At 42.5% G+C, this 72,089-nt stretch overlaps 4 protein-coding genes and 1 pseudogene across 4 annotated transcripts; all 5 read right to left on the bottom strand.

Annotated features, from left to right (window-relative positions):
* Positions 1-10,692: 10,692 nt before the first annotated feature.
* Positions 10,693-18,087, bottom strand: LOC142255753 (N-formyl peptide receptor 3-like). The gene is made up of 2 exons (XM_075327205.1): positions 18,029-18,087; positions 10,693-11,713 (listed from the first exon to the last, which is right to left on the bottom strand). The coding sequence occupies exons 1-2, from the start codon at positions 18,085-18,087 to the stop codon at positions 10,693-10,695; spliced, it is 1,080 nt and encodes a 359-aa protein (XP_075183320.1).
* Positions 18,088-34,715: 16,628 nt separating this feature from the next.
* Positions 34,716-35,655, bottom strand: LOC142256388 (chemerin-like receptor 1). Its single transcript, XM_075328045.1, is given in 2 exon segments — positions 34,716-35,225; positions 35,227-35,655. Coding segments are annotated over 2 exon segments (936 nt in total). The 5' UTR covers positions 35,653-35,655.
* Positions 35,656-49,452: 13,797 nt separating this feature from the next.
* On the bottom strand, positions 49,453-50,609 carry LOC142255754 (formyl peptide receptor 2-like). Its single transcript, XM_075327207.1, has 2 exons — positions 50,589-50,609; positions 49,453-50,496 (listed from the first exon to the last, which is right to left on the bottom strand). The coding sequence occupies exons 1-2, from the start codon at positions 50,607-50,609 to the stop codon at positions 49,453-49,455; spliced, it is 1,065 nt and encodes a 354-aa protein (XP_075183322.1).
* An 11,515-nt stretch (positions 50,610-62,124) lies between these two features.
* Positions 62,125-63,039, bottom strand: LOC142255755 (C3a anaphylatoxin chemotactic receptor-like). Its single transcript, XM_075327208.1, has one exon. It carries the CDS (start codon positions 63,037-63,039, stop codon positions 62,125-62,127), a length of 915 nt encoding a protein of 304 aa, XP_075183323.1.
* A 1,174-nt stretch (positions 63,040-64,213) lies between these two features.
* The window catches only part of LOC142255756 (formyl peptide receptor 2-like), a 13,811-nt pseudogene continuing 5,935 nt past the window's right edge, over positions 64,214-72,089 (bottom strand).

A 72,089-nucleotide genomic window follows, 5' to 3' on the forward strand; every position in this document is an offset into this window, starting at 1 on the left:
TTTCAACTCACAGCACACCACTGTGACTTGTGTTAGTTATCAGATATAATACTGTGTACATAGCCACTAGGCACTGAGAACAGTTCTTATGCCATCGACATTTATTTATGTCAACTTACACCACGGCCCCCTGAGGAAGCTAACGAAACGCGCGCGTCGGGGCACGTTCTCTACCCTGGCATCCACCCTGACATGGGTAAATTAATTTAACCAGTGAACCGCTGCATACTAGGCCTGGGAACACTTCCCTGGCTTTTGACAATGCTGACTTTTGTTCTTGTTTTTTTTGACTATGAACTGTGTAAATGTCTCCGGTCTTTTTCTTATGTAATAAATTAAGTCCATCCTTTTATGAATACATAAAAGCCCGCAGTGTACCTATGTTCTAAATATAGGATTATTTGCCCTTTGACGGCTGCTATTAACATGGATAGATATTGTGTGGGGCAATTTGTTTAGATGGAATTTTTGGACTTCTAACTCTTTTCCCATGTCTGATTTTGGACCCTAGTGTTATTTGTCAGGATCCCTCCTTGTTTGAACCTGCAGTCATTTATGTATTTAATATTTGTATGACATAATTTAAATCTTGCTATAATGAATTTTTTGGAATAAAAAGTTTTTATACTCACGCAAGATTTTAGTTCAGATTCTTCACTATACACTTGGACTATGATTCCCATTTTTCCTCTTGTTTTTTATTTATGTCAACTTGCAGCACACCACTGTGATTTATGTTGGTTATCAGTTGTAATGTTGTGTACATAGTTACTGGGCACTAAGAACGTTTGTTATGCCATTGATAACATTTATTTATGTCAATCTGCAGTACACCACTGTGATTGAGTTTGGTTCTCAGTGGTAATGTAATTTTGAATGTTCTGGGCACTGAGCACGCTTGTTATGCCCAGAAAACAGATCATTCCAATTGAATAAATAGTGTCTATGAATCTCGGATGCCGGTTGAATATAAAACCCTTGGAGGCTGTCCAAAATTATATATTAGTGACAGTACTATCGCCATCTAGCGTACTAGCTCCAGATTGCGTTTTTTTATTAAATTGGTCCTCTCGGACATGAATGGGGTCTTCTTGTTTGTTTGTTTACACAAAATGTTATAGTTGTATCACTGGGAAACTTTTTAAACAAGTTTATTAAAAGTTATGTATTAATTTCCTCTACCGATCTTGCTAAAACTTAATCTTACTGTTAGAGGTACTGTAGTGGTAGTCTCCTCTTATCTCCACTATTAATTGCTGATAGTTTTGTGGAGAGACTCCAGTGCATAAAAAAGAACATTAAAACTGCATTAAACAAATTTGATACAAATTAAAAAATATTGTCAAATTCAAGCAAATTTACATATTACTTCTTGATAGATATGTGCAAAATGAAATCCACCCCTACACTGTTCAATTTGGCAATAATCATCTTTTTTAATTAGCTTTAATTTTTGTAGATAAAACTTATAATTAATTCTGATGATTTCATCCTGATCTAAATGATAGAACTCTGGATAAAGAAAACCACTATGTTATAATTCTTCTTTCGTTTATTTTTGAAGAGCTTTTGACTTTTAGAATTCTACAGAAAAAGTGGATAGGTTCTATTTACATTCTGTACTCCGATAGTAAGAGACATTAACCTAGAATTATTTTCCCACTTTCCAGTACATTACATGATAAAATGAATAGTGTCATTCAAAAGAACAACTCATCTCGCAAAAAACAAGGCCTTATATGGCTGTGTGGAGGGAAAAATAAAAAAGTTATGGCTATTGGAAGTCGGGAAGGAAAATACAAAAGCACAAAAAATGGAAAACCGCAAGGTTGTGAAGGTGTAAAGCAAGATCCATCCCCTCTAGACTTATAAAAACCTTACGTGACCAGCCTAATTACCTTTGCATAAAAAAGAGTTTGTACATACTCACTTTAGAGTTGTTTAAAATATACTGCTCTTAAAGGCAAATATCATGATTTAATGGGATGTATCAATAGGGAGGAGTGAAGCCATACTGTAAAGTTTGGTGTCATGATTCCCCTTTGGCTCTGCTTCTTGTAGAGCCATTGGGTTTTGTCTATTGCTCAGTTGCTTTTATTCCCCGGGTCGTTGCTGGTGGGTGGGGCTTGTTCGGTTCCTTGTTCCGGTAATCGCCTTGCCTTATCTTTGGGCTGTTTCACCTGGGACTTCACCAGTGATAGTTCCTGCTTTGCAGTGTGTGCTTCTTGTTCCCTTGAGTTTGTTCTGATCCTCATCCCACTACCCCGACTCCTCTTCCCTTTTCACTGCTACATCCATCTTGTCTGTGCTCCCTGACTCCCTGACCCTCCACTTGTCCTGTTTCCTCAGTCCTGCTTTCCCGTTCTACTGATGTTTCCCTTCGGCTTCTGACTCTGGGTTACTTTCTGACTATGGTTCTGCTCCCCATCTATACCTGACATTACCTCCCGGCTACCGACCTTAGGCTTCCACGTGACTTTGGCTTCTCTTACACCTTTGCACTGACGTGACCTCCTGCCTCTTACTCTCGGCATGTTCGACCATTCTGCTACCTCCCCATCTAGCTTCTGTGGACATCTAGTGGGCAGATGCTGCATTGCACCTAGGAGTTCTACATCTCTCCTGTGTACTTGTGCCACCTGGTGGTAGCATTACATTTGGGTTTTGTACCAGACACCTAGTGTCCGGTGCTCAAATTTGAACACAGATGTTTGACAGAAGTCCATGTTTGTGTTTGTACTTCTATGCTGAATAAAGTTTGTTGAAAGGGTCTCTGTGGTCACTCTGCAGCAGTCTCTGTGGGGGTACTCTTAAAAAAGGGTCTGTGGGGGAGTTATAATAAAGGCTCTGTGGACGTTTTCTTAAAAAGGTTTGTGTTGCTACTCCGCATGCAGGCAGTGTAATAATCTGTGGGGGACTCTCTCCATATACAGGCCATGTAATACTCTGCACTTTTTTGGGGTGCAAAGAATGAGGAGAGCATCAAGAACTCTATGGTGAAATATGGGATATACATGTACGAAACATTTATTTCCTTCAGTTGGAAAATGATCATCTAAATAGACATGTTAGTAATTCTGAAAATCACCATTATTACAAATTAAAATGTCAGCGTAATAAAAACCAATTATGAAAAGTGAACATTCTAAAAGTAATATGTTTTATTAATGATACATCTGTAAAACCATTAAATTGATATAGAAAGAGATCAAATAAAATTATTTTTTTCAGTCTAAAAATCTACATAGTAAAATTGTACAAAGCATTACATTATATATTAACAAATAGACATGAAAATAATATGGAGTTCGGTTTTATTTTATTTTATTATTTTTTCAGAATTACAAGTGAGTCTGGTACTTTATTTTACCTTTAGTAAAATATATGTTAATAAAGTGTAGCTAGATAGATAGAGAGAAGGAAATAATTATTTGATACCTTACTTATTTTCTAAGTTTCCCACTGACAAAGACATGATCATTCTATAATTTTAAGGGTAGGTGTTATGGTCCGGAGACCGCAAAAGATCTTGCAAAAATCCCATAAAAGGATAATGATGATACACCAGAGTATTTGGAAACTTAGCCGGCTGCAATCCACTGACTACACAAACACAACTAAAAGTAGCAGTGGAGCGTTCCTAACAAATCTAGACGTCTCGTCACCGCCGGAGAACAAACTAACCTCAAAGAAGGAATAAGGAATCCTGACTTTCCTCAGAGCAGCACCAAAGGAAAGTCAAAAGCCCCCAACATATAAGGATGGTGATTTAAGAAAAAAAAAAACAACACACAGATGGTAGATATAGAATAAGCAAAGTGAGGCCCTGCTAGCTAGATACAAAAGTATAGGATAGATTGCTGGTTGCAGCCAGTAAAAACCCTGAAAAATACCAACACCTGATAATCTAAAATTTCCTTAAAGACCACACGATCTTTCCACCCACTATATCAGGAACTCTTGTGCAAATACATTAAATAACATGAGATACAAAACTACAAATTACTAATCAAAAAACTTGCAAGAAACAAAAGGGAATATTCTCAAACACTAGTTAAGAAAAATACTTAGATTTAGCAGAAACGCCCTTTAGTGCAAATTCAGCTTTTAACCAAGCCCAGACTAAAAAGACAAAAATACTTATCAGGTATAGCTGCAGACTCAGGATGAAATGGGGAAAGAAAACGATGAAAATGAATGAAAAAAATGCTGTAGAAATCATTCCTTGAGAATCTAAAAGGCGCACAAAAGGCAAAACCAAAATCTAAAGGGAAAGGCATTAAGCTAAAAGGCTGGAGGACAAATTCAGGACGTCTTCACATGAAGCAGAGACACTTATCACTGGCAAATGATAGACACCAACAGCCTTCCTATATTCCCCCAGGCTGGACTCGATAGGATACCTGAAACAGCAATCATCTCCCACACCTGTCTGAGCGACAGATCCACAATCAGGTTCACTACCAGCAGTAACCACCAGAGATAGTCCAGAAATACTCCCAGGAACAGCACCATCTCTAATGATATCCACAACAGATAGGTTTATTTTAATCGTGAGAGATAGAATAAGATAAAATGTAGACAATCACATTGTATAAATTATATAAATTTATTTGCATTTTGCAGAGAGAAATAAGTATTTGATGCCCTACCAACCATTAGGAACTATGGCTCCTTCAGACGAGTTAGATGTTTCTAATCAACTTGTTACCTGCATTAAAGACACCTGACTTACATTGTCCCCTGTATAAAAGAAATACAAAATGAGTGTCAATCGACGTCGATCAGGGGCCTCAGCAAAATCTCACCTCGTGTGGTATCCAGGATCATTTGAATGGTGAGTGATCAGCCTGAGACTTGTTAATGAATTCAAGTCAGCTGGGACCACTGTGATCAAGAAAACCATTGGTAACACATTACACCGTAATGGCTTAAAATCCTGCAGTGCCCGCAAAGTCCCAATGAAGTGGAGCAAAATTCCTCCTGACATGTGCACAAACCTCATCATCAACTACTAAAAATGTCTGACTTCTGTGCTGCCAACAAGAGAACGGCCACCAAGTAATGAGGAAACAAATACTTATTTCTCTCAGCAAAATGAAAATAAATTTATATAATTTATACAATGTGATTTTCTGCATTTTATTTTCGATATTCTATCTCTCACTAATAAAATTAACCTAACCTTATAGACTGTTCTTGTCTGTGTCAGTGGCAAACTTACAAAATCAGCAAGGTATCAAATAATTATTTCCTTCAGTGTATATAGATACAGTACATAGATAGATAGATAGATGCAGTTATAACAATGGATGAGCGAGCATCCTCGCCACTACTCGGTGCTCGCCTCCCCCTCCCTGCATGTTGGCGCTGTTTACAGAGTCAGTCCACATGCAGGGATTGCGATGTGCTCGGCACTGTGATCGACAGTCAGCTAGTGCAGGGGGAGGTTCTGCTGGGCTAGGGACAGATTTAGTGTCTGTCTTAAGTAGTGTAGGCGCTAAGAGACGTGATGTCACTGCTGCCACTGTTGCCATAGTAACCTACCGAGTGGGTTACTATTTCATTGGTGATCTCCAATCCCCTGAATACCGGTGCCACTATGCAGGAGTTAACTCCCTGTTTACATTTGCCGTTATTCAGCGGCTCATGCAGGAGCTGCTGAATAGCGGTGCTAGGAATCAGCTGATCGGAGATCCCTGTTGCTATAGTAACCCGCTCATCCGGTTACTATGGCAATGGTGGCAGTGGTGACATCATCGCCTACCAATCCGCAGTCTGTGCTCACTCATTGAGTGATTACACAGCACTGGGAGCTGAAGAGTTCTTCCTCCCCCAGTGTTTTGTGATATAGGACAGCTGCATGGATTGAAAAAGACAGAAGGCCAGGATCATGGAGGGGTGAGCGGGTGCAATAAAGATGGCGTCCCCAAGTATGTCTGTGCATTTATTTATAATGAAGTATTTTTTCTCTGTGGTGTCTTTTTTTTAACCCTTTATTGGAGATTCTTAATCGCACGGTCAAACTTGGCCTAACATTAAGAATCTCAGTCTTAAGACTAGCTGGTAAAACAAATCTAGTTTTAATGCCTTATTACCCTGCATGCCACCCGGCACCAGGGCCGCTGAAGAGTTGGATACAGTGCCAGAAGATGGCGCTTCTATGAAAGCGCCATTTTCTGGGGCAGATTTGGACTGCAATTCACAGTGGGGGGGCCAAAAAGCTTGGGCTATTCTTCGCTGCAGATTCCAATCCCTAGCTGCCTTGTAGTACCTGGCTGAACACAAAAATTGGTTGAAGTGTTATGATTCAGGGACCAAGAAGGATCAAAAAATGCGAAATTTCAAAAAGGTAACAGAGTGGCTGGCAACGTAATGGACTGCAGACCTAATCCTGACACACAACTAACAGTAGCCGTGGGGCGTGCCTACGATAATCTGGATGCCTCGACAAAGCCAGAGAATTAAATAATCTCACAGATAGAAATATAAGAAAGCTAATCTGCCTCGGAGTAGTCCCCAGAGATAGATAGAGAGCCTCTCACATGTAAAGGCTAGGTGATATAGAAAAATACAATACAAAGCCAGAAAAGACAGATTCAGCAAAGGTGAGGCCCAAACTATCTTTATAGGAAAGGATAGGAAAGAGCAACTGTCTGCAGCCGTAAAAACCCTAATATATACCAGCACTTGTGATATGGAAATATCCTGAGGTCACACAACCTCTCCCCCACTGTACCAGCACTCAGATGTTACTGGAAACCAAAACCACTAATACAGATGAGGGACTGAATTAATACCAAGCATGACAAATACAAACCTTGCAGAATCATGGAACTAAGTATACAGACACTCCCAGCAGGGAATGATCCCATTCCACCACGAACTCCACACAGACAAAATAGGAATCATGCATTAGTATCAAAGCAGAGAAAGCAACAAGCAAGTGGAAAAAAACAGCAGAAGTACAGAGACCACTTATCTGAGAGGAGTTCTGGAAGTGAGCAGAGCTGGTTACAGAATGTCCTAAACACACAGGAGCAATTGACCACCGGCAAGTAACAAGAGAAAACTACTCAGTTAAATAGCCCAATCTGACCCTGATTGCCAGTCTTCCACAGGTGTGTGGCTTTCGCTCCATACATCAACTGCATCGCCAGCACTGACCACAAGAAGGAGCCCCAAACTGGAAAACGTATTCACAACAGCGACGCCCATGTCATTGTTTTTAATTATTCCATGAAATTCATGAAATAATTGAACAAGGGCTTCCCTATATTTTTGGTTCCCCGCTGGGTACCAATAGGCAGCTGGGGGTTAGGGGCAGCCCGTACCTGCCTGCTGTACCTGGCTAGCATACAAAAATATGGCGAAGCCCACGTCATTTTTTTTTTCAGTTTTTTTTAAAAAAAAAAAATTAAACAAAGGCTTCCGTGGATTTTCCATTGCCAGTGAAGATAACACCAACTAGGGGGGTTAGCTTGGGTTACCATTAACAATAGAAAATGCAGTGGGAGCCCACACATTTTTTTTCAACCCTAATCCTTGGGTTAGGGTTATGTGTTTGGGTTTTTTTCTTTCATTTTTTAGTGATTTAAAAAAAACGTGACTGTGTGTGCAACTCGCGTATGAACGAGCGGTATCATGATGACTACTCAAACAAGGGGATTCAAATTGAATTGTTGCCCCAGGTGCCGAAAAGCCTAGATCCAATTTTAGAAGAAACAAAAGCTTAGAGTTCATAGAAAGAGCCCACGGGACCTTCAGGATATGGAAATTGTTTGTGTGGAAGAATGGGCCGAAATCACACCTGAACAATGTGACAACTAGTGTCTCCATTCAGGAGGCATCTGGAAGCTTCAGCACCAACAAAGTCTTTTGTACAAAGTATTAAATAAATTTCTGTAAGCGTGTTCAATACTTTTTCCCTATGTCATTTCTGATTTAAAACTCTTTTTCTTTCTCACATAGAGAGTGTTTTAACAGTCAAAATCATTTCTAAACTGAAAAAAATGGAAATTTTTTGAGAAAAGTTGGTTCAGTCTGTATCTCCTTTATTGAAAGGGTACCCAAGAAAAATGTCAGACAAAGAGACAGACACAGACAAAGAGACAGACAGGAAAGATACAAACAGAGAAAGACAGGGAAAGAGACAGACAGGGAAAGAGACAGACAGAGAAAGAGAGAGAGACCAAAAAAGAAAGAAACATGTAGACAGGAAAAAAGGTAGAGAGAAAGAGATAGAGAGACAGGTAGGGAAAGAGATAGAAAAACAGACAAGGAAAGAGACATAGAGACAAACAGAGACACACAGGGAAAGAGATATATAGAGGGAGAGACAAACACAGACAGACAGAGACAGACAGAGACTGGGAGAGAGACAGAGAGACCGTTATTATCCCGGGCAACGCCGGGTACTACAGCTAGTCTAAGATAAAAATGGGCAGTTTCTGTTTCCCCTTTCACCCATTACTATTATTTGCTATTGAAGCTCATATTAAATGGAATTTGTCAGCAGGCGTTTGCTATCTCATCTAATAGCAGCTTGATGTAGGCAAAGAGATCCTGAATCCAACTATGTATCACTTAGATTACTGGTTGCACCAGTTCTGACACAATCAGAGATTTTAGACTTAGCCATGCAAACAGAGCCCACATTAGACTCTGTACACAATGTCCATATACAATCAGGAACTGCTAATCACAAGAGGGGACATCAGAGTGCAGGGCGCAAGGCAATGTAGTGGAGTAATGATAAAGGTCCTAGTGTTAAAATAAACATTGCAGTTAAATAACAACACACAGTGAGATAAGAGCAGCATCACTGAAATCTCTGTGTTAACCCTTACAGCACACTGTCTTCAGATTACTTAGTAAAATCCTGCTGACAAAATCACTTTCATGAGTTCCTAGTTAAAAATTGTATTTGTCATAATTTTTATTCAAAAGTCATGTTGTGATTTCTGGCACCAGAAGTAGTTCTGCTGTGAGACTTTTGATATACATTTATCAGTTGCAGTCTCTAGTTCTAGAAATATTATCACATATTAAAACAACAAAAAAATATCGGATTTGTAATGTTTTATCAATTATTTATTTTACATTATTATTTCAAATTCTGAAAGTTCTACAAACAAATCTCTTCTAGAACAGTCATTTAAAGACAGTAAAAAAAATCACAAAAAATCACCAGAGTAAACTGTTGTATGGTCTGTATCACCTTATGGGAAATAAAAATAGATAGATACAAACAAAATGAATGATACAAAGATATATTCTTTAAAAAAAGAAACAATTAGTAATAAATCTCATTTTCTACTTTATATTTTATTACATATTTAAGATGTAGATGATTACTAATACATTGTAATACATAGAAACGTATTAAATACTGTTGACAATTGAAAGTTTGATTTATACATTGATAAATAGATTAGATAGATAGATAGATAGATAGAGGGATAGATAGATAGATAGATAGATAGATAGATAGATAGATAGATAGATAGATAGAGGGATAGATAGATAGATAGATAGATAGCTAGATAGATAGATAGATAGATAGAGGGATAGATGGATAGATAGAGGGATAGATAGATAGATAGATAGATAGATAGATAGATAGATAGATAGATAGATGATAGCTAGATGGATGTATGGTAAAATGGATGAATGGATAAACAGATACATAATTGCAATATATCCAGGATAACTGCTTTGTGAAGTTTTATCATTTATATGAGGAATATACAGTACAGATCAAAAGTTTGGACACACCTTCTCATCTCTAGAACAACTGTTAAGAGGAGACTTTGTGCAGCAGGCCTTCATGGTAAAATAGCTGCTAGGAAACCACTGCTAAGGACAGGCAACAAGCAGAAGAGACTTGTTTGGGCTAAATAACACAAGGAATGGACATTAGACCAGTGGAAATCTGTGCTTTGGTCTGATGAGTCCAAAGTTGAGATCTTTGGATCCAACCACCGTGTCTTTGTAGAAAAGGTGAACGGATAGACTGTACATACCTGGTTCCCACTGTGAAGCATGGAGGAGGAGGTGTGATGGTGTGGGAGTGGTTTGCTGGTGACACTGTTGGGGATTTATTCAAAATTGAAGGCATGCAGAACCAGCATGGCTACCACAGCATCTTGCAGCGGCGTGCTATTCCATCTGGTTTGCGTTTAGCTGGAAATCATTTATTTTTCAACAGGACAAAGACCCCCAACACACCTCCAGGCTGTGTAAGGGCTATGTGACTAAGAAGGAGAGTGATGGGGTGCTGCGCCAGATGACCTGGCCTCCACAGTCACCAGACCTGAACCCAATCAAGATGGTTTGGGGTGAGCTGGAACGCAGAGTGAAGGCAAAAGGGCCAACAAGTGCCAAGCATCTCTGGGAACTCCTTCAAGACTGTTGGAAAACCATTTCCAGTGACGACCTCTTGAAGCTCATCAAGAGAATGCCAAGAGTGTGCAAAGCAGTAATGAAAGCAAAAGGTGGCTACTTTGAAGAACCTAGAATATAAGACATATTTTCAGTTGTTTCACACTTTTTTGTTAAGTATTTAATTCCACATGTTTTCATTCATAGTTTTGATGTCTTCAATGGGAATCTGCAATTTTTAGAGTGATGAAAATAAAGAAAACTCTTTGAATGAGAAGGTGTGTCCAAACTTTTGGTCTTTATTGTATATTACACATCAGTAGAGCGAGTATTTCCCGCATCTTCTCCTTCTCTGCACAGGTCATTAGGATGTTCTCTTAATGCTCTTTCTACCCTGGCGGGGATGGATCTGAAGAAACCTTGTCGGAAACCCGGTCCCATAAATACATAAATGATTGGATTCATGCAGCTGTTAAGACAAGCCAGGCTCGAAATAATAATATTTAAAGAAAAGAATACAAGGTTATGTTTATAGAACATGGGTGTTAGTGGCCAGATGTAATATGGAAACCAGCAGATGAAGAAACACGATATAACAGCGGTGATGATCCTGGAGGATCTCTGAGATCTCTGGGGTCTCTTACTTTTTCTAAGCTTGTAGAAAATGGTGGCATAAGAGGTGAAGATGATTAGAAAAGGGATCATAAACATTACAAGTAATCGAATCAGTCTATAGGTGCTCTGCATCTTAAAAATATAGTAAAGATTTAACACTCTTGGAAAGATGCACCATTCAGAGAAATCAATGGTCATTAGAACATTTAAGATACCCAGTGACGGACCAATGATAATACTCAGCCCCCAGATGATCGCTGCAGAGATTCTCACCACTTTACAGGTTCTATGGACTTTTGCCCAGAATGGCCACATGACGGACACCCAGCGGTCAATACTCATGGCCGTTAGGACAAGAACACTGGCGGTCATGTTTAGGCTAAACAGAATAATGTTCAAATAGCAAGAAAGAGCAATAACTGCTTCAGAGATATGATCGCAATTATTTAATTGCAAGTAGTAGATCTCTGTAGTTCTCAGAGGCAGAGACGCGCAGCACAGGAAGTCCGCGATGGCCAGGTGGAGGAACCACACGGCACTGATTGTCTTCTTCATCCTGAATCCGGCAATCCAGATGACTAATCCATTACCGATAATCCCGAGAGCAAAAACAATGCTGTATACGGTAAGTGAGATAATGTTTAGAATGTAAAAGTCATCCACAGTGAGAGCCACATCGTAACTTCCATATCTTGGGAAATCTGCATAGAGACAACTTGGAACAAAATAAAATGTCATATTGTTGGGCACATAGAGAAGACTTAATTTTATTAATATCTACGTCACATTGGGTAGACATAATGAACAGGGTAGCAAAAATCAAATTGTGATCTCATTCAGGTGCTAAAATTCTGTCTCTCCCTTCAAGATATGTTAAGCAGAAACAGGAAAGGCTGTTGTAGCACCTGGAAAGAGAAGCAAATTGTGCCCCATCCTGCCCTAACCAGCAATCTCCACTCATAATAATGATACTTTCCTCTATACCTTTGCTACATTTGTAAGGAAATTGAAGTGCTGCGTACGCCCCCTTAAAGACACTGATGTTTTCCAATGCAATTATTTGTTTTAATGTGGTTGCCTTGGTGTTTTACAGATTCTTTATGGTCGAGGACGACCATTGATAAAGGAGGGGGGAATGTAAGTAGGTGGTAATGCTTCTCACACCTGTTGAAGACATTGATGTTTTGCAATCCCATAGACAGTTTTAAAAGTGTTTTTAAATGTGTTTGATGGTTGACATGTACTTGATCTAGCACAGGTAAAGTGAATGGTTGAGACTGAACCAAATTTGGAGGAGTTATATGGGCAGAAAAGAGAGATAATATAAGATGGTTGTCGAGTTCCTCCCCCCTGAAGACTGAGGGGAGGACTCCTCTTGAGTACCCAGAATGGAGAATGTCATTTTTAGCGTTTATATATGCCTGTTTTTTGGTGTCCTACAGATCCAGATATGTTCAAGGACAGCCATGTTCAAGAGGGGAGGAATGTAAGATGGTGGTCTGATAGGTAGCAGACTGTTACATTAATGGTGTGTGTTGTGTAAGGTGACTTAATCAGATAGTAAGATCTGACGATGGAGGAACTCAAAGAGGAAAGACTGCAGTAGTTGACTAACCGAAAAGTACAAGGATGAATAAATAAAACAGAATGAGAAGAACTTGTATTAGGAGGATGCTACAGGACAATTGACTACAGTGAAATAGATCTCAATTCTGAATACTGGTAGTTAGTCATGGTCACCATATTGGGACACAAGTGGACATTACCTGAAGCAGTGAGGAATTGTATTGACGTGACCTCTTTAGAGAAGGCCTCACAAGTGAATTAGAAATTAAGAGTAGCTGTGAGTGACTGTAATGCTTTTTCTCAACAGGTACAACCCTCAAGGGGAAAACAAGGTCTACTGGGATTATTGACTGTACTGCAGTGATATACAAGGATATAAAAGGCAAAGAGAAGAAACTTCCCTGCGATATCACTGAGAAGCGCTCGTACCTACATATAGTAAGTGTATTCCACATGAAGAACTTTTCCTACTATCTGGTCTATATAGTTATTATCAAGTTCAAGTTTGTCAAAAACTTTATTTTTGGACTTTAGTCTCTTTTAATTTGCTTTGAGCATCGGGTCCCGGTTTGCCTTATCCAATGGCAGCAAGCAGTCTGTGGATGTGTTTTGACTAGGTAAAGACCAAAACAAAGAGACATACGTAGTCATTACCCACATTTTCCTGTAACGTGGCAGGGTTTAGAAGACAAGTATCTAGCCCACGGCTACTACAACCGACCACAATACACAGTCACTTGGATAGCACTCAGTTCTTATGTCAAATGTCCTCCTGGCTTGCCCCCTTTTCTTTAACCCCTTAACAACAGAGGGCATTAATATTACGCCCTAGCAGTCATAATGTTACTGCCCGTGGTCTGCCGCCAGCAGATGCCACAATCGGCAAACATCTCAACTGATTTTCACAGCTGAGATGTGTGCCTGCTAGGCACGAGCAGAATCGTTATCTGCTCGTGCCGTTTAACCCCTGAAATGGCGCTGTCAATATGTGACAGCGCCATTATAATCACGATCGCGGTAAACTTTTACTTACCGCCCGATACCGGAAGTCATGTGATGTGATCACGTGACTTTCAGTTGTTGTCATGGCAGCACAGGGTCATATGATGACTCCTGTGCTAGACATGAATTACTTTCAGTTTCACACAGACGGGAGCCGAGTGAATCAGAAAGTGAACGTATCTGCTGTTTACAGCTGTATAGCTGTGATCAGCAGATAGTGCAGAGCGATCGGATTGCTGATCAATATAGCCCCCTAGCGGGACTAGTAAAATAAAAAAAAAGTAAAAAGAAAGTTTTAAAAAATTAAAAAAACAACAAAAAAACCTAAAATTTCAAATCACCCACCTTTTGCCCCATTGAAAATTAAAGGATTAAAAAAAATATTAATAATTAAAAAATATACACACATTTGGTATCGAGGCGTTCAGAAACGCCCGATCTATCAAAATGTAAAATCAATTAAACTGATCAGTAAACGGCGTAGAGGCAAAAAAATTCCAAACGCCAAAATGACGTTTTTTTGTCGCCACAACTTTTGCGCAAAATGCAATAACAGGCGATCAAAACATAGCATCTGCGCAATAATTATACAATAAAAACATCAGCTCAATCCACAAAAAATAAGCTGTCACTGAGCCATAGATCCCAAAAAGTGAGATCGTTATGGGTCATGGAATATGGTGTAAAACGTGCTCCACTTTTTTTGGACAAACTTCCGATTTTTTTTAAGCTGCTTATATAAACTTCAACCTATACATGTTTGGTGTCACCAAACTTGCACTGACCTGAGGCATTACACCCATACATCCGTTTTACCATATAGTGAACACAGTGAATAAAATATTTCAAAAACAATAGTGCTATCGCACTTTTTTTTGCAATTTTTACTGCATTTGGATTTTTTTTGCCATTTTCCAGTACACTATATCGTACAACTTATGGTTTTATTTAAAACTACAGCTTGTTTCGCAAAAATGAGCCCTCACATGACCCTATCGACTGAAAAATATAAAAGTTACGTCTCTCAGAGGAAAAATGGCGAAAAAAAAATGTAAAGTGAAAAAATGGCCAGTCGTGAAGGGGTTAATTAAATTTTGTACCATTACTATTGTTGGTGGCATGTCCACATTGCTATTCTGATGTTGTTTTCACTAAAAGAGTGCCGGAGTCAGCGCATGTGTGTACCGCATTTTCTGGTGCCATTTTATTGAACACACTGTGAAGACAACTATCAGCATCAGGGGCACATGCGCACATGAAAATAACCAATCTGCGCATGCGCCAATGCTGCTCATATTAGCCTCCACAGTATATTCAGTAAAACGGCATCGAGGATCACGGTATAAGCATGCGCTGGCTCCGGTGCCATTTTAGGAAAGACAACATGGCACAAAATTTAAATAAGGAAAGGAAGCAAGAGAAAGGATACATAAAGAGGATTCAATCAACAAAGTCATGCTCTTCAGGTGAAGGAATGAAAGGATTTATTTCAACATGCATGTACAAAAATCACATGACCAGCGCTTTTGGATTTACTGGGCTGTGGCAGTGCCTGTCTGTGCTCCAGGGAAGAGGCTGGGAGTGAGCATATACTCGGTGAGCTGATAATTCTTTTGAACAAAGTCTAGCCTCGATGCAGACGCCAATGAAGGAATGCAACAATTTCTGGACCTTTGAGAACATTTTAGAAAAAAAATTCAAAATTCAAAAGAGTAGCTTTTTTGTTGCCATTTTCCCGAAACCCATAGCATTCTCATTTTTCTGGATCTGGGGCTCAAAGATGGATTATTTGGTTCATTTTGAGCTGACGTTTTTAATTATACTATATTTGAATAGATGCGAGGTTTTGATCGCCTGTTATTGCATTTTAAAAAAATGTTATAGCGACCAAAAAACGTAAGCGGCGTGGGACCTCGTGTGGACTACGCCGGACCTGGAGGGGTATGTTGGGGGTTAATAAAGATGTGAAAGAGGGTGTATTTTTGTATTTTATCCAAAATAGAGGATTTTTTCTCTGTGTTTGTGTTTATGTACTTTTGTATACAGGTTAGTGATGCAGGTATCTCATAGATGCCTGTGCCATCACGAACCTAGGGTTTAGTAGCAGCTGTGGGCTTATTAACCCCTACTATTACCCAGATTGCCATCGCATCAGGGTAACAGGAAGAGCTGGTAAAGCACTGGGATTGTCACATCTAATGGATGAGGCAATACCGGGCAGCTGCGGGCTGAGAGTACCAGCCCCCAGGTGGCTTTATCTTTGCTGGGTATCAAAATTGGGGGGACCGCACATCAGTGTTTTTTTAAGTAACAAAAAAAGGCAATTTTTTACTGAAATCTGGTGCAGACAATTTCAGCACCAAATGTGACCTACTGGCACAAAACCACGGCAAAAACCTTGCCAAAAAAAGAGTAAAAAATGAACGGGTTTTTTTGCCAGGAGGTGTACATTGGGTGCAGGAATATGATGACAAAATTTTAGCACCAAATTTGCATCCCTTGGCCCAAAAATTTTAAAAAAATGTTTTCTTCTGCCAGGAGGTGAAAATTTGGTGCTGAAATCTGGTGCAGACAATTTCAGCACCAAATGTGTACCTCCTGGCACAAAACCGTGGCAGAAAGCTGGGCAAAAAAGACAGCTAAATCCACGGCAAAACAATGCGTAAAAAACTTGTGGTTTTTTTTCCAGGAGGTGTAGATTGGGTTCAGGAATATGGTGCAAACATTTCAGCACCAAATTTGCATCTTGACCCAAAAATGCAAAGAAAAAAAAAATTCTGCCAGGAGGTGGAAATTTGGTGCTGAAATCTGGCGCAGACAATTTCACCACCAAATGTGCACTTCCTCGCACAAAACCGCTGCAAAAAGCCTGGTCATAAAAGTTGCCGGGGCAAAAAAACAAAAAAAACAAGATTTTTTTTTTTGCCAAGCGGTGTAGATTGGGTGCAGGAATATGATGTAAAAATTTGAGCACCAAATCTGCATCTCTTGACCAAAAAAACTGATTTTCTGCTATGAGATGCAGGACTGTGAACTCAGTGACCTCCACCTGAGGTCAGGTTACCTACGGTCACAGATGAAGAACTGTAGGCACCTCCAACTGTGACCGCAAATTACCTGAGTGACGTCACCGCTCATTCCGCAGCTCATTAGTTCTCTGGAGCTCACAGCGAGCTTTCATGTTCTATGACCAACGTTGTGATATTCAAATGTAGCAGGGCAGAATATCTATGGGACCTCGTGTGGATTACACCGGAGCTGTATGGGTGTGTTGAAGGTTAATAAAGTGGAGAAAGAGGGTGTGTTTTTGTATTTTATTCCAAATAAAGGTTTTTTTTCTCTGTGTTTGTACTTATTTACTTTCATGTACAGGTTGTGATGCAGGTATCTCATAGACGCCTGTGCCATCACTAACCTAGGGTTTGGTAGCGGCTGTGTTATTAACCTCTGCTATTACCCCGATTGCTAACACCCCAGAGCAATGGGAAGAGCCAGTAAAGCACCGGAATTGTCACATCTAATGGATGCGGCAATACTGGGCGGCTGCGGGCTGAGAATACTAGCCCCCAGATGGCTTTATCTTGGCTGGGTATCAAAATTGGGGGGGAACGCACATCGTTTTTTAAAATTATTTATTGAAATAATAATAATTTTAAATAAAATAGAAAAGCTGCATGCGGTTTCTCAGAGGCCGGAATCATACTTGCAAGGGACTCGTGCGAGTCTCACGTTGCATCACCCGACACAGACCCACACTCTTCTGACTAGAGCGGGTTGGTAGCATGTGTTTTTATGTACCTGTATGCTCGTGTCAGGAGAGTGTACAGCTGTCAGGTGATGTGATGTGAGTCCCTCGCACGTGTGACTCTGGGCTCTAGATACACAGCACAGATAAAGCCTGACAGCTGGGGGCTACAGCCGTGGGCTTTATCTGTGCTGGCATCAAAATGCAGGGACCCTACACTGATTGTTTTATTTATTTTTTGGACCACCATACTGACACTTGCACTGCTTTCCCCGCCCACCGGCCGTTCTAGCGCCTCTGATTGGTTGCAGTCAGCTGACGCTGCCACTCAGGGTGGGGGCGCTTCTAACTGCAACCAATTACATGCACCGGTGGGCGGACAAAGCAATGAATAGTCAATTGTGCTGCGGAAGAAAAAGCGTGACCCGGAAGCAGCTTGCCGCCATGACACCGCCTCGGTGAGTAGACAATGCACGCTCTTACCCCCCTATCCCTTCCACCAACATTTTTAATCTTCGGATTCTGGTCCCATTAGACATAGGGCACCGGATTCTGGAGCGGATCGTGACTTTTTTTAATTGAGCAATGACCTGCCGGTCCCTTTTTTTGGGAGTCCGAGCACCTCTAGTCACCACATTATGCTGCTCTCAGAATAGGTCGCAAAAACCTGGTGACAGATTCCCTTTATATAATAAAGATTATAATGTAAAAACTTACTGGTTTCCAGGATCCAATGATTCATTGTAATAGGTCGTATTATAATCCTCATCATCCATTGTAACGCTTTATCTAGAAAACATAATATTAATAGTGGAAATATTGGTATTTACTACGTCTGCAATTACAATAGAGCAGCATTTACGAACACATCAGGTCCCATTCTACCTATCTATCTATCTATCTATCTATATTATCAGATGCAAAAATAATCTGGTTTTTAATTACCTCCCTTCCTTCACCTCCAGGATCTCTTCTCTTTGGTCAGTGAGAGCAGCGGATCCTTCGCCTATAACCAGAATTGCTCCTGTATATATATATATATATATATATATATATATATATATACAGTGCCTACAAGTAGTATGCAACCCCCTGTAGATTTAGCAGGTTTGATAAGATGCAAATAAGTTAGAGCCTGCAAACTTCAAACAAGAGCAGGATTTATTAACAGATGCATAAATCTTACAAACCAACAAGTTATGTTGCTCAGTTAAATTTTAATAAATTTTCAACATAAAAGTGTGGGTCAATTATTATTCAACCCCTAGGTTTAATATTTTGTGGAATAACCCTTGTTTGCAATTACAGCTAATAATCGTCTTTTATAAGACCTGATCAGGCCGGCACAGGTCTCTGGAGTTATCTTGGCCCACTCCTCCATGTAGATCTTCTCCAAGTTATCTAGGTTCTTTGGGTGTCTCATGTGGATTTTAATCTTGAGCTCCTTCCACAAGTTTTCAATTGGGTTAAGGTCAGGAGACTGACTAGGCCACTGCAACACCTTGATTTTTTCCCTCTTGAACCAGGCCTTGGTTTTTTTGGCTGTGTGCTTTGGGTCGTTGTCTTGTTGGAAGATGAAATGATGACCCATCTTAAGATCCTTGATGGAGGAGCGGAGGTTCTTGGCCAAAATCTCCAGGTAGGCCGTGCTATCCATCTTCCCATGGATGTGGACCAGATGGCCAGGCCCCTTGGCTGAGAAACAGCCCCACAGCATGATACTGCCACCACCATGCTTGACTGTAGGGATGGTATTCTTGGGGTCGTATGCAGTGCCATCCAGTCTCCAAACGTCACGTGTGTGGTTGGCACCAAAGATCTTGATCTTGGTCTCATCAGACCAGAGAACCTTGAACCAGTCTGTCTGAGTCCTCCAAGTGATCATGAACAAACTGTAGACGAGCCTTGACATGACGCTTTGAAAGTAAAGGTACCTTACGGGCTCGTCTGGAACGGAGACCATTGCGGTGGAGTACGTTACTTATGGTATTGACTGAAACCAATGTCCCCACTGCCATGAGATCTTCCCGGAGCTCCTTCCTTGTTGTCCTTGGGTTAGCCTTGACTCTTCGGACAAGCCTGGCCTCGGCACGGGTGGAAACTGTCAAAGGCTGTCCAGGCCGTGGAAGGCTAACAGTAATTCCATAATCCTTCCACTTCCAGATGATGCTCCCAACAGTGGAGACAGGTAGGCCCAACTCCTTGGAAAGGGTTTTGTACCCCTTGCCAGCCTTGTGACCCTCCACGATCTTGTCTCTGATGGCCTTGGAATGCTCCTTTGTCTTTCCCATGTTGACCAAGTATGAGTGCTGTTCACAAGTTTGGGGAGGGTCTTAATTAGTCAGAAAAGGCTGGAAAAAGAGTTAATTAATCCAAACATGTGAAGCTCATTGTTCTTTGTGCCTGAAATACTTCTTAATAGTTTAGGGGAACCAAACAGAATTGTTGTGGTTTGAGGGGTTAAATAATAAATGACCCTCTGAATAAACTTTTCACAATTTAAAAAAAAAAATAAAAAAAGAAATAACATTCTTTTTTGCTGCATTTCACACTTCCAGGCTGATCTACAGTCCAAATGTCACAATGCCAAGTTAATTCCGAATGTGTAAACCTGCTAAATCTGCAGGGGGTTGAATACTACTTGTAGGCACTGTATGTATATATATATATATATATTATCTCTCCTCCACCCCCCAATCCATCAGACTCTTCCTCTAAGTGCAAATAATTATAAATCTACAGAATATTTTTTACATTATTTATTTTGTTGTTAATGTAACCTTCCTCTCATTATAAGTAATTACTCTGGAAAATACTCATCATGTTATACATATTTTATACATATTCACAAATAAGCTTTTTCTCATTTCTTTTACAGCTACTTAATGGTAAAACCATGAAAGCATTAATATATTTCCTTAGATAATTATTAGAAAGTTATCTGATAACACAAACTTGGACATAAAAAAAGTTAATTTATTAGTTGTGAATATTTTGATTCTTAATGATTAGGCAAAATAATGAAACAAAACAAAAAAAAAACACATTTATACCGCTCATTAGCCACTAATACATTGTGCTAACCGTCTGAACATGACAAATTTGATGAAAGGTCCTCTTTGGGTTCTTAAATATTTGCTTATCCTTAAGACACTAATCAATTTATCTAAGTAATCTGCATCCGCTTTAAAATGTGACTGACCCAAAAAAGTAATTAAGATTTATGCAGACTGTTTGGTAGATATCTAGCTAGAGGTCAATGTGACAACATGGACTCTGTCAGTGCCTAACATGGATTAAGTTTCTTAAAATTCAGCCAGACATGATGATAGTTTTATTATAAATGGGGGATAAGCCCCTCATTGTTTCTAAAAGACTCTTAGGAGTCTAGTGTTAAAGTTCTTGTTGATTCATGTAATGGCCTTGGCCAGTGAAGGTCAGATACCTAGACAAATCAATTATGCAAATCTCCCATTGTATTGCTATGTGTATTGCTAGATACGATGTAAGGGTACTGTTACGGTTGCTGCGAGTACTGGAGACTATGTCCAGATTTCTTGCTACTGCACATGTGCGAGCGCTGGAGACTAAGTCCAGATTTCTTGCTACTGCACATGTGCGAGCGCTGGAGACTAAGTCCAGATTTCTTGCTACTGCACATGTGCGAGCGCTGGAGACTAAGTCCAGATTTCTTGCTACTGCACATGTGCGAGCGCCGGATACTAAGTCCTATCTTGGAGCCATTGCACATGTGCGGGTGACATCATCGCTGACACGAGGTCACATGTCTCTGACACCTTCTATGCCGATTGGTCGCTGGTCATGTGCTTGTGACGCCTTGCTCGGTGATAGGCCAGCATGACGTCACTCCTGTCGTTCTGGCAGCGGATTGGCTCTGGTGTCCTCCATCTTGGATGAGGCACAGAGTCTATATAAGACCCTGACACACGCCGCATGGTGCTCAGTCCTCTTGGTTCATGCATGAGAGTAGACGCTCTGTGCACGTTCCTCTAGGCATCTCTCTGTCTATGCTAGGTGAGCGCTACCGGCAGGGTAGCGTTCTTATACCTTACAGCTTCGGCTGCTGTCCGTATCCTTACCTCTTAGGGGAGCGGACATAGGCAGGTGCCTGAGGCACATGGTCTGGCTGGGCCTTGTGATTCGACTCGTAGGTGGACGTTGCCGCTAGGGTAACGTTCCTTATACTGCGTCTGGCAGTTGTTCGTATCCTCGCACACTAGGGGAGCGAACAGAGGTAGGAGCTTTGTGCGGCTTACGCTGCTGTTCGTCTCTTTTGCACCACTAGAAGAGCGGACCTAGGCAGGTGCCATATCTAGTGGTTCGTTTCCTCGCACACTAGTGGAGCGAACGCAGGTAGGAGCTTTGTGCGGCTTACGCTGCTGTTCGTCTCTTTTGCACCACTAGAAGAGCGGACCTAGGTAGGTGCCATTTCGCACACATTGCCTTTGTCTCTGTGATTATTAACAGAGATCATTCCACACACCCTCCAAGTAAGGGAGGAATTGCTTTACTTACTTATTATATCCTTCTGTGAGTTAACAGAGGTATTGCACTCTGCCATAGTCTGCAGCAGAGTCTCTGCACGGTGGACCCTGACTGTCTGATGTCTCTTTGGTTTTTATAATCAGACAGCCCCCGTAACATTAGGACTGAGCCAAGGGTCTGGCAGTTGTGGCAGAATATCAGCAGTTACATCGTTACATACAAGTACTTGAGTCACGGCTCAAGAGTATAGAGGATAAACCTCAGACCATGGTGACATCTGCACATGATCCTCGACTCGCTCTGCCAAACAGATATTCTGGCGATGCCAGATCATGTCGTGGTTTCATTAGTCAGTGTCAGATACACCTAGAGGTCAACTCTTCTCGCTTCTCTACGGAGAGGTCCAGAGTAGGCTTTATCATCTCCTTACTTCAGGACAAAGCCTTAGAATGGGCGACTCCCTTATGGGAGCGCTCTGATGTGGTTACTCTGAGACATCAAGACTTTCTTGATGCTCTTAAGGCGGTATTCATGGGTCCGCAGGTTACCCATGATGCGGCTCTGAGACTGTTAGATCTATCTCAGGGTTCATTATCCACTAGTTCTTATGCCATTGCTTTTAGAATTCTGGTGGCAGAACTAGATTGGCCAGAGAAGGTGTTGATTCCTATCTTCTGGAGAGGGTTGGCAGGCTATGTCAAGGATGCCCTTGCTACTCGTGAGGTCCCTGCTTCTCTGGAGGACTTGATCACAGTAGCAACGAGGATCGATGTACGCCATAAGGAACGTAGACTCGAGGTCTCTTCCTCACGCCCTAAGCATCGGGCTATCCCAGTTGTTGAGGGTCCACTACCATCTTCCTCAGCATCTGAAACATCTCCCACTCCTATGGAGTTAGGTCATACGTTCTCCAGACTACGCAAGTCTGGTCCTCCTATATGTTACGTATGTCGTCAGGCTGGGCACTATGCCAACAAGTGTCCTAGTCGTCAGGGAAACTCCCTGGCCTAGTAACCATTAGAGGGGGGTTACTAGAGACGTCTTCTGCACCCTCTAAGTGTTGTATCCCAGGTCAGCTCTCGTTATCTGAGAATACATGGCCTATTATGGCTTTTGTGGATTCCGGAGCTGACGGGACTTTTGTGTCCTCAGGATTTGTAAAGGGACACAATATTCCCTCTATCATGTTAGAGGCGCCTATTCCTGTCCGTGTTGTTAATGGAACTATGTTGTCTGACTCCATTACATTGAGGACAGTTCCCTTGCGCCTTTCCCTGTCTCAGGGTCACATAGAGGAGATTTCTTTTCTTGTTTTGCCTGAGGGTATAGACGACATCCTTCTGGGTCTTCCATGGCTTCGGACTCATGCTCCTCACATTGACTGGGAGTCTGACAGCATTATTAGTTGGGGTTCGAAATGTCAGTCCCGATGTCTTCCCTTACCACCTAAGGTCGTTGCGGTTGCATCAACTGATCTCTCTCCCATACCTACACACTATTTGGATTTCGCTGACGTGTTCTCCAAACAGGGTGCTGAGGTTCTTCCACCCCATAGGCCGTATGACTGTGCCATAGACCTTATCCCAGGTTCGGTTCCACCTAAAGGCAGGGTTTACCCCCTGTCAATACCTGAGTCGGAGGCCATGTCGACCTATATAAGAGAGAGTTTAGAGAAGGGGTTCATTCGTAAGTCTGTCTCTCCCGCGGGAGCTGGGTTTTTCTTTGTTCGGAAGAAAGAGGGTGATTTGCGTCCCTGCATAGATTACAGGGGTCTCAACGCAATCACAATAAAGAACAAATACCCATTACCTTTAATTTCGGAGCTCTTTGACAGACTGAGAGGAGCTCAAGTTTTTACGAAGTTGGATCTGCGGGGTGCGTATAACTTGGTACGAATTCGAAAGGGTGACGAATGGAAGACCGCTTTTAACACCCGAGACGGTCACTATGAATACCTCGTCATGCCTTTTGGGTTATGTAATGCACCCGCAGTATTTCAGGACTTCGTAAATGATGTGTTCAGGGATTTACTGTTATCCTCAGTAGTGGTGTATCTGGACGACATCCTGATTTTTTCACCTGATCTGGAGACTCATCGTCAGGATGTCGTTCGTGTCCTTTCCCGTTTAAGGGAGCACTCATTGTTTGCTAAACTCGAGAAATGTGTATTCGAGCAGTCCTCATTGCCTTTTTTGGGTTACATTATCTCACAAGAGGGCCTGGCTATGGATCCTGCGAAGCTCTCAGCTGTCCTGCAATGGTCCGAACCTCATTCCTTGAAGGCGGTGCAACGCTTCTTAGGATTCATAAATTATTACAGGCAGTTCATACCCCATTTTTCTACTTTGGTGGCCCCTTTGGTGGCCTTGACTAAGAAAGGTGCTAATCCCAAGGCCTGGTCTACTGAGACATCTCAGGCTTTTGAGGCAGTAAAAAGACACTTTTCAACTGCTCCCGTTCTTCAAAGACCCGATGAGAGTAAGCCCTTCCTCTTAGAGGTTGATGCCTCTTCAGTGGGTGCTGGTGCGGTCTTGTATCAAAAGAACGGTGCAGGTAGAAAAAGGCCGTGTTTCTTCTTTGCTAAAACCTTTTCACCGGCAGAGAGAAACTATACCATTGGGGATAGGGAACTGCTCGCCTTGAGATTAGCCTTGGAGGAGTGGCGTCACTTGCTGGAAGGAGCGAAACATCCTTTCCAGGTCTATACAGACCATAAGAATCTGACGTACTTACAAACCGCTCAGCGTCTGAATCCTCGCCAAGCCCGCTGGTCCTTGTTTTTCTCCCGCTTTCACTTCTCCATCAACTATCTGTCTGGGAGTAAGAATAGCAAGGCAGACGCCCTGTCTCGCTCTATGCTTTCTACCCAGGAAGAGATTGACGAACCTCGTCTTATCCTTCCCTCAAGGGTTTTTCATACGCTCTCCCCTGTGACGTTAGACCAAATCCCACCGGGCAAGACCTTTGTTCCGCCTGATCGACAGAATGATATACTGTCATGGGCCCACACCTCAAAGGTGGGTGGGCATTTTGGTATTAGGCGGACACGTGAGTTACTGGAGAGGTGGTATTGGTGGCCACACTTAGCCAGCCACGTCAAGAGATATGTCGGTTCCTGCTACTCGTGTGCTCGCAACCGTCCATTACGGCAGAGACCGGCTGGGCTCTTGCATCCTTTACCAGTGCCAGATAGACCATGGGAGGTGGTAGGCATGGACTTTGTGGGTGATCTTCCATGTTCACAGGGACATAGATTTGTGTGGGTCATTACGGACCATTTCTCCCGGATGGTTCATCTCGTACCGTTATCGAGAATCCCATCTTCCAGGGTACTAGCCAAACTATTCCTCAAGCATGTCTTTAGGCTTCACGGGATGCCAGATCGTATCATTTGTGATAGAGGCCCGCAATTTACTTCCCGTTTCTGGCGAGATCTTTGTAGCCTTCTGCAAATTGAGTTGAATCTATCTTCGGCATACCATCCGGAGACCAATGGTTTGGTTGAGCGTACCAATCAATCTATGATTATATACCTTCGACACTTTGTTGCTGAGAATCACGATAACTGGTCCTCCCTTCTACCCTGGGCAGAATTTGCCCTTAACAATTCGCTGGCTGAGGCCACTGGGCAGACACTGTTCGTACTCAATAATGGGCAACACCCTAGGGTACCGGTACCGTTTCCCGCTGCTGCACCTCCTCCTCTTGTGGCCGACTGGGCAACTAATGCCAGAGAGGTTTGGGATCGGACTCAAGAGTCGATCCAAGCAGCTAAGGACCGTATGAAGACGGTGTCCGATCGGTTTCGTCGCCCGGCTCCTGTCTTTTCTCCAGGGGACTTTGTGTGGCTCTCTGCAAAACACGTGAGACTTAGAGTGAGCTCTGTCAAATTTGCTCCTCGCTTCCTGGGTCCTTATGAGGTTCTTCGACAGGTAAATCCTGTAGTCTACCAATTGAAGTTACCTGTCCATCTTAGGATTCATGACAAATTCCATGTCTCACTGCTAAAGCCGGCTATTTTACCTCACGCTCGTGAAGTGCACTCTCCTGCTTCTGATTCCTCTCGCTCTAGCTATGAGGTACGAGCCATAGTTGGTTCTAAGATGGTTAGAGGGCGCAGGTTCTTCTTGATAGATTGGGAGGGCTATGGCCCGGAACATCGCTCTTGGGAGCCTGAGGAGGCTGTCCATGCTCCCGACTTAGTTGCCGATTACCTGCGTCGCCGGGAGGGGGGCCCTTGAGGGGGATGTACTGTTACGGTTGCTGCGAGTACTGGAGACTATGTCCAGATTTCTTGCTACTGCACATGTGCGAGCGCTGGAGACTAAGTCCAGATTTCTTGCTACTGCACATGTGCGAGCGCTGGAGACTAAGTCCAGATTTCTTGCTACTGCACATGTGCGAGCGCTGGAGACTAAGGCTATGTGCGCACTTACCGGATTTTTCGCGGATTTTGCCGCGGATTTGCTGCATGTTTCGCTGCAGAAAATGTTCATAACATCTCTGCAGTGAATCACCAGCAAATCCTATGGAGAAAAAAAATCCTGTGCGCACTGGGCGGAATTTGACAGCTGCGTGTTTTGCTGCGGAAATCCCGCAGCAAAAACAAGTGCATGTCACTTCTTTTCCGCACATCGCTGCGGGATTTCACTCCATTGACTCAATGTTAATCATGAAATCCCGCAGGGAATAACGCAGGCAGCAAATTCTGTGCGGTTCACTGCGTTTTGCTGCGTTATTCCCTGCGGTATTTCGCGGTTTACCTCCGGTAATGTACATCACTTGCTTGCGGTTTTGCAGGGAAGTGATGTCATTACAGGAACAGGAAGCCGTGCAGAGAGTAAACACACACACATCACAGACATAGAACACATCACAGACATAGAACACATAGACACAGACACATAGAACACACATAGAAAGAAAACGGAAATATAGAAAAAAAAGAACGTGGGCTCCGCTGCATATTTACCTTCCAGCCGAGGTAAGCACACAGCGGCGGCCCGGTATTCTCAGGCTGGGGAGGGAGAGGGGCAGGGGTAATGTCCCCCCGCCTCACTCCCCCTCCCGCAGCCGAGAATATCAGCCGCAGCTGCCCCGGCACTGTCGCATGCAATATGCGGCACTGCCGGCGTGTCCTCGGCTCTTCTTGCCACCGTGTAGCAGTGGTGGCAAGGTAATACAAGGGTTAATGATGATGGGGGACCACCGCCATTAACCCCAGGCTTGATCATGGCAGCGTCTATGTGACAGCTGACATGATCAACCCGTAAGTAAAGTGAAGAAAACACAGACACCAAAAATTCTTTATTTTAAATAAAACAAACAAGCCTCGTTCACCAGTTTATTAACCCCTCCCGCACCAAAGCTCCGGCGTAATCCACAGCTCCGACTCCGGCGTCCTGCACTGCTGACATCCAGCCGCGATGTGTCACAGACACAGGCTGAATGCAGCAGACAGGAGAGGTAATTATCGGTCATTTCCCACGGCCGGTAATGTGAACTCACTGCCGACCGTGGGAAATGCAGCGATCTGTCATCTATCCCTCTATCTATCCCTCTATCTATCTATCTATCTATCTATCTATCTATCTATCTATCTATCCCTCTATCTGTCAGTTTATCTATCCCTCTATCTATTCTTCTGTCTATCTATCTACTCAGAATTAAATGACTTTTTTTTTTTTTTTTTTTTCAATGTGCTTTATTGCAGTGAATGCAATAAAGCACATCCCAACCCGCACGCGGCAAAACCGCGGCAATCCCGCGAACAATACCGCGGTAAAACCGCGGCAAACCGCGGCAAACCGCATGCGGTTTTCGGGTGCGGTTTCCCGCGGTTTTTTACCGCGAGTGCGGTAATCTTTGAGAGGATGCGGAATTTTCTCAAGAAAATTCCATTTCCCAGTGCGCACAGAGCCTAAGTCCAGATTTCTTGCTACTGCACATGTGCGAGCGCCGGATACTAAGTCCTATCTTGGAGCCATTGCACATGTGCGGGTGACATCATCGCTGACACGAGGTCACATGTCTCTGACACCTTCTATGCCGATTGGTCGCTGGTCATGTGCTTGTGACGCCTTGCTCGGTGATAGGCCAGCATGACGTCACTCCTGTCGTTCTGGCAGCGGATTGGCTCTGGTGTCCTCCATCTTGGATGAGGCACAGAGTCTATATAAGACCCTGACACACGCCGCATGGTGCTCAGTCCTCTTGGTTCATGCATGAGAGTAGACGCTCTGTGCACGTTCCTCTAGGCATCTCTCTGTCTATGCTAGGTGAGCGCTACCGGCAGGGTAGCGTTCTTATACCTTACAGCTTCGGCTGCTGTCCGTATCCTTACCTCTTAGGGGAGCGGACATAGGCAGGTGCCTGAGGCACATGGTCTGGCTGGGCCTTGTGATTCGACTCGTAGGTGGACGTTGCCGCGAGGGTAACGTTCCTTATACTGCGTCTGGCAGTTGTTCGTATCCTCGCACACTAGGGGAGCGAACAGAGGTAGGAGCTTTGTGCGGCTTACGCTGCTGTTCGTCTCTTTTGCACCACTAGAAGAGCGGACCTAGGCAGGTGCCATATCTAGTGGTTCGTTTCCTCGCACACTAGTGGAGCGAACGCAGGTAGGAGCTTTGTGCGGCTTACGCTGCTGTTCGTCTCTTTTGCACCACTAGAAGAGCGGACCTAGGTAGGTGCCATTTCGCACACATTGCCTTTGTCTCTGTGATTATTAACAGAGATCATTCCACACACCCTCCAAGTAAGGGAGGAATTGCTTTACTTACTTATTATATCCTTCTGTGAGTTAACAGAGGTATTGCACTCTGCCATAGTCTGCAGCAGAGTCTCTGCACGGTGGACCCTGACTGTCTGATATCTCTTTGGTTTTTATAATCAGACAGCCCCCGTAACAGGTACCTTCACACTTTAGCGATGCAGCAGAGATCCGACCAGCGATCTGACCTGGTCAGGATCGCTGCTGCATCGCTACATGGTCACTAGTGAGCTGTCAAACAGGCAGATCTCACCAGCGACCAGTGACCAGCCCCCAGCCAGCAGCGACGTGCAAGCGACGCTGCGCTTGCACGGAGCCGGCGTCTGGAAGCTGCGGACACTGGTAACTAAGGTAAACATCGGGTATGGTTACCCGATGTTTACATTAGTTACCAGCGCACACCGCTTAGCTTAGCGCTGGCTCCTTGCTCTCCTAGCTACAGTACACATCGGGTTAATTAACCCGATGTGTACAGCAGCTACATGTGCAGAGAGCCGGAGCCGGCAGCACGGGCAGCGTGAGAGCTGCGGAGGCTGGTAACTAAGGTAAATATCGGGTAACCACCTTGGTTACCCGATGTTTACCTTAGTTACCAGCCTCCGCAGCTCTCATGCTGCCTGTGCTGCCGGCTCCTGCTCGCTTCATTTGTCGCTCTCTCGCTGTCACACACAGCGATCTGTGTGTCACAGCGGGAGAGCGCCTTTGAAGAAAACGAACCAGGGCTGTGTGTAACGAGCAGCGATCTCGCAGCAGGGGCCAGATCGCTGCTCAGTGTCACACACAGCGAGATCGCTAATGAGGTCACTGCTGCGTCACAAAAAGCGTGACTCAGCAGCGATCTCGGCAGCGAGCTCGCTGTGTGTGAAGCACCCCTAACTTAAGGTACAATCACACTAAGCGACACTCCAGCAATCCCACCATCAACCTGACCTGGCAGGGATCGCTGGAGCGTCGCTACACGGGTTGCTGGTGAGCTGTCACACAGGCAGATCTCACCAGCAACCAGTGACCAGCCCCCAGCCAGCAGCGACGCGTGGAAGCGATGTTGCACTTGGTAACTAAGGTAAATATTCGGTAACCAACCCTATATTTACCTTGGCTACCAGCGCACACCGCTTAGCAAGGGCTCCCTGCACTCTTAGCCAAAGAACACATCGGGTTAATTAACCGATGTGTACTACAGCTACGTATGCAGGGAGCAGGGAGCCCGCACTGACAGCGTGAGAGCGGCGGACGCTGGTAACGAAGGTAAATATCGGGTAACCAAGGAAAGGGCTTCTTGGTTACCCGATATTTACATTGGTTACCAGTGTCCGCAGAAGCCGGCTCCCTGCTCACTGCACATTTAGTTGCTGCTCTGTCGCTGTCACACACAGCGATGTGTGCTTAACAGCGGGAGAGCAACAACTAAAAAATGGTCCAGGACATTCAGCAACAACCAACGACCTTACAGAAGGGGCCAGGTTGTTGCTGGATGTCACACACAGCAACATCGCTAGCAAGTTGTGCCTCAGCAGCGATGTTGCTAGCGATGTTACTTAGTGTGACGGTACCTTTTAGCTGTCTCTCCCTTGTCTCTGCCAGAGACTATTACTACTAGGGATATTTTGAATACGGCTTGAAATCTAGCCAATAAGAGCCCAGTCTTATCCACCAATAGTGAGGACTCCAATGGTCTGAATGGAGAGCGCAGGGGTATAAGGAGGACTGTCCATTGCCCAGGTAGACCCTTGTTACATGATACCAATCTACCATCTGCGGATCCGATTGGCAAGCCAAAACCAAACCTGGATTATAATACTACATGGACTTCAGCATTGAGTGCAAGGATTTGGTTGAGATATCAAGGACTACCTAAGGACGGAATCCAGCTTGTGACAATCCAGTCACCTGCCTACAGGCTCAGCCAGCTTCCTACATCCGACGTTATTGCATTCTCGGTGGATGCCCGCCAAAAGCGGGGTGCTGCTGGTTTGAAGTAAGTAACCCTGGAAGCTCTGAAGCACGGACATTCTTATCCCTGGTGAGCCAGCGGAAGGGGGAGAAACTGTTGCTGGTTACATTCTGTGGTTTTGTTGATTATGTGTCATATGCCATTAATTGTTTGGGGATCCAATAAAGTCTTAATATTGTGATTCCCTCACCCTGTGTTGTCTGAGTAGTGTTCCGCCCACGGTTAAGGAGGTCGGGAATTCAGTTGGGATGAGCCCTGGGCCATGCTGTCTTTCTAAAGGCGGATCAAGAGCACCCACTGACCCTGTGTCTCCACAGTCAATATAGAGCAAATTGGTTCAAAGCAAATTGAATTTGTCTTCATATTTTGCAAACAATTTAGATTCTCTTTAATCCCCTGCATCCAGGTCTCCCGTCAAAACAGTTCCCCTTCCGGTCCTCCATGCAGCCACTGCTGGCTTCTTTACTTGCTCCAGAACATGCCATATTGTGTCTTTCAGGGTATCTGTGCCCAGGTCTCCAACTACTGACTAGCTCTCTGGTGTTGCACGTTGTAGAGTTAAAGGCTTACTAAAACTGGGAGTCCTAGTGCAGAAAGAAGATGATGGAAAAAGGGCATTAATGAAGAGGTCAGAAGAACCTGTTTCTGCAGGATCCACCTGTCCTATTGCCACAGGATACCATCCAGTCTTCCATATAAGTTCCTCTGGCTTCTGTACTGCTCCACCACGTTAGATCCGTTTTCATCATTTTCATTCTCCATCCGAGTTTCCAGATGCTGACTAGTAATTTAGTGATGATCGTTGTAAATAGAGATGAGCAAACCTTTCAAAGTTCGGTTTGCCGATCTTTGACAAACTTCCCAATGTTCTCCAAACGGTTCGCCAAACATTTTTGAAACCCATTGAATTCAATTAGAGGCCAAACCTAAAGCAGAGAAAACACGTTTAGGGCGGTCAAAAAGCTTCCACAACAGCAAAAATATGTTTTACAGTGCAGCCCCTACTGTTGTGACGCAGCCATTAACGCGTAAACTATTGATATAAGAAATATTGAGGTGGATGAGAGACAGGTGTAGGGTTACTGCTCCCAGACTCCTGCCACTAAAGACAAGACACAACTTGTAGACCCATCTTGGAGTCTTGACATTTCAGGCAGACAGCAGGATAGTGGCATGAATTGACCCCCACATTGTCCCATACAGTCTTTGTACAGCAGTCAGCTATGGTCCATGCAACACACAGGATGTGGCCTGACATTTCCATATTTAAAATTAAGAGGTGGATGAGTGACAGGTTTAGGCCTGTTGCTCCCACACCCCTGCCAGTAGAGGCCAATAAAAATGTGGAGACCTATTTTGGAGCCTCCACATTTCCAAAACGTCAGAAAACAGGAAAAGTGGAACAATTGGCACAGACTACAAATGGTTGAATGCCACAACATGGATGCGTAGGATCAGCCCTGTAACAAGATCTAAACCAGCATTTCTACCTTCACCAGAGACAGCAAGATGGCAGCCAGGTATAGGGCTAGTGCATCCAGAACCCTGGCACCACACGATTTCCTAGTCTGCACAGTCTGGGAAAGGGGTGGCAAAGTCATTGGACATCGATAACTTGTTCATCTTGGTGAAAGTTAAATGGTCTACACTTTCAGGAGACAGATCAATGCACTTATCTGTCATTATACTGCCAGCAGTGTTGAAGACACATTCTGAGATAATGCTGGCTGCCGGGCACATGGCAGCATATCGCACATGGCCTTCCCTGGCTTCGGGTTCAGTGGAGACTTAGACAGTGACTGATTGATCTCGGCCTGGAGAGCAGTCCACAACGCGGCAGCTGTGTGAATGGGTTGTCCAATGACAAATTTTTAGCAGGCACTCTAATGTACCAATACCTAGTTAGATGGTTTAATCACACATTTTTAGCAGGCACTTTAAAACACCAATACCTATTTAGACCCTTCACTAGCAACTCTTTAGCAGCCATTCACAAGTATCAATCCTTTTTATATTATGAAATGCCAATTTGTGGCACACAGCTTTCCCTACACTGCATGTGCCTATTCTACACTATTGTTCTCCTATATATCTCAACACCTAAGAATAAACTTCTAGCTAAGCTCACTGTCAGGCAGCAGCGGTGACAGTACCTTCCCTAAGCTTTAACAATGACAAGATGGCGCCGACACCACATACCCGCATCTTATATGCCATGTGACTTAAGCAGCCAATGACAAAAGCCCCTGTGTCTGTATCTTGTGGATGTTTTTTTGAGCCGTGATTGGCTGCAGCAATATCCGTAAATAAAATTTATAAAAAAAAGTGCACCCTCCTCTAGCCTCTCCCCACCCCCTCCCAATTATTGAACACATCCCCCGTTCATCATACAGCTCCACAATCCTATCCAAAAGCATCATATGGTATTGAAAAGCATTTTGAAAAATGAGCACAGCCATCATTACCGGGTCTTCCCAAAAATGCGCGGCTGTGCAACTTTGAACCCGCAGACACACACCAACTTTAAGAAATGCTGAATTCCTTAAGAGGTGTACCACTGACGCCACCATGCCCCCTCATCATAACTGACATAAACAATGCTGGTATTGATAAATCGGGGCCATGGAGATTGTTCTACTGTGAAAAATTTGGCAAAATTTTGAGACATATCTGCCAATATGACTGATAAAACAATGAAATACACAATACAGATCATTTTTCAAAGCTTTTATACATAGGGAATTAGAATTTTTATCAATTGGCCTTTAACACATGCTCAAAATTGTTTAGAATATTGATTGATACATAAGTATATGTTTACAAATATTTAAAGAAAAGTTTCATAGGGTAAAAACAATCAATTAGTGCCCATCAGCAACGTCAAGGCAGCCTGTAATGGAACCCTAATCTTTTTTTTTTACATGCATACTTTCTTCCACAAAGCCTGGAAATTTAGTCGATGTAAAATCAGCACTCATTAACCCCTTCACGACCTTATGATTTTCCGTTTCGGCGTTTTCCTTTTTTTCTCCCCTTCTTCCAAGACCCACAACTACTTTCTTTTGCCATCAGCATAGCCGTATGAGGGCTTGTTTTTTCTACAATGTGTTGTACTTTTGAATGACATCATTAATTTTATCATGAGATGCCAAAAAAAATTCCAAGTGCATTGAAATAGCAAAAACAAGTGCAATTCCACAATCATTTTTTGGGTTTTTATTTACCATGACTTTTATATTGTGAATGTATAGTTGTTTTTTTTTTTTAATATAGAAAAGAAAAGAAATTCAGATATGTTGTCACCATTTCTGGTGACCCATATTTTTCGGGCTATGGGGCTTTGTAAGGGCTTATTTTTTGCACACTAAGCTGATGTTTTTAGTGATACCATTTTGGTGTAGATATGATATTTTGATCATCTCTTATTGGATTTTATTGTAATGTTGCACAATTCTGGTGTATCAATTATTTATCTCATTATACAAAAATGTGAAGGGTGTACTCACTTTTGTGATATACTGTATTGGCTGCAAGTTCTGGTGCACTAAAGCATTAAGAGGTTTCTGTGTAGAATGTTATGCGAGCGTCACACGAGACGATCTATCGTGCGATAGATCGTCGGGGTCACTGTTTTCGTGACGTACATCCGGCATCGCTTGCGACGTTGTCCTGTGTGACACCTATGAGCGTCTGTAAACGATCACAAATCAGTTACGAATTGCGAGTCGTGTACAGGTCGCTCATTTTTTTAAAAAAATCGTTTATTCTCTTTTGCGCCGGTTGTTCATCGGACCCGGGGTAGCACATATCGCTCCGTGTGACACCCCGGGAACGATGAACAGCAGCTTACCTGTGTCCTGTGGCAGCCGCCGGCAATGCGTAAGGAAGGAGGTGGGTGGGATGTTTATGTCCCGCTCATCTCCGCCCCTCCGCTTCTATTGGCTGGCGGCTGTGTGACGTCGCTGTGATGCCGAACGTCCCTCCCCCTTCAGGAAGAGGATGTTTGTCCCCACAGCGAGGTCGCTCAGCAGGTAAGTGCGTGTGACGGCGGTATAACGACTTTGTGTGACACGGGCAGCGATTTGCCCGTGACGCACAAACGACGGGGGTGGGTACGATCGCTCGTGCAATCGCACAATAGATCGTACCGTGTAAAGCCCGCTTTAGAAAATACTTTAAACAACTGTAGAGCGAGTATTTTCTGCATCTTCTTCTTCTCTGCACAGGTCATTAGGATGATCACTTAAGGCTCTTACGAGACTGGTGGGGATGGATCTCAAAAAACCATGTTGGAAATCCTGTCCCATAAATACATAAATGATTGGATTCATACAGCTGTTAAGAGACGCCAGGGTGATAATGGGAGTATTTACTATATAGAATAATAAGTCAGGTATATCATACATGGGTGTAAGTGGCCAGATGTAATATGGAAACCAGCAGATGAAGAAACACAATATAACACAGGTGATGATCCTGGAGGATCTCTGAGATCTCTGGGATCTCTTACTTTTTCTAATCTTGTAGAAAATGGTGACATAAGAGGTGACAATGATGAGAAAAGGGATCACACACATTATAACAAATCTGAGCAGTTTCACTCTATTTTTTATCATCTTGACATAATCATCAATAAAGTCATAGATTAGACACCATTCAATTAAATCCAAAAAAATGGAACCCGTATGAGTAAAAAATTAAACCAGAAAACAGGAAGCTGAACCCCCAGATGATCGCTGCAGAGATTCTCACCACATTACAGGTTCTATGAACTTTTGCCCAGAATGGCCACATGACGGACACCCAGCGGTCAATACTCATGGCCGTCAGGAGGAGAACACTGGTGGTCATGTTTATATTGAACAGAATCATGCTGATATAACAAAATATATTTGGCAAGTAAGGGACAGAATACTCTGCAATTCTCACAGGCAGAGAGGCACAGCACAGGAAGTCCGCGATGGCCAGGTGGAGGAACCACACGGTACTGATCGTCTTCTTCATCCTGAATCCGGCAATCCAGATGACTAATCCATTACCGATAATCCCGAGAGCAAAAAATATGCTGAACAAAGTAATTGCCATTTTTTCTAAAAACTCTTTAGTGGTCATGTAATCATCCATGTAAATTGAGCTGTTTATGATGTCTGACCTTCGAAAGACATGATAGGGTAAAGTTAGGATCATTAAAAAAAATTGTATTTCCTTAAATAGTTATTGTCTATAGAGGAGTATACATGGAGTACAGAGGGAAAAAATCAAAAAGAGATCACATTGTGTGGCTTGGTCACACCATTAATACTTGCCCTGAAAAGAGAGCTGTTGTGGAACACAAAACCACCGGATCCATACTTTATCACTTAGTGGATGTAGGCAACGAGATGCAATGACTTGATCAAAATGACTGACATCCCCTATGTGGCGTTGACTTCTAGCAGGCTAGTAGTAGCCTGCATCTTATTGAAGGCCAGAATAATAACATGATTGTATCACGCCATCAGCATCCACTTGCAAAACAGGATAGAGGAGAAGGCTTTTGGACAGGGTCCTGGTTAGGGGGAATATTACTTGTTTTATTAGGCTGTGGTTACAAGAATACTGTTGGGGATCATCGTATTGTATGATGGGCTGTGTAGGATGACCATCATGCTGGATAGTGTTCCCAGCCTCCATTATACTGTATGGAGTGCCATAAGATGACCAATATACTGTGTATGTGGGTCATCTTACTCTATCGGGTGCTGTACGGGGATTATCATACTGTATTTTATGAGGATTTTTGGGGGGCATCATATTGTGGTGGGATTGTGAATACCTTTATACTGAGTGGGGTTTATGGAGCCGTGGCGCTGTTTTGGGTTTGTGGCCGGGACCATCATGCTGGTGGAGAAGGTGTGGCGATCATCATACAAAAGGAGGCACCAAAACAGTTCAGTGAGGAATGGCCTAAGGTGGGTAATAAGGCATCATAAAGGTTAATTAAGGTTCAGAATGTGAAAGGGTAAGAATGGAAGGAAAAGTTCAGTAAGGGCCAACATACAGTGGGGTAGGAGCCCTGACATATCAATAGCCTTCACTGACCTATTTTGGTGCCTCCTTAATCACCACAATGAATGCCTTACTGGCCCTTGATGTTGCCTTGTTAGCCATTATGTAGCTACTTATATTGGGCCATTAATCTCACAGTGGTTGTCAGATATTATCTGTTCCCTTTGAAGCACAAGCTAAATTCCCTATCAGTATGTCTTTGGATAATGGAAGGAAAACAGAGTATCTGGAGGACAACATGCAAGATGTTGTCCTTGGTGGGATTTAAAGCAGCAAAGCAACAATACTAATCATTGTGCCACCATGCTATTCCTCTTTGGTGGCACCTCCCCATCCACTAAAAATCATTGTGGCTCAAGTATTTTCCCTCGTAGAGAGTGGCTTATGCCCTATTTGGGGGGATTTTAAAACATTTTAGAGATTTTTACCAAGTGGAATGATTGTCCTAAAATAACAAAGACTCTCACAAAGCAGCACTCCTCTGGTGGTCTGCTCTACTGTAAATTTAAAGAGAATCTATCATCATGATTTAACCTGCTACAATAAAGCTATGACACCAATGGTCCTGTTATACTTATTTAATGGATACCTGTATTGAAAAAAATCCATAGCCTGGATCTTATTTTATTAACTTTAGTCGTTTTGGTGCAATAACCTTTTCATGCATCGGAGTGAGACTGTGGGTGGGGTTCTCGGCTCTGTCATGGCTCTTCCGCATTTGTATGAGCCTCTTTTTTTTAAATTACAGTCTAGCGCTGACTTTGCCGCGGGCGATGCATGCGCACATTCATCTACCGGCATTCTCCAGCAGTGAGTTACACAGACAGGCTTGAGCATCAACCAGCTGTGTTCTCATTAGTGATCGGGCTTGAAGGGGGTAATTTCTGCTAGCCTGCTATCGTTGTGGTAGACCTATCACAGTAACTCTTCACCTTTTTAAGATGGAGGAGCCTGTGTACCTATGCCTACTATAGCTTTAGCTTCACCAGTCAGTGTGCTGTTTGTACGACATGCTGGTGATTGTATTGCTTTGTGGTGGCTTATCATTTAGCTGAGTTACTAATCTGTGCATGCACCGTCACTGGCGCCAGTTTACTAGAGACCACTGGAGGTTGAACTGAGCACGCGTCGCCTCTGGTGTCATTTTGTTGGAGAACTTCGGGAGACGAATGAGCTCCAGCTCCTGTTCAAGACATTAAAAAGAAGGACTCTAATACAATTGCGGAGGGACTATGGCAGAACCGAAGACAATACCCACAGTCCCACCTCCCAGTCATGACACGACGGGCAAAAAGATTATTGCACTAAAATGTTTAAGAACCAGGCTATACATTTTTTCTAATACAGGCATTCATTAACCCCTTCACCTTGGGCGATTTTCCATTTTTCTTTCTTTTTTTTTGCTGCCCTTACCCTAAAGGCCGCTTTACATGCTATGACATCGCTAATGTGATGTCATTGGGGTCACGGAATTTGTAACGCACATCCGGCCGCATTAGCGATGTCGTTGTGTGTGACACCTATGAGCGATTTTGAATCGTAGCAAAAACATTCAAAATCGCTGATCAGTGACATGCCCCCCTAATCTCGATCATCGTTGCTGCTGCAGTAACGATGTTGTTCCTCGTTCCTACGGCAGCACACATCGCTCCGTGTGACACCGCAGGAACGAAGAACCTCTCTTTACCTGCGTCCCGCCCGCAATGCGGAAGGAAGGAGGTGGGCGGGATGTTCGCCCCGCTAATCTCCGCCCCTCCGCTTTGATTGGGCGGCCGCTTAGTGACGTCGCTGTGATTCCAAACGAACCGCCCCCCTTTGAAAGGAGGCAGTTCGCTGGTCACAGCGACGTCGCTAGGCAGGTAAGTAGTGTGACGGGTCGGGGCGATGTTGAGCACCACGGGCAGCGATTTGCTGCGGGTACCCACACTAGCGATATCGGTACCAATATCGCAGCATTTAAAGTGGCCTTTAGTCCGAGAGCCGTTTTGCAAGACAAATTATACTTTTAAATGAGACCATACATTTTACGGCCTCTTTTAAACGCCCGTGAAAAACCACGCACGTTTTCCACGGACGTGTCAAAGGTGCGTTTTGCCCTCTGTGAGCCATGTTTATGGCACACGTGTGTTCTCCGTGTGTTATCAGTGATAACACACGTAGAACGGGAACTTTCTACTCACCTGTCCCTGGCTTCGCTGTCTGTGATGCTGATCTTTGGTCTCCGGTCCTGCCGACTCCCCGCTGCTTCCAGCCGCAGAGAAGTGAATATTCAATGAGCATAATGAGCGGTGGTTGGAAGCAAGTGGCAGCTGCGGCAGAGACTGTAGGGCTGGAGAAGGTGAGTAAAGGTTTTTTTTTTTTTCATACACGTGTTTTTTCTCCGGCGCGTGTCAGACGGAACACCCCCGTGTGGTCCGTTTACGTTCCATGTGACACCCGTGATGCCGGAGAAAAACGGACATGTTGATGCTAGGAGCACACGGGCACATATATACTCCACATGTACACACGTACTATGGCAGAACACGCACGTGAGCACAGACCCATTGATTTTAATGGGCCTACGTGTACCCGTGTATCCGGTACGTGAGGAAATGGACCAAACACGTACCAGAGAAAAGGACGTGTGAAAGAGGCCTACCATATAGTGTACTGAAAAACAGCAAAAAAATTGCAAGTATGGAAAAATTGCAAAAAAAGTGCTATTACATGATTGTTTTTGGGATATTCTATTCACCTTGTACACTGTATGGTAAAAGTGATGTGTTGGTGTGATGCCTCAAGTCAGTACAATTTCGTACACACCAAATATGTATAGGATTTCTTTTATGAAAGGGGTTAAAAAAAAATCAGAAATTTGTCCAAAAAAAGTGGCACACTTTAAGCGCCATTTTCCGTGACTCGTAGCGTTCTCATATTTTGGGATCTGGGCCCAGTGATGGTTTATTGTTTGGGTCTCGAGATTACATTTTTAATGATACCATTTTTGCACAGATGCTACCTTTTGATCGCAAGTTATTACATTTTGTGCAAAATTTGCAAAAAGCGTTATTTTGATGTTTGGAATATTTTTTGCTTCACCATTTACCGATCAAGTGAATTGAATTTATATTTTGATAAATGAGGCGTTTTTGAAAGCGGTGATACCAAAAGTGTGTATATTTTTTAATTTTTTTAACCTTTTAATATTCAATGGGGCGAATGGGGGATGATTTAAACTTTTTGAAGTTCTTTTATTTTTTGCAAAATTGTAAAACATTTTTTTTACTTTTTTTTTATTTTACTAGTCCCCCTAGTGGACTATAAGGATCAGCAGTCTGATCGCTCATTGATTTCTCTTGATCAGAGCTGCACAGCAGCAGATAAGTGCGTGTTACCCGCTCCGGGCATTTAAATTGCGCTGTCACATTTTGACAGCGCAATTTAAGGTGGTAACAGGCGCAGGTGGATGGTAGATCCTCCTGCGCCTACAAGGCACACGTGTCTGCTGTACAAATCAGCAGACATGTGAGGGGATTGCCACAGGCTCACCGCAGCAGCAGGTGATGATTACCCTTTCATGATTTAGGACATACAGTTACTTCCTCGGTCGTGAAAATTAGTATAATAGGGGCATTATGGCCCTACCTTTAATTTAACAGGTTAAGTCGTGATGACAGATTCTCTTTAAATGATTCTCCTCAATTGAAAGACATATTAAGAAAATGTGAGATCACAGATATCAAGGTATTATTTTATTCAACTTTCTATGACCTACATGCCCATATGTAAGTCAGCAAAGGATTGATCCTACTGATAGATTCCATTTTAAATCAGAGGCTTCTCTTTGAAATGCATAAACATACTGCGTTCCCTCATAAAAGAGATAATATTTGTCATTGCTCTCCACTAGCTATTAAACAAGAGTAAGACACAGGACTTCTTAATTTTAATTCTCTTAGACCCCCTTCACACGTCCATGCATTAAACGCACATGTGTGACGGTCCATGGTTTAGGTACGCATGGCCATCCATGTGTCCCTGTGTGTTCTCCATGAACTGTTGGTGTAACATCCGGATAGCACACGGACAGCATGAGCTTGTATACTTACCTGTCTCCTATGCTGCTATCACACTTGGTTCCGGGTCGAGTCAGTGCAGTGAATATTCATGAGGTATAATGAGCAGGACCCGGAAGCAACTGCAGCACCGGAAACAGGTAGGTATAACAATCTATTTAATTTCAGTGAATGGGTGTTCTTCGGTACGCGTTACACGGATCACATCAGTGTGCTTTCCGTGTGACATCCATGCTACCAGCCAAAAATCCAAAAATGGACATGTCGCCGTGTGGAGCACACAGACACACGGTCCCTGCTACAACACTAATTAGTGAGCAAACCCATTGATTTAATGGGTCTATGTGTGTCCGTGTCTCCGGCATGTGTGAAAACGAACATCACACATACCAAAACATAGACCTGTGAAGGGGTCCTTATAGACTGTCCCTTTAAGTAGAAAAAAGATAACCCTATATTAATGGTAAATTCATACACAGCAGAGCTGTGCCGTTGTAGATTGTGCAGATCTGGCCATGGACGAGTCAGTGGCTCTTTATAGGATCTTTTGCTGAATAAATCTAAATGCAGTGAAAAAGTCTTTTTACATCTCTGTTCACATCTGTCTTGTGATTGTAATGAAATGAATACCACGCAAGACCTAATCTGTTGGAAAACGGACCCTGACTTTCTCTTCCATAGTAAAAATAAAGACTCTGAACGTATCTATCCCAGTCAATGTAACTCAGGTTATAATAAAAGGTGAGGTTTAAATAATCAACATCCATTCTGACTCTTTATCTAAAAGAAAAAAATAATAATTTGTAATAATAATTAAACAATAATAATTAAACAATAATTAAACAATGTAATAATAATAATAAACACAATAATTTTATTTTTTTTATTATTAAAATAATATTGTTTTTAATCATAATTAAATAATAATAATAATTAAACAATAATTAAACAATTTAATAATATTAATAAGCAAAAATGTAATAACCATAAAAACACAATAATATTATTTTATTACATACATTGTGCTCCATTATACAGTATATATATTGTGTTTTAATATTGGGTCCATGGCAGAATGAGAATAACATAAACAATCATCATCCCCTACCATTCCCCACCCCTTAATTAATAAGTAATCCTTATTACATTGAAATATAGCAGTTGCTGGAAATAATGCTGAATTTATATAATTATTTATTTTTCTTTAGTCAAATATTCAGAACTTCTGGTAGACAATTCATGTTTTCTTATCAATCTTTTGTGAATTTATGTCATGGCGGCATCTGAGGCTGTTCACACTGCAGAGTCTGACACTCCTCACTATGCCTCTTTTCGTGCTTCCAAGTTACACAGACAGGCTCAGGTGTTAACCAACTGCGTTGTCATTAGTGATCGGGCTTGCAGGAGTTCATTTCTGCTTGCTGATTACCTCTTGGATCACATGTTGTGGTAGATGTATCACAGTCATTCCCCTCCTTTTTAAGATGGTGGAGCCTATCTTCCTATGTCGACTATAGCTTTAGCTACACCGGTCAGTGTGCTGTTGTATCCCAGTCCTGCTGGTGATTATATTGCCTTGTGCATCGAGTTCTCTTGTCATCTCATTTCTGCCTGCTTGTTCTTAGCTTCCTCCTTATTGCTTGTTGTCTAATACATCTGTGTGCGCGTGCTGTATGATTGAGCTTGGTTTTCCCTGTTTGTCCTTATTTGTGGGTTCTACCACTCCTGTATCGGTGCTCCCCTTGTGTGTGAGGGAGAGGGCATATTAGATCACGTTTGTAAAGGAGCAGAATTTACGTGAAAAGCAAAAATCCCTACTAAAAGTTATTCCTTATTCACTCAATTTTTAAAAAAAATTGCCCAGGTGAATCAGCCAGACACACTAATAGTGTAGGGAAGTACAAATATATTCGAGGGATAATAAAAAACAGTATTTCTCAATGATATTTTTTATGTGTATTTTTTCAAAAAACTTATTTTTTATTATTTTAAATATTTAACAGTAGAGGTCTGAAAAAATTGGAGAAAATTCTCCTCAAAATTCATGGACGACAATGACCTTTATATATACCTATATCTGACCCCCTACCTGCCAACGGAGGGTATGACACCCTAACATAGCTGGCGCCCCATCAAATATCATTGAGAAATATTGTTTTTTATTATCCCTCGAATATATTTGTACTTCCCTACACTATTAGTGTGTGCTGGTGATTCACCTGGGCATTTTTTTTAATAATTGAGTAAATAAAGAATAACTTTTAATAGGGATTTGTGTTTTTCACATAAATTTTGATTTTGACTATCCCAATACTATTAATATTTGTCAGCCGTTTGTACAGGAGCAGGGCAAGGAAGGCAGCCCAGACATCATCACCATCAGGCGTATCTCTGGGATCAGGGAAATATAGGGCCCCCCTAGCCTGAGGGCTAGTTTAGGACTCCTGATCCCTTTTTATCGCCTTTCACCCCATGATATGATGATATTTATGATATTTAGGTGACTCTTTTAAAAATAATTCAAACACTTTTCTGTTGTCATTTTATAGATAATGAGATGACTCTCCAGACTCTGTTCCAGGATACACAGCAAAGCTGGACTGTTAAAGGGAATCTGTTAATAGCATCAAACCTCCTAAACTTAAATATAAATATAACTAGCATAAACCCTCCTAAGTAGAGTTGAGCGCGGTTCGCGGTTCGAGGTTCTCCAGTTCGCGGCTCGAGTGATTTTGGGGGCTGTTCTAGATCGAACTAGAACTCGAGCTTTTTTGCAAAAGCTCGATAGTTCTAGATATGTTCGAGAACGGTTCTAGCACCAAAAAACCCAGCTAATTCCTAGCTGGCTTTCCGCTGTAATAGTGTAAGTCGCGCGCGCGTGTAGTGGGGCGGGCCATTATGGCAGCCAATCCCAGACACACACACAGCTAAGTGGACTTTTAGCCAGAGAAGCAACGGCATGTGTGATAGGATGTCCATGTCACATGTCCCTGCATTATAAAACCGGACATTTTCCTCCAGCACGCCATTATCTGCCTTCTGCGTCCTTGGTGTCAGACATCACTGGCACAGCTCCTATCGCCGATACTGCTGTATACGCTCTATACACAGCGCTGGACAGCTTAGGGATAGCACTTTCTATCAGTCCTTTTAAGGGCTCATACCGGCAGGGTCAGAGCCATAGGTGACAGGTCCGTGAAAACAGAGTTTAACAGCTACACAAGATGACAACGTCTGTGTAGCTAAGGTCAGGGATTTCCTCGCTGCATTTCCCCATTAGTAGGGATAGAAAGGCAGGCTTCCTTTCCTCTACCCAGAGACCCACAACCCTGCCACTGTACCCTCCTGCCCTTTGCACACTCAAACTCATTGTTACTAAGCCATTATACTAGCAAACACTGAGTGAACTTAGTGGCATCCTAAACGTGGCTATTGGACTTCTGTATAGTCCCAGTAGTGCACAGATATTTGCAGCACCTCTGCCTGCATTGCACACTCAAACTCATTGTTACTAAACCATTATACTAGCAATTTATGCTGCCAGTTTAAGAGCCGTAGTTGCATTGTCAGGGATATTTATTCTTTATTATTCTGCTGTTAATAAAGCTATACCACCGCTGCAATCTACACCACCTCTCAATTTTTACTACCACATTTTCAGTGCACAATCTTGTCGCAATCAACATGAGTGGCAAAATGACAGATGCTGGTGGAAAGGGGAAGAGGCGTGCTGGAAAAGGAAAAAAAGGGTTTGTCCGTGGGGAAGGTGGCAAAGCTCCATTATCATGTGCTGAAGATAGACCATCTACCAGCAAAAGTAAGATGTCTACTACTTACAGTGGACAATCCGATGTGCTACCATTTTTACGGACACAAACAACAGGAACAAAGGTAGATGATGGCCAAAAAAGGAAAATGCTTGAATGGATCTCAAGTGGTCCAACAAGTGCCCTCTCAGCCACCTCAAGTACCACATCCAAAAAACACCAGTCCTCTGAGTTGTCATCTCAATCAAACTTGCTTTCTCCCAGCTCTGAAGTGTCCATCCGCCCTGCACAGTATGGTGGAACTGAGATGGCTGAGTCTGCAGAGCTGTTCAGTCACACTATAGCCTGGGAATCAGAGGTCTGCTCCCAAGCTACAGTGAGTACAGACCAGGAAATGGTCTGCAGTGATGCCCAGAACCTTTGTGACTCTGATTCAGGCCGTGAGGACGAAGTTTCTGAGCATAATGTGGACCCTTTGTCATAAACTGTAACACCTGTGGTTATAGACAATGAGGAACATACTGATGACGATGAGACGCAGATACCAGATTGGGATGACAACTTAAATATTCGGTCAGGGCAAGAAGAGGCTCGGTCTGAGGGGGAGGGGAGTGCAAACACAACAATTGATGAGGAAGTTCTAGATCCCACCTACTGTCAACCCACAGTCAGGCAATCGAGGAGGTCAACAGAGGCGGTGGAGGAGGATGCAACCGACGACGAAGTTACCTTGCGCCTTCCTGGACAGAGTCGGAGCACTGGTAGCACATTTACAACTGCATCATCAGCCACCACTCTGCCTCTGAGCACTAGTCGGGGGGGCTCAGCAGGTCGCATGCCCTCTAAGCCTTGCCTAGCCTGGTCCTTTTTTGACATATAAAAAGATCGCCCAAATTATGTGATGTGTAAAATTTGTCGTGATTCTCTTAGTAGAGGTCAAAACCTCAGCAGTTTGACAACTTCTTCCATGAATCGTCACATGAATAAATATCATAGGTCCCAGTGGGAAGTTCACCGTGCTGCAATGCGGCCTAGCGTAGCGAACCATCCACGGCCTGCCCCTTCCATTGCATCCGCGTGCTCTTCATCTTCTAGGACTGTGGGGACAGCTGTCACACCTGGTTTTCCACGCACAACTTCCACCACTGTAACCGCAACAGGCAGTTTGCTTGGTAGGTCGTCAGTTGCTTTAGAAGAGGAAACAAGTGAGTGTGTACAGCTCTCTCAGACATCGATAGCACCAACGTTGGATGAAGGCAACATCATGTCTCTGCCTGCACTTTCCTCACAAACCTGCATTTTTCCAGGGACACCCTACTCAACACCGTCTACACACAGCAGCCAGATCTCTGTCCCTCAGATGTGGTCAAATAAAAGGCCATTTCCTGCGACCCATGACAAAGCTAAGTGGTTGACTCTATCCCTCTGTAAGCTCTTGGCTACCGAAATGCTGCCTTTCCGCCTAGTGGACACACAGGATTTAAGAGACCTTATGTCTGTCGCTGTGCCCCAGTACCAGATACCTAGTCGCCACTACTTCTCTAAGAAAGGTGTGCCCGCGCTACACCAGCATGTCGCACACAACATCACCGCTTCCTTGAGAAACTCTGTGTGTGAACGGGTGCATTTCACCACCGATACTTGGACCAGTAAGCATGGACAGGGACGTTACATGTCGCTGACTGGGCACTGGGTAACTATGGTGATAGATGGTGAAGGGTCTGCTGCACAAGTCTTGCCGTCCCCACGACTTGTGTGTCAATCCTCTGTCTGTCCAAGTTCCGCCACTGCTTCTGCCTCCTCCACCTCATCTGTGTCCTCCACCTCTGCCCCAAGCCTGCCTGGTCAGGCCACCAGCGTTCTCACTGCGCAGAAGGAATCACGTACCCCTCATTACTATGCTGGCAGCAGAGTGCAATGGCATCAGGCGGTCTTTAGCTTGACATGTGTTGGTAATAGGAGTCACACAGCTGAGGAGCTGTGGTCAGCTCTGCGGTCCGAGTTTAATAAATGGTTGTCTCCACTCAACCTGCAGCCTGGTAAGGCCGTGTGCGACAATGCTGCAAACCTGGGTGCGGCCCTTCGCCTGGGCAAGGTGACATACGTGCCTTGTATGGCTCACGTGTTGAACCTTGTTGTCCAGCAATTTTTAACACACTATCCCGGCCTAGATGGCCTTCTGACCAGGGCACGAAAACTGTCTGCTCACTTCCGCCGTTCAACCGCCGCAGCTGAGCGACTTGCATCGCTCCAGAAGTCTTTCGGCCTGCCGGTTCATCACCTGAAATGTGATGTGGCGACACGCTGGAATTCGACTCTCCCCATGTTACAGTGACTGTGGCAGCACCGCCGAGCCCTGGTGCAATACGTCATGACGTATAGCCTGGGCCAACGAGATGCAGAGGTGGAGCAGATCACCCTGATGGAGTGGTCTCAGATCAAGGACCTATGCACCCTTCTGCACAGTTTCGACATGGCGACGAATATGTTTAGCGCTGACAATGCCATTATCAGCATGACAATTCCAGTCATTTACATGCTGGAGCACACGCTAAACACTATTCGGAGTCAGGGGGTGGGACATCAGGAAGGGGAGGAACTACAGGAGGATTCATATGTGCAAGGGACAACAACATCACCAAGGTCCAGACGTTCATCATCACCAACGCGGCAGGCATGGGACCATGAGGGACAGGGATCAACAAGGGCGCATAGTAGCAGGCGAAATGTTGAGGAAGGTGCAGGAGAACATGAAGAAATGGAGGACGAACTGTCCATGGACATGGAAGACTCAGCGGATGAGGGAGACCTTGGTCAAATTTCAGTTGAAAGAGGTTGGGGGGAGATGTCAGAGGAAGAAAGAACGGGTAGCACCTCTATGCCACAAACACAGCGTGGACTTCGTCCGCATGGCTGCGCAAGACACATGAGTGCCTTCTTGTGGCACTACCTCCAACATGACCCTCGTATTGTCAAAATTAGAAGTGATGATGACTACTGGCTTGCCACACTATTAGATCCCCGGTACAAGTCCAAATTTTGTGACATAATTCCAGCCATAGAAAGGGACGTACGTATGCAGGAGTATCAGCAGAAGCTGTTACTCGATCTTAGCTCGGCTTTTCCACCAAACAACCGTGCAGGTGCAGGGAGTGAATCTCCCAGTTGTAACTTGACAAACATGGGACGGTCTCGTCATCTTCAACAGTCTACCCGTACCAGTAGCACCGTATCTGGTGCTGGTAACAGCAATTTTATGGAATCTTTTCATAATTTTTTTAGACCCTCTTTTGCAAGGCCACCAGAGACAACAAGTCTGACACATAGTCAACGGCTGGAGAGGATGATACAGGAGTATCTCCAAATGAACATCGATGCCATGACTTTGCAAATGGAGCCTTGCTCATTTTTGGGCTTCAAATCTAGAAAAATTGCCAGAGCTCTCCAGTTACGCCTTGGAGATTTTGTCGTGTCCAGCTGCCAGCGTTGTCTCTGAACGTGTCTTCAGTGCTGCTGGGTGTGTGCTGACAGATAAGCGCACGCGTCTGTCCAGTGACAATGTGGACAGACTAACGTTCATCAAAATGAACAAGTCATGGATCCACAAGGAATTTACTACCCCTGTGTCATCCTGGGGAGAGTAAATGCTTGTGGATTTGGAATGTGCTTGATGCAAATCTAGCTGTGAAGTGTACAACTAGGGCACAAGTGCTGCCACTGAAGGGGTGGGTGTGTGTGGGGCACAATTTTTGGCAAAAGGGAGACTCCGCTTGGAGTAACCCTTGCTTGCTGTGTTTTTTAAAAATGATCCAAGATGAACAGAGCTGGGATCAGGAAAGACTTTGCTACCTACCCTGGTGTCATCCTGGGGACGGTTAAGTATGGCGTATTTTTAAATGTGCTTGATGCAAATCTAGCTGTGAAGTGTACAACTGGGGCACAAGTGCTGCCACTGAAGGGGTGTCTGTGTGGCCCAATTTTTGGAAAAAAGGGAGACTCCGCTTGGAGTCACCTTGCGGTGTTTTACATGATTTTAGAAGGGCGTGCCATGCCAATATCTGTGTCTCGTCCTCTTTTTTCTCGTAACGCTGTTTTGTTTTCGCATGAGAATTTGTCCTTGTCACTTTCCCATGTGTTTGTGTTGTGTTGTGAGTTGTTTGTCACCTTTTGGACACCTTTGAGGGTGTTTTCTAGGTGTTTTTAAGTGTTTGTGATTGCCTGCCATTGTTTCCTATGCAGTTCGAGTTCGGTTCGTCGAACGTTCGACGAACCGAACTCGAACGGGAGCTCCGTTCGGCGAACCGACCTCGAGCCGAACCGTGACCGGTTCGCTCATCTCTACTCCTAAGCTATCTATTTGAGCACATAGTTCATAAGAAGCTGAATGAAATGATATCTTAATAGCTGTGATATGAGGTCTTATTCCAAATAAATCTACCATTTTCTTAATATGCAGTTAAGATCTATGGGCCTGACATAAAATGCCCCAAGAATCAGTTTACAGAGACTATTTTAAATGATAGGGGGCGTTATTAGTGTGAGACATGTAGATGAGGAGAGCAGACTGTTAGTCATTACATGTCTCACACTGGTAATGCCCCCTTTTTATTTATATTAAGTTTTGGAGGTGGATTCCCTGGAAGATCTATCTCCAGCCCATAGATCTTAACAGCTCATTTATATATTAAGTAAAATATGGATTTCTTTAGAAAAAGATGTTGGTTTGCAGATATCAAGGTATCATTTTATTTCTCTTTCTAAGACTTGTGTTACCATATAGATGGCTTCAGTCCAAAGAAAAAACAGAGTGGTAATAAGAGATCCGCACTCGCCAGTAAGAAGGTCCAGACTCCGGTAAAAGAATAATATCTGTATTCTTACAGTCACCACACTACACGTTTTGGGGATATGCGTTTACCCCTTCATCAGGTGTTTAAATGACCATCAAGCCATATAGATGGCTTAGCAGAGATGATCCTATTGACAGATTCCCTTTAACAATAATTAAAAAACAGAAAACTCTTGCTATAAAATTGATTTTACACATGTGTTATGTGATTATGTTCACGGTCACCTTGTTGCCTTAAATGGTCATCAGAACGTTCATTTAAGGCTTTTTCAATCCTGAAGGGAATAGATCTCAAGAAAATTTGTTGAAAATCTTGGCCCATAAAAACATAAATAATGGGATTTATGCAACTGTTAAGATAAGCCAGGACCATAGTGATAGTATTTAGTATGTAGAACTGGATGTAATGCCCCTCGTACATGGGTGTTAGTGGCCAGATGTAATATGGAAACCAACAGATGAAGAAACACAATATAACAGCGGTGATGATCCTGGAGGATCTCTGAGGTCTCTGGGATCTCTTACTTTTTCTAAGTTTGAAGAAAATGGTGACATAAGTGGCGGCGATGATGAGAAAAGGGGTCACACACATTATAAATAACCTGATGATTTGAAGGGTCTGTTTTATCTTTCTGTGGTTGACATCCTCATACATATGTACATAGGTACACCATTCATTTAAATCATGAATATAGTATATATAAAGGTAATAAACTAAACCAGTTGAGAGAAAACTTATCATCCAGATGATCGCTGCAGTGATTCTCACTGTTTTACATGTTCTGTGAACTTTACCCCAAAATGGCCACATGATGGACACCCAGCGGTCAACGCTCATTGCCGTCAGGAGGAGAACACTGGTGGTCATGTTTAGATTGAACAGAATTAGGCTCATAATACAAATATCAACTGGTAACCAATCAAAATATAAAACCCACTCTGCAATCCGCAGAGTCAGCGACGCACAGCAGAGGAAGTCCGCGATGGCCAGGTGGAGGAACCACACGGCACTGATCGTCTTCTTCATCCTGAATCCGGCAATCCAGATGACTAATCCATTACCGATATTCCCGAGAGCAAAAATGATGGTGTATAATGTGATTGATGCTTTCTGTAAAATCACTTCCAGTTTGTTGTAATTAATTGTGTTTGACTCGTAGTCTTCATAAATAAATCTTAGAAGACATGAAAGGATAAAAATTAGGCTAATGAGCTCACATTGTGCTTCTAGATCCTATCACCATTCATCAATCCATGATGAGAAATTAACAGGAAAAGACCTTATTAATCTTTTTGATCAGTAAGACCACTTGGATAGGTCTTTACCTTCCATCCTGGCAGCTCCATGGTTGAGGTAGAACATGGGAAATCTTGACACTGTCTAAGAATTGATACTTTTACTGATCCCCTTCAGCTCTCTTTCCAATACTTAGCCAACTCTTGCTGGTCTCTTTTTCTTGGTCCTACACATGTGGAACACTCCCTTATAAAGAAGACGAGCATCTAAACACCAAGTACTCTTGGTACCAACCACAATATAAGAAAATTAATCCGCATCCAGATGGATTGAAAAGATAATAAAAAGCCTTGAGATAGGTTCTCTTTAACCAGACAGGAGAGTTGAGTAAAAAATATCTGTAGGACCTTGGCCCATCAGCACCATGGTCAATCTATGCCTACATGACAGAGCCATGCAGACCTCCTACCAAGTCTCAAAACGTCCAGCATACCTTCTATTTAAGAGACCCAGCACAATATAGTTGTTGTGAAGTAACATATGTATGATAAAGTGAGGTCAGAGGGTAGGAGGAGGTTCATAGAGCAATATCGATCTGGCCAATAGTCAAGGGTTCTGCAAATCATTTTATTCAATTCTACCGGATTACCCTTTCAGATGAGAACAACAAAATCCTCATATTAATTACATGTTGAGAGGCTATAATATTGATCTGGAATGAATCTAGAGTATCAGGTCGTCAGCTGCTCTCTGTATGACAATCCACCAATCAAATCAAGTGACTTCCCAGTAAAATAATGGAGTGAGAAAGTCTATTTAAGGCTTTGTTCACATCTCTGTTACTATTCTCGATGGAATCAATCATCAAGTCCCTACTGGTGATGGCCGGACTCGCAGATAATCGGGACTGGTGGATCTCATAGGCTCTAGATTTGATACCAGATATCTAGTTTGGCACCAGTCCCCATGTAAGTCTATGGGAACCAGAATCCGGCACGTAAAAATGGTGATAGAAGGGATGGGAGAATTAGATCAAGCGCTTCATACTTACCAAGTCTCCAGCGCTGCTGTAACTGCCTCCGTGGCCACTCTTTCCACTTCTGGGGCTGCTCATTATTGCTAGTCCTGGCATCTGTAACCAATCGTAGACGCTAGAACCACCAGTGGGTGGGTAAAGCAGTGCAAATGGTTTACCAATAATGAGTGGCCCTGGAAGAAGAATGGGTGGCCTGGAAGCAGTTACAGCTGCGCTGGAGCCTTGGTAAGTATGAAGCGCTTGCTTCATTCTTATTTTCTTTATTTTTCCTTTTTTTTTATTTTAATTTCCCGAGTTCAGGTCTGGCACTCGGGTATGTTTGAAACCTCATGTATCTTTTACAGTCGGGGTCCGCCCCTCACTAGTCCCTTTATCACTACACAACACACCCCCTGACAATGAGGTCTGGAGTTTTTCAAACTACGAGGTTTTCATTTTTCATTGAAAAATTTACATAATCTGGAAGGGAAGCTTTGATACAGGTGTGAATTGAGCCTTAACCCATTTTCTTTTTAATAATAAAAATTAAAGCTATGAACGTACCGGTAGTTGTAATCTGAAGTTGTAGGTTTATCAGGTAAAGTCGGGTATAAATCGGTCATATCCAAACTGATTTTCCACCTAAAAGAAAATAAACAAATTAAAGTAATAATATCTAAGTAGACTATAGAAATCTTGAGATTTTGTTGTTGGAGAAGATGGAGGCTTCATGTTGAGGACATGAAGCTTTTGAATTTACATGAACACCTTGTATGGAAAAGAAAAATGGAGCTGCCTCGTCTTAAGGATCTACTCATCGTGTCAAGATAATTATTTATAAAATAAATATTGTAATACACTTTTCTTTAGATAAGGAACCATTCCATGTACTTCACTCATGGTGATATTTTTCTAGTGGCGTACCAGGTCTTCCAGCCATTTTCATGCACACCAAAGGACTATCAAGGCAGTTTATGCACTATGATGTTCCAGTAGCCAGGAATAAGGCAATGTAGGCTGAATATATTGTAATAGAGGGAGCAGTGTGTAAATATTTCTAGTTTAATTAGTTTAGAAATATAGAAGTTTGGGGGAATCTTACCTTAAGATATCTTCTGCTCTTGTGAAGAGTCTTGAATATTTGCTTCTTCTTCAGTAGCCTCCAACAGAATATCAGAGAATGATTGTAATCAGCTTTTTCCGTTTTAATATTATCATGGGCGTTATCCTAACCGTCTATCAAGTGCGGCATGACTCATAGGTTGGGTGGATGTCAAATAAGTTAAAATATATCTAAATTAATGAGAACTGAAAGCTTTGAACTTCTATAGCAAAACTACAGATTGTAATATATACGGTTAAAAAAAAAATAAACAAAAAAAAAAAAAAATATATATATATATATATATATATATATATATATATATATATACACACACTGTGTTCCAAATTATTATGCAAAAAGAGTTTAGGAGTGATAAGGTTAGAAATGTTTTGTATCATGTAAACTCATTGCTGGTGATGGTGTCCGGGCTCTTCATATCTCTGAAAGCAATTGCAGATACCTGTGCAGATTAGTTTGGCGTTAGGTGTGTCCAAATAAAGGCCAGACTACTTAAGAAGGCTGTTCCACATTATTAAGCAGCCTACATTTTTTTGCCAAAATGGGAAAGAAAAAGGATGTGTCGGCTGCTGAGAAGCAACAAATTGTGGAGTTTTTAGGTCAAGGCATGACTACAATCAACATTGCCAAGACACTTCATCGTGATCATCGCACAATCAAGAATTATGTAGCTGATTCACAGCACACACGTGTGCGTGCTGATAAGGAAACATTGAGGGCTCTTTCCAACAGGCAATTGCGTCAGGTTAAAAAAACAGCTGCTAAAATGCCTTGTCATAGCAGCAGACAAGTTTTTGAAGCTGCTGGTGCCTCCAACGTCCCCCGAACAACAAGATGCAGGGTCCTTCAGAGGTTTGCAGCTGTGCGTAAGCCATCCTGTCGACCACCTCTATCCACTGCACACAAGCAGAAACGGCTCCAGTGGCCAAACCATACATGAAGACTGACTTCCAAACTGTTTTGTTCACCGATGAGTGCCGTGCAACGCTCGATGGTCCAGATGGATGGAGTGGAGGATGGCTGGTTGATGGACACCCCATGAAAACACAGCTAAGGCGCCAACAAGGAGGAGGTGGAGTAATGTTTTGGGCTGGAATCATGGGGAGAGAGATTGTCGGCCCCTTTAGGATCCCTGAAGGGGTAAAGATTAACTCCATCATCTATGTGGAGTTTCTAAAACAACACTTCCTACCATGGTTCAGGAGGAAGAACCGTGCATTCCGCAGCAAGATCATTTTCATGCATGATAATGCACCGTCTCATGCTGCAAGTAACACATCTGCATCTCTGGCTGCTATGGGCATAAAAGAGGACAAACTTATGGTGTGGCCACCATCTTCCCCTGACCTCAACCCCATTGAGAACCTCTGGAGCATCATCAAAAGGAGTGTCTATGATGGCGGGAGGCAGTTCACATCTAAGCAACAGCTCTGGGAGGGTATTCTGTCCAAATGCAAAACAATTGAAGCACAAACCATCCAAAAATCGATAAATTCAATGGACAAGAGAGTTCAGAAGCTTCTTTCAAACAAGGGGTCCTATGTGCAAATGTAACATCACCTAGAATTAAGTTTTGACTTGAAAACTGTTTGATTTCATTTTGTAATAAGCTGATAATGCTTAGAATTTCACAATTGACCATTTTGTTTTTCAAAATAAAAATAAAAAGGTTGAAAACTCTGCTGTGCATAATAATTTGGAACATGCATTTTGAGTGCATTTTGAGTGTTTATTATTTTTAAAAATATACTGTTTTCATAGGCAGTTTGATCAAAAACATTTCAATTATAATCGAATAGTAGATGACTGGAAAATAACAATGACTGCAATTCATAAAGTTAATTTAGGAAAATATGAAAAAATACTTTTTGCATAATAATTTGGAACACAGTGTATATATAATAAAACAAAAAATAAATGTCCAAAACATCCCCAAATACTGGAAACAGTATTAAAACTTAAACGGAAACTTATAAAAATTCATAATATGAGTTAGCACTTAACACTGCAGCTTATGCTCGTTAGTAGGGATGTGCAAGCATGCTTGCCACTACTCGGTGCTCGCCCGAGCATCTCAGTGCTTGGTATACTCGGGGAGCTCCGAGTACCGGCAAGATGCTCAGGCAGATGCTCGGCTCCCCTCCCCGCATGTGGCCGGTATTTACAGAGTGAGCCCACATGCAGGGATTGGCTGTCACACACTGTAATGACACAACCAAAATAGCTGGGGCATTACAGTGATTGGCTGGCCGCACAGCATCATCAGCTCTATATGACAGCTGACGGTGCTGTGCTCGCCAGTGTGATCCACAGTCAGCTAGTGTAGGGGGAAGTGCTGCTGAGGTAGCGACAGATTTAGTGTGTATGTAGTGTAGGTATTAGTAGACGTAACATCACTGGTGCCACCATTGCCATAGTAATCTACTGAGTGGGTTACTATAGCATTGGTGATCTCCGATCATGTGATTACCGGGGCCGCTATCAACTGGCTCCTGCAGGAGCCGCAGGAGTTAACTCCCTGTTTACCGATGCCGCTATTTGGTGGCTTATGCAGAAGCCAGTGCATAGTAGCCCCGGGAATTAGCTGATCGGAGATAACTGTTGCTGTAGTAACCCGCTCAGTAGGTTACTATGGCAATGCTGGCAGTGGTGATGTCACCGCCTACCAACCCATCGCAACCTCTGGTCGAATACACAGCACAGGGAGGAGCAGCGTTCTTCCTCCCTGTGCTGTGTGATATAGCAGAGCTGCATGGGTTGAAGAAAAGAGAAAGACCAGGATCGTGGAAGGGTGAGAGGGAGTAATAAAGATGGAGTCCCTAAGTGTGTATGTGTATTTATTTATAATAAAATATTGTTTTATCTGTGTGGCGTCTTTTTTTTAACCCTTTATTGGAGATTCTTAATGGCCAGGTCAAACTTGGCCTGACTTTAAGAATCTCAGGCTTAATACCAGCTGGTAAAACAAAGCTGGTATTAACCCCTTATTAGCCAGCGTGCCACCCGGCACCAGCGCCATCTGGGAACCAAAATATAGGAAAACCCTTTTTTTAATTATTTCATGAATTTCATGAATTTAAAAAAAAAAATGACTTAGGCTTCGCCCAATTTTTATGTCCAGCCAGGTACAACTAGGCAGCTTGGGATTGGAATCCACAGCGCAGGTTGGCCCAAGCTTTCTGGGACCCCCCTGCGAATTGCAGTCCGCAGATGCCCCAGAAAATGGCGCGTTCATAGAAGTGCCATTTTCTGTCACTGTATCCAACACTTTCAGTGGCTCGCTGGGTATTAATGGGGTTAGGGCTAGCTGTGTATTATCAACTGGCTGAAATTCATGGTGTCACGCCAATATTAGACATGGCCACCATTAATTTCTGGTAAAGATTAAAAACAACACAAGACAGAGAAAAATATTTTTATTAGAAGTGAAACACAACACAATTAGTGATTCTATCTTTATTGAACTAAAGAACCCCCCCTAGTCCTGAGTCGAGAGTCTCGAAAAGTCCAATCTGAACCCAATATCATCTGATCGGTTTACCGGAAGGCAAAGCAATCAGATGTATCAGGTTCAAGGACCTGAATCACATGACGCATCAGCTGATTGTATAAACGGCTTTTATACAATCAGCTGATGCATCTGAAAAAAAACCTATACTCACCTCTCTGTAGACTCCCGTCTAATCGCTCCAGGACCGCCAGTAATCAGCTTATGCGGTCATCTGACGGCATCAGCTGATCGTTTAAACCAGCTGGGCAGTAAAAAGCCGGCCTCACCGCTGAACTTATACTATCAGCTGATGCTGTCAGGTGACCGCATCAGCTGATTACTGGGAGGTCCTGGAGCGATGGGATGTGTCCCGGGAGTCTGCAGACAGGTGAATATGATATTATTTTTTTTTCTACTGGTCACTTTTGGTTTTGCTTAGCAGTTAATGTACAGGCAGAGAGAAGCTGCCGAACATACGCTACTAAGCGAAAGTGCATGTCCCACGTCACACGTGGGAGGAACACAGGATTCTTCCTCCCCCTGATACTCAGATAACATTGTTCACAACAGTGACATGGGAATCAGAAATTCTTACAGGGGTCTTCCCTATGCTGCCCCCATGTCATTTGAGCACTGTTGTTCTACATTTGAGACATTTTTGAGCTTTCTCCAGACCGCCGGGGGTGCCTCCGGAAAAATGCTCGGATATCCCATAGGCTAACAATGGACTCGGTGCTCGGGCTTTCAAAATGCTCAACCTGAGCATCACGCACCCGAGCATTTTACTTCTCGCTCATCTCTACTCGTTAGATGTTTTTGCTTTGTGATGTATCTATATTTTTATCTAGATTAATTGTATAAGTAAATACTGACCACTATCCCCTGGAAATTGTTTGTAACAAACAATATGTATACATATGTACATTTCAGCTTTCTCTATGGAACCTTTCTCAAGCTTGAGAAAGACTACTGTCATGCTAGAGTGTATAGACGCTCATCATGCAGTGCAATACAAAGGGTAACAATGGGAATGGTATTGTCATGACTCCAGCTATTCTGATTTCCTTTTGCGCATTTTTGCCCTCTTCCAAGATGGCATCCTCTGCTTCATTGCTCCATGTGTTTTTTACCCTCTTGCCTTTATAAACCCAAGTCCCGCCTCTAGTCCTCTGCTTGAGTATTCTGTCTGGTTTTCTGCTCCTAATGGCATCTCCAGTTCCTCTACCTACTCCTGTGATGCTCCCGTAGCTGTTCATTAGAGGTTCTGCTACCTTCACCTGTTGCCAGGCTGCCTTCTGCTTCCAGCTGCTGATGCCTTGCCTCTGCTGCGGCTCTTTTTTGACCTGCCTTTGCGGACACGTCAGCTGGTTGCTTAATAAAGCGCTCTGTCACTTCCATGTTTGAAAAGATGCAGAAGCAGAGCACAGAACTGTTCTGGACTTAGTAAACTGCTCTTCATCTGGTTCTGGACTTTAGTAATCTGTTTTGCATCTAGTTCTGGACTTTCAGAGAGTTCCTTATGAAGCTTTAAAGACTGCACTGCTAAATTGCATAGTCCTGTGAAGTTTTCCTTAAAGGCTTTCCTTAAAGGATTCATTTGATACTTTCACTGTGTGTTTATGGACTTGATTGTTTTTCTCTGCACTTAGCTTGTTATCACCATGTGTTACAATACAAATGTTATCAATGCATCATAGCATGGCTGGTGAGAAGGCCAGTGAGAACACTAGTCTCACCACTACAATAATACAACACAAGGGATTGGAGACAGAGGGAAAGCTCCTCCAATTCAGCTAATCACCACAACTTCAATAGTCACGCCGCCTCATCTTCTTACAGAGACCGGCACCTTACAAAGTGAACAGCGTAGAATGAGAATCTATAATCGGCATCAGATGTTAAGACATGTGACTTCAGTTCTTATATAGAAGGGGAGTGGTGACAAAAGATCTGTAGCTGAGATTTAAGGCCCTGTTACACGCTACGATTTATCTAACGATCTCTAAAATAATGTGACACGCCCAGATCGTAGTTACGAATTGCCGAGGTCGCACATAGGTCGTTTAGTAGCGGTCACCCGTAACGATCTCACTAACGACGCAACATCGTTCAGCGATATATTGCTTGACCCAGGCAATCGTGTGGATGTTGTTCGTCGTTGGCAGGGTGTCAAACGTAGCAATATGTCTGCTGCGTTCCAAACGACAAACAATATTTTGAAACTGAACGACGATCGTGTCAACGATCCACGATTTTCATCTTATTTGCGATCGTTCAGAGTCACTCGTAGGTGTCATATGCAACGATGTCGCTAACGATGCCGAATGTACGTCACGGAATCCGTGACCCCGACTTTTCATCAGATAAATCGTGGCGCGTAACGCCGCCTTTAGGCTACAAAGGACAGCCAGATAGGAAAGTGTCTTCAACCGCTACTTCATTAAAAGAAAGTAGAATCACTCATTTACAAGTTGTAGAACCGCGAACAATTAGGCGTTGTGATCTTCTGGACCCTTACTCGCCAAAGGTCTCCTTAGCGTAGGACACACTCATGAGAGCTATATAGAGAGAGGTGATATGTAACTGGTGTTGATGAAGGAAGAAAGGATTCTTACTTTTTCACTATTTTGGATGTGCTGCCTTCTTTTTTTTGAGGATTCGCCAGGGCCAGGAGCGGGATGTCATGTGATATTCATACTTCTGGCCACATTCCAACTAGAATGTATTCAGAGTCACTCAAAACACAGTGAGACCCATAAAAACTACATGTACGGAAATCACATATTTGGGGTCATGTGACCTCTGCTATCAGTATTGGAAAATGCTTAGAGTGTGCAGTTCATGTGATGTGACTCCTTTAAGAACAATGGTAAAATATTCAGATCCTGAGATTGGGCTCCATTAAAAGAGATATTGAATTTAGTGATTACATTTTTGGAAGTTCTCATCATTCATGTGAGCCCACCAGCCACGACAAGGTGTACCTTAATTTTGACAATACTCCTAGATTGTTGTAGCTGGCGGGCTCATATGAATGGACCATTTTGTGTGCTAAGTACCTTCATTTTATATAGCAATAATGTAACCCAAATTTTAGATATTCAGTGTTGTAAATTTAGCACTGATGCGCTGCGGCTGAATGCTTTGTATATTAAGCCCGCTTTACACGCTACAATGTATCTTACAATGTGTCGGCGGGGTCACGTCGTAAGTGACACACATCCGGCATCGTAAGGTACATTGCAGTGTGTGACAGGTACGTGCGATTGCGATTGAACGTTAAAACGTTCATCGCATGCCCGTCGTTCATTTCTGTAGAATTAAACATTAGATTGTTCATCGTACCCGGGGCAGCACACATCGCAGTGTGTGACACCCCGGGAACGATGAACAAATCTTACCTGCGTCCTGCGGCTCTCGGCCAGCACTGCGGAAGGAAGGAGGTGGGCGGGATGTTTACGTCCCGCTCAGCTCCGCCCCTCCGCATCTCTTGGCCAACTGCTGCGTGACATCGCTGTGACGCCGAACGTCCCTCCCCCTCCAGGAAGTGGACGTTCGCCGCCCACATCAAGGTCGTATGGAAGGTAAGTACGTGTGACGGGGGTTAATCGTTTGTGCGGCACGTTCAACAAATTGAACGTGCCACACATACGAAGGGGGCGTTGCAACGTTGAAATTGCAACGTGTAAAGCAGGCTTAAAACAGTCATAATAGCTTGTCCCAGTTAACTTATTTGTCATTCTGTTGGAAGATGCCGGTCAAATTTAGTTTATTTTTCACACAGAATGGTAGATAAGATGAAAGAGAAACATATTTAATATTATAACAAACTTCTATAAAAACGCTAAAAAATTAGTTTTATATATATATATATATATATATATATATATATATATATATAAAAAAATATATATATATATATAGTTTTTTGCTTGCAGCCAGTGCAAAAATTTCATAAGTGTAGAATGGTGTAGAGTGGGAGAGAAGATGACGACAAACATATTTAATATTTTAACAAACTTCTAAAAAATGCTAAAAAAATAGTCATTTTTATATATATATATATATATATATATATATATATATACAGAATATATAAATATAAATATATAAGTATATATATATATATATATGTTTTTTGCAGACAGAAAATTTCTAAGTGCAATTATTAATCAACGTACTGAATAATTGTTCTTTAGAATATCTAATCAAGCATTGATTACCCCTTAAATATTTATTTATGCAAACATATTTTAAGAGAATTATTTACAAAAATGGTAGAATTAAGCAATGGTAGATATTTAATGCATAAATTGTTATATGAAAAATTTGTGACGCCATTTTTGGAGAATAGTAACATTTTCCATATTTGCTTTTTTGTGCTGTGATCTGACATTTTTATTGATACTATTTTTAGGTAGATATGATATTTTGAGTGACTCTTATTGGACTTTATTGCAGTGTTGCAGAGGCATGAAAACCCCATACTTCATGCGTTTCAAGTTTTTACTTGTTACACCATCTACCAATTGGTTCCTTTTATTTGATATTTTGATAAAACGGACCTACCAGATATCAAATATGCAATTTTTTTTTTTTAATTAATTTTAATGGTGGGGGGGAGAGGATACTTTAAACCAGGGGTCTCCAACTCTGCTGGGTATGAGGGCCACACATAGAAAAATTAATTTGGAGGACCGCAGTCATTTTAGGACAAAGTGACATTTTTATTGGTACCATATTACCATAATTTTTTTCTATACACTTTTTGATCACTGTTTTTTAACATTTTTCATTAGTATATTATAACAAATCTGCATTTTATATACAGTACAGACCAAAAGTTTGGACACACCTTCTCATTCAAAGAGTTTTCTTTACTTTCATGACTCTGAAAATTGTAGGTTCAAATTGAAGGCATCAAAACTATGAATTAACATATGTGGAATGAAATACTTAAAAAAGTGTGAAACAACTGAAAATATGTCTTATATTCTAGGTTCTTCAAAGTAGCCACCTTTTGCTTTGATTACTGCTTTGCACACTGTTGGCATTCTCCTGATGAGCTTCAAGAGGTAGTCACCGGAAATGGTTAATCTCAAAATCAGATGAACATTTTGCCGGCGCTGCATAGGGACAAGTTCTTTCTGTACAACTATTCCAATACCAGTTGATCAATCAGAGGCAAGCAGCTGAGGTCACAAGCGTCAGTTGCTTGCCTCTAATTGGCCGGCGGCTGCCATTGAGTTTTGTAGAAAGAGCATGACTGCGCAGCGCCGACAAAATGTTAATCTGAAATAAAGCGCTGACGGCTGCGGCCCCTGCATTGGTCGCAATCGTTACTGGGTCCACGTGCCTGTGGGCTGCAAGAAGCAGTCTGAAGGGCCGTACGTGGCCCGTGGGCCGTGTGTTTGAGACCCCTGTTTTAAACCTTGAATTGTGTATGTATATTTAATAAAAAATTCTACTTTCTACTATATTTGTTAGAACGTAATCCTGTAATCATTTTATCACTTGCACTATTCATAGCAATTCTAAGGTGTACACACTGATCTCCATAGAGAAAATAATGGTCTCCTATGAAATCCAGCTACGGGCTGCCCTTCACAGGAGTACCGTCATAACAGGCTTAGGGGTCTTCAGCCTCAGCTGTCAGAGAAATGCATTGGAACCTCAAGATTACGTTGGCATATAAAATAAAAAACCCTGCCTGTGAAAAAAATAAATAATGCTGTATTAGATTGACAGCAGCATTTATCAGTTTAATAGTGGCTCTTAGGGGCAGATGATGGCTGAATAACACAGCCATCATCTGCCAGGTAAGATGCAGGCTCAAGTTGCAACACCACATCAAAGTCAGCTACTAAAGTATGGAGAAACTGTATGCCATATGTCGGAAAGAGGTTAAAGGGACTTCGGCAGCACAGAATGACTGTTCAAACCAAGTACAAAGGCTTTAAGGAATTAAGAGGTTTACATGTAAGAGAGGAATATATATTACACATCAGTAGCGCGAGTATTTCCTGCATCTTCTCCTTCTCTGCACAGGTCATTGGGATGTTCACTTAGAGCTCTTTCTACCCTGGCGGGGATGGATCTGAAGAAACCTTGTCGGAAACCCGGTCCCATAAATACATAAATTATTGGATTCATGCAACTGTTGAGACAAGCCATGATGGTAACAATTATAGTTACTATAAATAAATCATTGGTATATCCCTTGTACATGGGTGTTAGTGGCCAGATATAATATGGAAACCAGCAGATGAAGAAACACGATATAACAGCGGTGATGATCCTGGAGGATCTCTGAGATCTCTGGGATCTCTTACTTTTTCGAAGTTTGCAGAAAATGGTGACATAAGAGGTGAAGATGACGAGAAAAGGGATCACACACATGGAAAGTAATCTAATCAGTCGTACTGTTTGTCTTATCTTACAGAGATGGAAGGAGGTGAAGCTTTCTGTTATACACCACTCAGTTACATCTTTAAAATAGAACCTAAATAAGAAAAACAGTAAACCGGTCTGGAGTAAGCTCAGCCCCCAGATGATCGCTGCAGAGATTCTCACCAGTTTAGATGTTCTATAAACTTTGGCCCAGAATGGCCACATGACGGACACCCAGCGATCAATACTCATGGCCGTCAGGAGGAGAACACTGGTGGTCATGTTTACATTGAACAGAAAAATGTTCATGATGCAAAAAATACCAGAGTCAAAATACCGATCTGCAGCTCGCAGAGGAATAGAGGCACAGCACAGGAAGTCCGCGATGGCCAGGTGGAGGAACCACATGGCACTGATTGTCTTCTTCATCCTGAATCCGGCAATAAAGATGACTAATCCATTACCAATAATCCCAAGAATACAAGTGATACTGTATAAAGTAATTGAAATATTCACTAACATGTCTTCTGTGTAAATGCTCAAATAACTTCTGGTTCTTGTGTCACATGACCTTGGAAGACATAATGGGGTAGATGTTAGGCTTAGGAAGAATTTATGCCTACATAAAAAGTTACTTTGTACTCAGGTGTATTAATAGGCATAGGGTGCAAAAACCAAAGTGAAGTCATATTGTGTTCTTAGTTTGCACGACCACATTTCCTTCCCGCCCATCCCAATATGTAAGGTCCTCTCAGCCCCGTAAAACCCTAGTACATGCCCTTATTTTCTCGCGCCTGAATTATTGCAACCTCCTGCTCTGTGGACACCCTTCTAACAGTCTCGTACCCCTACAAACTATTATAAACTATGCTGCCCAGCTAATCCACCTGTCCCCCCGCTACTCCCTGACCTCTCGTCTCTGTCAATCCCTTCACTGGCTTCCCATTGCCCAACGACTCCGGGTTCAAATCACTAACCATGACATACAAAGCCATCCACAACCTGTCTCCTCCCTACATCTATGACCTAGTCTCCTGGTACTTATCTGCACGTAACCTTCGATCTTCACAAGATTTCCTCCTCTGCTCCCCTCTCATCACTTCTTCTAACAATCGCATCCAAGATTTCTCCCGTGCCTCCCCCTCTGCCACAACATATAAGACTCTCGCCTACTTTGACAAGCTTCAAAAAGAACCTGAAGACCGACCTCTTCCGACAAGCCTACAACCTACAATTACACTCAGTCTGATATAACGCCAAACAACCAGTTCTACCCTAACCTACTGTATCCTCACCTATCCCTTGTAGACTGTGAGCCCTCGCAGGCAGGGACCTCAATCCTCCTGTACCTGTCTGTGTTTTGTATTGTTTATGATTATTGTACTTATCCCTATTTTTGTATACCCCTTTCACATGTAAAGCGCCATGGAATAAATGGCGTTATAATAATACATAGTAATAATAATAATAATAATAGCCTATAAACTCTACCAACTCAAAAAAGTGTTCTCTTATGATGCCCTACCTTTACCCAAACAGGTTAAATCATGATGACTGGTTCTCCTCAATTGAAAGACATATTAAGAAAATATGGATTTCTTGGGAATAACACATCAGATCGCAGATATCAAAATATCCTTTTTATTCAACTTTCTATGACGTACATGTCCATATATAAGTCAGAGAAGGATTGATCCTACTGATAGATTCCATTTAAAATCAGAGGATTTTCTTTCAAAGGCATAAACATACTGGGTTCTCCATTAAAGACATAATATTTGTCATTGATCTTCACTAGCTAATAGACATGAGTCAGACACAGGACTTCTCAAATTTAACTCTCTTAGGGCCCTTCACACGTCCATGAATTAAACGGACATGTGTGACGGTCCATGGTGTAATAATTAGGGATGATCGAATACCTCAAATATTCGGCTTCGCGAATATTTGCCCAATAGGTCGCCGCTATTCGACTATTCGCGAGTATTCGATGCGCAATGTAAGTCTATTTGGACTTCCCATAGACTTACAGTGCCTACAAGTAGTATTCAACCCCCTGCAGATTTAGCAGGTTTGATAAGATGCAAATAAGTTAGAGCCTGTAAACTTCAAACAAGAGCAGGATTTATGAACAGATGCATAAATCTTACAAACCAACAAGTTATGTTGCTCAGTTAAATTTTAATACATTTTCAACATAAAAGTGTGGGTCAATTATTATTCAACCCCTAGGTTTAATACTTTGTGGAATAACCCTTGTTTGCAATTACAGCTAATAATCGTCTTTTATAAGACCTGATCAAGCTGGCACAGGTCTCTGGAGTTATCTTGGATCACTCCTCCATGCAGATCTTGTCCAAGTTATCTAGGTTCTTAGGGTGTCTCATGTGGACTTTAATCTTGAGCTCCTTCCACAAGTTTTCAATTGGGTTAAGGTCAGGAGACTGACTAGGCAACTACAACACCTTGATTTTTTCCCTCTTGAACCAGGCCTTGGTTTTCTTGGCTGTGTGCTTTGGGTCGTTGTCTTGTTGGAAGATGAAATGACGACCCATCTTAAGATCCTTGATGGAGGAGCGGAGGTTCTTGGCCAAAATCTCCAGGTAGGCCGTGCTATCCATCTTCCCATGGATGCGGACCAGATGGCCAGGCCCCTTGGCTGAGAAACAGCCCCACAGCATGATGCTGCCACCACCATGCTTGACTGTAGGGATGGTATTCTTGGGGTCGTATGCAGTGCCATCCAGTCTCCAAACGTCACGTGTGTGGTTGGCACCAAAGATCTCGATCTTGGTCTCATCAGACCAGAGAACCTTGAACCAGTCTGTCTCAGAGTCCTCCAAGTGATCATGAGCAAACTGTAGACGAGCCTTGACATGACGCTTTGAAAGTAAAGGTACCTTACGGGCTCGTCTGGAACGGAGACCATTGCGGTGGAGTACGTTACTTATGGTATTGACTGAAACAAATGTCCCCACTGCCATGAGATCTTCCCGGAGCTCCTTCCTTGTTGTCCTTGGGTTAGCCTTGACTCTTCGGACAAGCCTGGCCTCGGCACGGGTGGAAACTTTCAAAGGCTGTCCAGGCCGTGGAAGGCTAACAGTAGTTCCATAAGCCTTCCACTTCCGGATGATGCTCCCAACAGTGGAGACAGGTAGGCCCAACTCCTTGGAAAGGGTTTTGTACCCCTTGCCAGCCTTGTGACCCTCCACGATCTTTTCTCTGATGGCCTTGGAATGCTCCTTTGTCTTTCCCATGTTGACCAAGTATGAGTGCTGTTCACAAGTTTGGGGAGGGTCCTAATTAGTCAGAAAAGGCTGGAAAAAGAAATAATTAATCCAAACATGTGAAGCTCATTGTTCTTTGTGCCTGAATACTTCTTAATACTTTAGGGGAACCAAACAGAATTCTTGTGGTTTGAGGGGTTGAATAATAAATGACCCTCTGAATAAACTTTTCACAATTTAAAAAAAAAATAAAAAAAGAAATAACATTCTTTTTTGCTGCAGTGCATTTCACACTTCCAGGCTGATCTACAGTCCAAATGTTACAATGCCAAGTTAATTCCGAATGTGTACACCTGCTAAATCTGCAGGGGGTTGAATACTACTTGCAGGCACTGTACATTGCTCATCGAATATTCGCATAGCGTCGACCTATTCATCGGATATTTGCATCCCTAGTAGTAATGTATGGCCATCCATGTGTCCCTGTGTGTGTTCTCCATATACTGCTGGTGTGACATCCGGATAACAAATGGATAGCATTAACTTGTATACTTACCTTTCTCCGACGCTGATGTAAAGGCCCCGTTACACACTACGATATTGCTAGCAATATCGCTAGCGAGCGCACCCGCCCCTGTCGTTTGTGTGTCAAATCGCTGCCTGTGGCGCACAATATCGCTAACACCCATCACACGTACTTACCTTCCTAGCGACGTCGCTGTGGGCAGCGAACAACCTTTTTGTTAAGGGGGAGATTCTTGCGCCATCACCGCGTCACGCGTCCGACCAATAGAAGCGGAGGGGCGGAGACCAGGCGCATTATCGACATGCCCACCTCATTGCCGGAGGATGCAGGTAAGCTATTGTTCGTCGTTCCTGGGGTGTCACACGTAGCGATGTGTGCTGCCTCAGGAACGACAAACAACCTACGTCTACAACGACCAACGAGATTTTGAAAATGAACGATGTGTCAATGATCAACGATTAGGTGAGTATTTTTTATCGTTAACACTCACTCCTAGCTGTTACACGCAACGACATCGCTAAGGAGGCCGGATGTGCGTCACGAATTCCGTGACCTCGACGACATGTCATTAGATATGTCGTTGCATGTAACGGGGCCTTTACACTTGGTTTCAGGTCCGCAGTCAATGCAGTGAATATTCATGAGGCATAATGAGCGGACCTGGAAGCAACACCAGCACCGGAGACAAGTAACTATAAAAATCCATCTAATTTCAGTGAATGGGTTTTCTCTGGTACATGTCATACCGACGTTACATGGATCACATCAGTGTGCTGTCCGAGTGCCATCCATGCTGTTGTCCAAAAATGGACGTGTCATGTTTAGCATACGGACATACTTGTGCTCTACATGGACACACGATCCGTGTCAATACATCGACGCGTGAGCAAACCCATTGATTAATTGGTCTATGTGTGTCTGTGTCTCCGTTACATGTAGAAATGGACTTTACATGTACCGGAAACATAGACGTGTGTAGGGGCCTTATAGACAATCCCTTTAAATAGAAAAAATGTAACCCCATATTTATGGTATATTCATACAAAGCAGAGCTGTGCCGTTGTAGCTTGTGCAGATCTGGCCATGGCCAAGTCAGTGGCTCTTTATAGGATCTTTTGCTGAATAAATGCAGTAAAAAGGTCTTTTTACGTCTCTGTTCACATCTGTCTCGTGACTGTAGTGGGAAATGTCAAGCAAGGACTAATCTGTTGGAAAATCGATAAGTAATTTTCTCTTCCATAATAAAAAAAAAGAATCTGAACGTACCTATCCCAGTTAATGTAACTCAGGTTATAATAAAAGGTGAGGTTTAAATAATCAACATCCATTCTGACTCTTTATCTAAAAGAAAAAAATAATAATTAAAAACAAAAAAAATGTAATAACCATAAAAAACACAGTAAAGTGCTGTATTATTTTATTGCACGCATTGTGCTCCATTGTATCTATTGTGTTTTAATATTGGGTCCATGGCAGAATGAGAATAACATAAACAGAGGTAGATGAGGAGAGCAGACTGTTAGTTATTACATGTCTCACACTGGTAACGCCCCCTTTTCATTTATATTAAGTTCTGGAGGTGGATTCTTTGGAAGATCTATCTCCAGCCCATAGATCTTAACAGCTCATTTATATATTAAGAAATATATGGATTTCTTTGGAAAAAGATGTTGGTTTGCAGATATCAAGGTTTCATTTTATTCCTCTTTCTAAGACTTGTGTTACTATTTAGACGGCTTCAGTCCAAAGAAAAAACAGAGTGGTATTAAGAGATTCAAACTCGCCAGACTCCGGTAAAAGAATATCTTTATTCTTCCAGTCACCACACTACGCGTTTCGGGGATATGAGCTTAACCCTTCATCAGGTGTTTAAATCACCATCAAGCCATATAGATGGCTTGGCAGAGATGATCCTATTGACAGATTCCATTTAAGAATAATTTAAAAACAAGAAAACTTTTGCTAAGAATTGATTTTACACATGTTATGTGATTATGCTTATGGTCATCTTGTTGCCTTCATTGGTCATCAGAACGTTCATTTAAGGCTTTTTCAACCCTGAAGGGAATAGATCTCAAAAAACTTGGTTGAAAATCTTGTCCCATAAAAACATAAATAATTGGATTTATGCAACTGTTAAGATAAGCCAGGACCATAGTAATAGTATTTAGTATGTAGAACTGGATGTAATGCCCCTTGCACAAGGGTGTTAGTTGCCAGATGTAATATGGAAACCAACAGATGAAGAAACACAATATAACAGCGGTGATGATCCTGGAGGATCTCTAAGATCTCTAGTATCTATTACTTTTTCTAATTTTGAAGAAAATGGTGACATAAGTGGTGGCGATGATGAGAAAAGGGGTCACAAACATTATAAATAACCTGATGATTTGAAGGGTCTGTTTTATCTTTCGGTGGTTGACATCCTCATACATATGTACATAGGTACACCATTCATTTAAATCATGAATATAATATATATAAAGGTAATAAACTAAACCAGTTGAGAGCAAACCTATCATCCAAATGATTGTGGCAGTGATTCTCACTGTTTTACATGTCCTGTAAACTTTACCCCAAAATGGCCACATGACGGACACCCAGCGGTCAATGCTCATGGCGGTCAGGAGGAGAACACTGGTGGTCATGTTTATATTGAATAGAATTAGGCTCACGATACAAATATCAACTGGTAACCAATCAAAAAATAAAACCCACTCTGCAAACCGCAGAGGCATTGACGCACAGCACAGGAAGTCCGTGATGGCCAGGTGGAGGAACCACACGGCACTGATCGTCTTCTTCATCCTGAATCCGGCAATCCAGATGACTAATCCATTACCGATAATTCCGAGAGCAAAAATTATACTTTATAAAGTTATTGAGACTTTCTGTAAAATGCCTTCCAGTTTGTTGTAATTAATTGTGTTTGACTTGTAGTCTTCATAAATTATTCTTAGAAGACATGAAAGGATAAAAGTTAGGCTAATGAGCTCACATTGTGCTTCTAGATCCTATTCACCATTCAGCCATCCAAGAACAGAAATTAACAGGAAAAAACCTTTTTGATGTTTTTAAACAGTAAGACGTTTTGGATAGGTCTTCCTGTTCCACCCTTGAAGCTCCATGGTTGAGATGGAACATCGAAAATCTTGAAACTGTCTAAGAATTGATACTTTTACTGATCCCCTTCAGCTCGCTTTCCAATACTTCGCAACTCTTGCTGGTCTCTTTTTCCTGGTCCTACACATGTGGGTCACTGCCTCATAAAAAAATCGGGCATGTAACCACCAAGTACTCTAACTTGCTACCAACCACAATATAAGAAAAGTAGTCAGACTCAGCATCCAGACGTGTTGCAAAAATAATTGAAAGCCTTGAGATAGGTTCTCTTTAACCAGATAGGAGAGTTAAATAAAAAAGATCTGTAGGACCTTGGCCCATGAGCATCATGGTCAATAAATGGCTACATGACAGAGCCATGCGAACCTCCTCCCAACTCCTGAAATCACAGCATATCGTCTATTCAAGAGATCCAACACAATATAGTTGTTGAGAAGTAGCATATGCACGATAAATAGGAAGGGTCAGAGTGAAGGAGGAGGTTCATAGAGCAATATCGATGTGGCCAATGGTAAAGGGTTCTCCAAATCATTTTACTCAACTCTACCGGATAATCCTTTCAGATGAGAAGAAAAATATCCTCATAATAAAATGTTGAGAGGCTACAATATTGAACTGAAGGGAATTTGGAGCATTAGGTCAAGTCAACCGCTCTCTGTTTGACAAGTTACTAATCAAATCAAGTGACTTCCTAGTAAAATAATTGAGTGAAAAAGTCTCTTTAAGATTTTGTTACGATTCTCAATGGAATCCATCATGAAGTCCCTACATCACTGCAGAACACACCGCCTGACCATGAATTTTGGACTAATTTTTCAAAATATGAATTGTTAATTTGAAAAATGTACATAAATTGAGAGGGAAGATTTGATACAGATGTGAAAAGAGCTTAAACTGATTTTGTCTTTAGTGATAAACATTAAGGTTATGAACGTACTGGTAGTTGTATTCTGAAGTTGTAGGTTCATCGGGTAGAGTCAGGTATAAATCGGTTATATCCAAACTGATTTTCCACCTAAAAGAAAATATACAAATCATAGTAATAAGAATTTCTAGGCAAAGTGTAAAAATCTTGAAATTTGGTCGTTGGTGAAGTTGGAGGCTTCATGTCCTCAACATTGAGTTTACGCGCACACAGTGTATAGTATAATATAGAGTTGCTTCGTCTTAAGGATCTACTCTTCCTGGCAAGGTAAATATTAAGAAAATACATATTGTAATAAACTTTTCTTTAGATAAGGAATCAATGCATGTACTTCACTCATGCTGGGGGTCTTCTAGCGGGGATCTTCCGGACAATTCTATTTACACCAAAGGACTATCCATGGCAGTTTATGACCTATGACTATGTTGGTCCAGTAGCCAGGATAAAGGCATTGTAGGCTCAATATATTGTAACTACAAGGAGTAGCATGTAAATATTTTTTAGCTTAATTAGTTTAGAAAATATAGAAGTTTGGGGGAATCTTACCTTAAGATATCTTCTGCTCTTGTGAAGAGTCTTGAATATTTGCTTCTTCTTCAATTGTCTCCAACAGAATATCAGAAAATGATTGTAATCTGCTTTTTCCGTTATAATGTTATCACGGGCTTCATCCTGGCCGTTTATCAAGGGCTGCATGACTCATTGGTTGGGTGGATGTCAAATAAGTTAACATATATTTAAATTAATGAGAAGTGAAAACTTTGAAATTCCAAAGTAAAATTACACATTGTAATATAAAAAGTTAAAAAAACCATATATTATTATAAAACAAAAAAATAATTGTCCGAAACAGCCCCAGACAGTGAACACAGTATTAAACTGAGACTTATAGGAATTCATGATAAGTTACAATTTAACACTCCACGGCTTATACAGGTTAGATGTTTTTGGTTTGTGCTGCCTATATTTGTATCTAAATTGATCGTATGAGTAAATATTAACCACTGTGCCCTGAAAACTGTTTGTAAAAATGTTATACATAATATATATATATATATATATATATATATATACATATATATATATATATATATATATATATATATATATATATACCGTATATATATATATATATATATATATATATATACCGTATATATATATATATATATATATATATATATATATATATAGCTATAGTGCCCGACATTGCCCGGGATAGTAAATAAGTGTCTTTCTGTCTCTCTCCCACTCGCCTTCTCTCTCTGTCTTCCTCTGTGCCTGTCTTTCTCTCTCTATCTCTGTTTCTCTCTCTTTGTCTGTCTCTCTCCATCTCCCCTGTCTGTCTCTGTCTGTCTCTGTCTGTCTCTCTGTTTCTCTGTTTCTCTCTCAGGCTGTCTCTCTATCCATCTCACTTTATCCATCTTTGTCGCTCTCTCTTTCTGTCTCTGTCTCTCTGTCTCGCTTTGTCTGTTTCTTTGTCTCTCTCTCTCTCTCTCCGTCTGTCTCTCTGTATGTCTCTGTCTGTCTCTCTGTTTTTCTCTGTCTCTCTCTGTCTTTCTCTTTGTCTCTGTCTGTCTCTCTCTGTTTGTCTCTCTCTGTATGTATCTTTCATTGTCTGCCTGTCTCTCTCTGTCTCCTTCTATTTCTCTGTTTCTCTCTCTGTCTGTCTCTCTGTCTGTCTCTCTGTCTGTCTCTCTCTCTCTGTCTCCCTTTATCTGTCTGTTTTTTCTCTGTTTGTCTCTCTCTCTATCCATCTCTCTCTGTC

The sequence above is a fragment of the Anomaloglossus baeobatrachus genome, chromosome 11, assembly GCF_048569485.1.
Source record: "Anomaloglossus baeobatrachus isolate aAnoBae1 chromosome 11, aAnoBae1.hap1, whole genome shotgun sequence".
Classification (NCBI taxonomy): domain Eukaryota; kingdom Metazoa; phylum Chordata; class Amphibia; order Anura; family Aromobatidae; genus Anomaloglossus; species Anomaloglossus baeobatrachus.

Coding starts and splice junctions, on each gene's coding strand:
- LOC142255755 (XM_075327208.1), bottom strand. CDS start 63,039: ATGTTAGTGAATATTTCAATTACTTTATACAGTATCACTTGTATTCTT.
- LOC142255753 (XM_075327205.1), bottom strand. CDS start 18,087: ATGGATGATGAGGATTATAATACGACCTATTACAATGAATCATTGGAT. Junction 11,714..18,028: donor TCATTGGATCCTGGAAACCA/GTAAGTTTTTAC, acceptor TTTTGTTCCAAG/TTGTCTCTATGCAGATTTCC.
- LOC142255754 (XM_075327207.1), bottom strand. CDS start 50,609: ATGGAGCTGCCAGGATGGAAG. Junction 50,497..50,588: donor TGGAGCTGCCAGGATGGAAG/GTAAAGACCTAT, acceptor GAATGGTGATAG/GATCTAGAAGCACAATGTGA.